This window comes from Thrips palmi, unplaced genomic scaffold (assembly GCF_012932325.1).
Source record: "Thrips palmi isolate BJ-2018 unplaced genomic scaffold, TpBJ-2018v1 HiC_scaffold_19, whole genome shotgun sequence".
Lineage (NCBI taxonomy): Eukaryota > Metazoa > Arthropoda > Insecta > Thysanoptera > Thripidae > Thrips > Thrips palmi.
The window spans coordinates 11,101,019-11,153,833 of NW_023144628.1; the positions used below are offsets into that span (position 1 = coordinate 11,101,019).

The following is a 52,815-nucleotide window of genomic DNA, read 5'->3' on the forward strand; positions in this document are numbered from 1 at the left end:
CAGGCAGGCAGGCAGGCAGGCAAGGCAGGCAGGCAGCCAGGCAGCCAGGCAGCCAGGCAGGCAGGCAGGCAGCCAGGCAGGCAGCCAGGCAGGCAGCAGGCAGGCAGGCAGGCAGGCAGGCAGGCAGGCAGGCAGGCAGGCAGGCGGGCCAGGCAGGCAGGCAGGCAGGCAGGCAGGCAGGCGGGCAGGCAGGCGGGCAGGCAGGCAGGAGCAGGCAGGCAGCCAGGGCAGCCAGGCAGGCAGGCAGGCAGCAGGAAAGGCAGGCGGGCAGGCAGCAGGCAGGCAGCCAGGCAGGCAGGCAGCAGGCAGGCAGGCAGGCAGGGGCAGGCGGGCAGCCAGGCAGGCAGGCAGGCAAGGCAGGCAGGAAAGGGCGGGCAGGAGGCGGGCAGGCAGGCAGGCAGCCAGGCAGGCAGCCAGCCAGGCAAGGCAGCCAGGCAGGCAGCCAGGCAGGCAGCCGAGGGCCGCCTATCGGCCCATTCGCCGTCACGGGACGCACGGCGCGCACGGCGGCCGGTGTTTTAATTCTCGCTGCGACAAGCGGATAGCGGCAATTAACATAAATGGAGAATCCGGACGCGGTGGCGGCGCGGCGGGGAGGCGGAGGGGGAAGGCCGAGCAGGCGCATGGCGGGGGGCGGGTCCAGCCCAGCAGACTGACTCCGAGAGTCGTTTTCGCCGCTCTGAGTCCCTCGCCCCCGTGAGGCATCCCGTACGGGTGCGAGAGGGACGGAGCGACGAAAACGACTCTCGGAGTCAGTCCGCAGCGCCCAGCGCGCTGCCGGCCGGGACGGGCCGGGAGAGGAAGGGATTCCCGTTTCCCTTTCGATTTCTTACTTCTTCCGACTCTTATCAGCGCATTGTTTTTGCACAGCGCCTCTCAGCGGCCCTGATACCCCTCTCCCCTTCTTTTCCCCTTCCCTCCCAGAGATTGTTTCCTCCGCGATCAGGCGCCGGGCTTTGTGTGCCGTAGTGGCCCAATGCCGCCCATTGCGGCCCAATGCGGCCCAATGCGACCCGATGCCGCCACGCCACGGCCAAGGCAATATCTGTCGCTTGGTGTATTACAGCAAAAAGGAAATCTTTCTCTGCGATGCTGTGGTCGTTTTATTGTTGCTTTTGTTATTGTTGTAGTTGTTGTTGTGTTTTTTTCCGCTTTCTAAGTTTATCTGGCGGGTCAGGCGGGGACGATGGCGGCGGTTCTCATCGCGTTGTGTTTTTTCCAGTCCTTTGTTTCGCGCACGCGCGTTTGTGTGCGTGTGTGCGTGAGTAAGTGTGTGCATCGTTGTGAATGTGTTCCGGATCACCATACAACGACGATTACTTCTTCCTTTTCTAGCGGGCCGGTCCATTGACCGACGCGCTAGTCCGTCGGGCCGTCAGACCGTTCCTCCGGTAGACGATTCAAAGAAGAGTCGTTTCCGTGGCTCTGTCTCTCTCGCACCCGTGGGGCGCCCCGTGTAGGTGCGAGAGAGACAGCGACGAAAGTGACTCTCAGTCTGCGGGCCGGCAAAAACGAGAGCCGCGATGAGTGTGGCAGTGGAGTGGATGGAGCGCGGCCACGGGGCGCGGCCCTGCCGGGAGTCGAACCCGCGACCTTGCCGTCGACTCGAATCGCCGGATCGCTGGCGCATTAGTGCGCGGCGTGGCGGTAATGGCGCCATCCGTCAGCGGCACGCCTTCCACCACCACGGCGACGACGGCGACGACGCCCGCGATGACGAGGATGGCGTCCAGGACCACGCCCAGGACACCGCCACGGCCACGCCTCCCAGTGGGGCGGCTGTTCGTTCGGGCGCGCGTTGTGTTCGGCGCGTCCTTTGCCGTGTCCTTTGACGTGATGCACCACGCTGCTGCTCACCGCAAAAGCCACGCGAATCAACTGCCGCCCTTTCTTCCTCTCTTCTCTCTTCTCTCTCTCTCTCTCTCTCTTCTCTCTTCTCTCTCTCTCTCTCTCTCTCTCTCTCTCTCTCTCTCTCTCTCTCTCCCCCCCCTTTCCCCCGCTCTCCGTCCTCGCTCCCTCTCTCTTCCCCACAGCGTCCCCCGCAGCCTGCCTGCTGCATTGCGGACAAAATAATTCCTTGATCTCTGTGACATTCTGCTGCAGCAATACCAAAACTGCGAACTGCAGCACCCCGAGCGGAGGGATAAATGATAAACAGGAAAAAAGAAAGAAGACACAAAAAGGACTCTGTGTCCTCCGCGCGGCCGCCACCGCGCTCTGCTCGCTTGCCAACAGCAACCCACCATACCGCCGTTGTGTGACAACGTGACAACGTGACAGCGTGGCGACACGACAACACGACCTGGTCGTGTTGGTGGACAGGAAAACAGTCCCTACCGGCGCGAGAGGGTTGCCACTCGGCGTCAAACGAGATGCAGCGCTCTGTACGGTGTCCACTCAGTGTCCACCCAACGCCCCGCGCGCGTCACTTTGACATTGCGGCAGTCGGCGTGCCGTTCTTAATCCGCAGGGGTCGGCACTCAAATTTCAAATGTCCCGTGAATTATTGTGATGACTTCCATTATCGCCGGACGGACGGACGGACGGACGGACGGACAGACAGACAGACAGACAGACAGACAGACAGACAGACAGACAGACAGACAGACAGACAGACAGACAGACAGACCGGCGGGTGGGCGGGGCCGTTGGGTGCAGCGCTGTGCTGTCATCAGACTGAAGTCCAGATGATACGGCGGCCCATCACGTCATCATGTCGCGCTGCCCTCGTTTTAGTGCCATAGATAGTTCCGCCGAATAATAATGCGGAGGCCGTAATTCAGGACGCGACGGCAGAGAGGGGGGGGATTCGGTGCGGCCAAGTTGAGCCGGACGACGGCAACGGCGCCAACGGCACCAACGCACAGTGGGCCAGAAGACCGGCGCAGGCTGCCAAAAATTTAGACGCGTTTTGAGCTCCAGAGTCGCTAAATGGGACTCGAACCGAGCGTGTGACCCCACCAATGGATTGCTCTCCGAACGAGGAATCCATTGGTGGGGTCACACGTTCGATCCGAGTCCTGTTTAGCGACTCTGGAGCTCAAAACGCGTCTAGAGTTTTGGCCGCCTCCACCGGTCTTCTGGCCCACTGTGTAACGGCGCCCCGCGGAGGCGGAGAGGCGGAGCGGAGCAAGGCGGCGCCGTCCGGCCGCGGCAACTTGAGCCGGACGTGGGTGACGTGGGCGGCGGCCTCCACAGATTGCTCCAGCACTGTTCCCGGACGTTCCAGGACTGTCCCAGAAGCGGGGCCATCCGGACAGATTTTCCCGCGCTGTCTCTCTCGCACGCGGCACGGGGCGGCACGGGGCGAGCCGCGAGTGCGACAGAGACAGCAGGACGGGAGGGATGAGCCTGGCTGGCGTCGTGACGCCCACGCGCGCTGCGCGCTGCCGCCCAGGGGCGCCAGGGGCCTGTTATGGTGTAGGCGTCGCTAGCGTCGGACACGACTGGGGACTCGCTTCGACGCGAATCAAGCACGCCCGTGGATTCCTCGTGGCGAATGCGATCCAGTGGTTGATCTGAGTCCCGTTCCTGGTCCAGGACCAGAGCGCCAACGTGCCTCCAGCGTCCTGCCCCGTTGGTCTGCCCGTCGCGGTCCCGCGCCCCGGCCAGGTGACGGGGGGTAATCGCCCAAAAATTTAAGAGTGGCTGGCGGGGCGGGGTGGGGAGGGGGGGGCGGTCCTGCGGTTGATGGTTCACTCGGCCGCTTTAACGTGACACGCCCGGTTCGACCCTCGTGAATCAATGAGCCCCCAACCCACTCGCACCCCGAGGCCATGAGGGGCCAGGGCCAGCCTGGCCAGCCTGGCCGGCGGCATGGCGGTGTGGTGTGGGGTCAGAGCCGCGCCGCCCCGGCCACGCGATGCCCAGGTCCAGCAGGCCGGAACTGCTACCCCCAACCCCCCTTCCGAATTCCCCATTCCCATTTCCTAGTCTGAATTATTCATTTTCATTCTTTCCCGCATGGCGGGCTATTCATATTCATACCGTTCATTTTCTTGAGTGATTCCTTGGCCTGGCCAGCCCAGGGCGCAGGGCAGACCCTTGCGGCCGGCGCGCCAGGCCACCGCATCTCGGCCGCCAACGGGGCCCCCGCCACCGAGCCCCCGTCGCGGTGCTCAGCGGGGCAGCTATGCTTTCAGCCGGAAAGGAGAAAGATGCAACCTGGGCGGGAGGGTGCCTGAGGAAGGGGAAGGGGAAAAGGGGAGAGAGAGGGGAAAGAGAGGGAGAGAAGAGGAGAGAGGGGAGAGGGGGAAGGGGGGAGAGAGGAGAGAGAGCCGTGGCACGGTCGGGCTCGACGCTAGGCTAGGCGACGCCGCCTTGTCCGAGGGGTCTCGATTTGTTCCATCGGGGCTTAGCGGAGACGCGCGGGGCGGAGGGGAGGGGGAGGGTGGTAAATAATGTACGTTGCGGCGTGGCGAGGCGTGGCGAGGCGTAGGCGACGCAGGCACGTAGCTAAGCGCCGCACGTCCTGCCGGACAAATCTGTACGCCGCCAGCCGCCCGTCGCCCTGTCTCTCTCGCACCCACGCGGCGCGCCGGGCACGCCGCGGCGAGTGTGCGAGAGAGACAGAGTGTTCGGAATGAGCACTGTCTTTCGGCGCCGCGTGCTCGCTAGGCCAGCCGTTCTCAAACCTTTCCCTCGACCCGAAAACGGCGGCTGAAAATTATGGCGACCCCACCGCTGGAGGAATTGGGCGAGAATCGCGGTTCGACCCCCACTGGTTCCTGGCCCTTTCCTGCAGTCTGAGACAGTGAGACCCGGCCCGGCTTCAACCGCATCTCTTGGCGGGAATCAAGGGTCCCCAGTGGCGGCGCACGCTCCAGTGCGCGGAGTCCCGGCACAGCCCAGGAGCTTCACAGTGACATTGGAATAAAGGGAAAGCTCGTCCAGCCGAGGGGAGCCGGGAGGTCCTCCAACGAAGCGCCCCGTGGCACAGTGGGCCAGAAGACCGGTGGAGGCGGCCAAAACTCTAGACGCGTTTTGGGCTCCAGCGCCGCTAAATGGGACTCAAATCGAACGTGTGACCCCACCAATAGATTGCTCTCCGAACGAGGGACCCATTGGTGGGGTCACACGCTCGGTTCGAGTCCCATTTAGTGACTCTGGAGCTCAAAACGCGTCTGGAGTTTTGGCCGCCTCCACCGGTCTTCTGGCCCACTGTGCGTGGCCGCGCCGTGGCCGACGGGGCGGAAGCTCGTCCACCGCGCTGCGCGCTGGTCCTGCCTTCGGTCCCGGCAAGTCCTGCAAGTCGTGTTTGTTCACTGCCACGCCTCGCGGCCTCGCGGCCTCGCCGATGAAATGGGCCCGCTGATCTCCGCGAGGCACTGCCGGCACTGCCGAGACTAGCCGACCAATTCCCGGAGCGATTCGGCGCGGCCTTGTCCGCTGTGTACACGGAGCGGAGCGGAACAGTCCGAGATTGGTTGCAGAAGGCGGCGAGTTTTGCAAGTGGCGCGGCGTCGGCGGCGTCGGCGGCGTGCAGGCTGTGTGCCGCAGTGTGCTCACGGCCCCGTCCGCCACCCGAATTTCCCATCCTCATCACCGCTCCGATTTATATTTGGCTGTTTGTCTTTTCTTCTCTTTGTCTTCCTTTGCTTAACTAAACCCCCCCCTTTGGGGGCCCTCGGCCCCCCCCCTCCCGGGCCCCCAAAAACAGCAAGCTGCCTGCGGACGGCGGCGCCCTCGTCGTCGCTCTGTCTCGCTCGCACCCGCACGGCGCACCCAGCCCGCGAGCGAGAGAGGGAGGGAAGGTCAGAGGGAGAGACCTACCGCAGCACTGGCACCCTTTTATTTATTGCTGTTTATCATTTTGGCAAGGCTCCTATTTCATTTCGTGCGCCGCTTTACTTTTTGCGTGCCCCGCCCCGCCCCGACGTCTATCCGGCATTGTATCGCGCGGCCCGTGTTTAATTTCCAAACAGTCGGCTGAGTCGGCTCGGCGCGAGGAGGCGCGACGCGGCGCGACGCGAGGGGAGGTCGGGGAGGGGCTAGAGGCGGGCACGGAGGCGGCCAAAACTCGAGACGCGTTTTGAGCTCTAGAGTCGCTAAATGGGACTCGAACCGAACGTGTGACCCCACCAATGGGTTGCTCTTCGAACGAGGAATCTATCGGTGGAATCACACGTTCGGCTCGAGTCCCATTTAGCGACTGTGGAGCTCAAAACGCGTCTAGAGTTTTGGCCGCCTGCACCGGTCTTCTGGCCCATTGTGCGGGCCAAGGCGGGTGGCATTCCTGCACGGACAAATGACTCATCGCTTCCCCTGCTGCCTCGCCTGCTGCCTCGCCGTGCCGCGACGTCGCCAAACTTTTCCTTCACTCGATTTGTCGCCCGCGGAACTGACACGCCAACAAAAAAAATGGAGAAAATAAAATAAAATAATGGGTTTTGTTGTTGTTGTTTTTTTTTTGCAGTGTACGCTTCTCTCGGTTCCGGCATGGCGCGCGGTCGGGCGGAACTCCACGCGCAATGTAGCCAACTTCATGACGCCGGTTATAAATTGCCCGGCCGCGGCCAGGCCGAGCAGGCGGGCGGGCTGGCGGGGCAGGCGGGACCTCCGCGACGACGAAGGAGACCTTTCGTTGGCGCGCGGCTGTGCCTTGCCTTGCCCTTGCTTCGCTCCAGCTCTCCCTGCTTCTCTGCTTTGCGGCCGAATGCAGCTCGCTCCAGCAGGCCGGCTCACAGTGGGCCAGAAGACCGGTGGAGGCGGCCAAAACTCTAGACGCGTTTTGAGCTCCAGAGTCGCTAAATGGCACTCGAACCGAACGTGTGACCCCACCAATGGATTCCTCGTTCGGAGAGCAATCCTTTGGTGGGGTCAAACGTTCGGTTCGAGTCCCATTTAGCGACTCTGGAGCTCAAAACGCGTCTGGAGTTTTTGGCCGCCGCCACCGGTCTTCTGGCCCACTGTGCGGCTCTGCGCAGCGCTCTCGCGGCCACCCGACTCTCTCGCGCTCCTTCGCGATGCCCTGTGGGTGCGAGAGAGACGCCGCTATTCGGCATCGGCCTGCCGCCGCCTGCTGCCTCAAGCTGCTGCCGAGCGAGCAGCGAGCCCCGGCCTCGGCCCGGCCGTTGTCGCGGACACTTGGACCGTGACTGGCAGAACGGCCAGCCTTCTGCGGGCTGGTTGCGAACCGTGGTTTCGGCCGCGCTGTCTCTCTCGCACTCGCGGAGCGAGCCGCGGGCCTGCCGCAGGCCGCGCGGGTGCGAGAGAGACAGCGCGACGCAACGCCGCGCGGCATCGCCCTGCTGAGGAGACAAAGGGGAATTCCAAAGTCGAGCCATCAATCACAAAGGCGGGCGTGTTGCAGGGCCCGGGACCGGACCGGCCCGGCCTGGTGACAGGGCGGCGAGAAAAAATCAGCCGAGACGACGACGACCTGGACGGCGACGCCGAGGAAAAAAAAGAAAGTCTGGAGGAGCCTCCTCATCGCGCGAGTCTCCCTTATGGCGGCGCTGCCTGCCCCGCCTGCCGTGCCTGCCGCTGACATGTGATATGTCGAGACGGCCACATCAGCAACTTCGCGACATGACAAGGAAAGGGAGGGGGAGAAAAAAAGCGACTGTGGGGCTGGGTTTTCCCCCCGCCCTTTCATCCCCCCCCCCCCCTTTCATCCCCCCCCCTCCCCCACCCTCCCCCCGCTCCTCTTTGGGGGCCTTTTTCCACAAAACCCCACAAAAACCAACACCCCAGCATGGGCGGGGTCGGGAAGAAAAAAATGCCAAAAAAAAAGTGGAGTTTAAAAAATTACCTCCCTTTCCAGGGAACCCGGCCCCCCCGGCCCCCCCCGGAGCCCCACCCCGCCCCCCCCACCCCGCCCCGCCCCGCCCCGCCCCCCCCCCACCACCCCGCCCCGGAACAACAACAACACGGCCTAGGCCAAAAGGGCCAAAACCGCCAAAAGGGCCAAAACCAGCAGACGACGAATGGAAGGAAAATAATGCGAGTCGTGCAAGGCGGTGGGCCGAGGCGGTGCTTGGTTGTCGCCGGGAGCGAGGCAGCAAGGCGGTGAGCGGGGGCGGCGGACCAGCATCACCGGCATCATGTTCTTGCGCATGGCGTGGCGCGCTCGCGCCGTGCACGCGCACGTGTCGCAGCTGAGGCGCGTCAAGGAGAGGCTCGTGCTGGCCCACCTGCGGAACCAGCCGCCAGAGCCCACCACCAGCGAGGAGCTGCACCGACTGTGGGCGCGGTGAGGTTAGGGGGGGCCCCCCAGCGATGTTTTGTCACTATCTGTCTCTCTCGCACGCCGACGGCACGCCCCACGAGTGCGAGAGAGACACGGCGATGAAGCGCTGCCGTTCGGAATGAGTCCCCTGACGGCTGTCGCGGCTGTCGCAGGCTGCGGGAGCGTCTCCTGGGCGTGGTGCCGTGCGTCGGCCCGGCGGAGCGCTTCCTGGCGGACGTCCGCGACGAGTACACGCTCACGCACTTCGTGGCCAAGAGCCTGGCCGGCTTCCTCGGTGCGCCAGCAGCAGTGGTCCAGTGCGTCCCTCTCGCACCGCGACGGGAGTCGCCATGAGTGCGAGAGAGACGCCGCTGTTCAGCCTGCAGGCCCGGCCGCACTGGGCCGCACTAATTATACCTGACATTGTTGTCTCTGGCAGCGGGCGTGCTGTTGGTCTACGTGCTGTTCGCCGCGCTGGCGGCCGGCGCGCCCCTGCCCGCGGCCACGCGCGGGAGCGCCCTGCTCGCCGTGGTGCTCACCCTGGGGCTGGCCTTTTCCGCCAGAGTCAGGTAGGGCCCAAATAAAAGCACCGCGCCTCTCTCTCTCTCTCTCTCTCTCTCCCCCTCTCCTCCTCTCCCTCTTCCCCCCTCCCTCTCTCCCCTCTCTCTTCCTCCTCCCCCTTTTCTCTCTCTCTCTCCTCTTTTCTCTCTCTCTTTTTCTCTCTCTTTTCTCCTCCTCCCCTCTCTCTCTCCTCCCCCTTTCCCCCTCTCTCTCTCTCTCCCTCTCTCTCTCTCCCTCTCTGCCCCGCGGACCGACGGACCGGCGGTACCCGTGTCGTGGACCCAGAATAAATATTATCATTGCGTGGAAGAGGAGAGGGAACGGTATTTTGTTGTCGCAAAAATATCCGGCGGGGGAAGGGAGAACACGAACGCGAGCGGACTGGTCTTCCCTTCGGTCGGCATGGTCGGCAGGTGCTTCGTGCTACTGCTGCTGCCGCAGCTGTGCTCGTCGCGCGGCCGGCAAGCGCTGCTCGCCTACGCGCTCATCCTCACGCTGGCCGGCCCCGCGGCCAACGCGCTGCGCAACGCGCGCGTGCTGGCTGACTCGCTGCGCTGCGGCCAGGTACTTGTCGCCCACCTGTCCATACCCCGTGCCGCCGTGCCGCCGTGCACCGGGGGAAGGCTCCGCGATCGCGGAGTATCGACGCCGCGTGGCCGCCTGCTCGCAGGACCGCATGCGGGGCGCCGCGCGCCGCGTGCTGGACCTCGTGGCGCAGCCCCTGCGCGTGCTCAGCGAGGCGGTGAAGCGCGTGCTGAGGAGCATCAAGCAGGCCGTGAGGACCATCCGGGACATGCTGCTGTCCGTCAAGAGGGCCGTCATGGCGGTGTGTGAGTGCGCCTCGCTGCCCGCATCCTGACGCATCACGATCACGTCCCGGCGCACAGTGGGCCAGAAGACCGGTGGAGCGGCCAAAACTCCAGACGCGTTTTGAGCTCCAGAGTCGCTAACTGGGACTCGAACCGAACGTGTGACCCCACCAATGGACTGCTCTCCGAACGAGGAATCCATTGGTGGGGTCACACGTTCGGTTCGAGGCCCATTTAGAGACTCTAGAGCTCAAAATGCGTCTAGAGTTTTGGCCGCTCCTCCGGTCTTCTGGCCCACTGTGCGGCGCGCCGCCACTCAATGCTCGCCGCCCTCCATGTCGCAGACCACGCCGTCAAGGCCGCCTTCTCCTGGCTCAGCGAGGTGGTGTCCGTGTGCAACAAGACGGTGGGCACGCCCTTCCAGAAGTGCATGCGCGCCTTCGACCAGGCCTCCTCCGACTGCATGGTGAGCGCCCCACGTCCCCCCTCCCCCCGGTTTCACTATAAAACTCCCCCCCCCCCCCCACCCCCCCACTCTTTTCCAGGCCACCATGGGCTCGGCGTTCTCGTGGATGTGCAGCCCGGTGACGGCCATCCAGGCCGTGTGCTTCACCGTCAAGTTCCTGGACTACATGTGCGACCTCTTTGACCTCGTCACCAACGCCGTCGTCGAGAGCGTCAAAAAGAGTGGGTCCCCACAACAACGCATAATTTTCGCAGCAACGCAAAAAAAACAAAACAGACCGTGTAAAAAGAGCGTGACAGTGTACACGCTGGACGGCGCCATAAAAACTAATCCGCGTCGCATGACGACGGCGTCGTCCTGCCACTCGCAAATTGTGAAAAACGGAGTCCTCTTATTTTTGACGCAGAGCTCCGCGCTTTCGGCCGCCACGTGCAGAGGGCGCTGTACGTGTCCGTGGACATCGAGCACTCGTTCGAGCTGCAGACGAACCGCAGCAAGACCCTCACGCAGGTCAGGTAGTGGGTGGAGGTGGAGCTGGGCGCTACCGCGGCAGGGGGTTTCCGCTCAAACGGGGCGCCAGTGTCGAGGGTACACTGTTATTCAAAGAATGTGACATCACATTCGTTAGAATGTGAATTTTGTCACGTTCGTTTGGATGTGATGTCACATTCGTTTGGATGTGATGTCACATTCGTTTGAACGTGACACGGCCATCATGCGGCCGTCTGATGCGGGTGTCACATTCGAAGCTAAAAAACAAAAGAAGTGCCTATTTAAAAAGGCGCCATTTGTGGATTCTTTAAAAAGTTCCGTCCCGTCAAGGGCAGTCCGCGGGCACCATGGTTTCGGGGAGGTTTTTTGAGGGCCGGAAACTGTCGCGGCGTTTGCTGCTGAGCCGCCTGAACAGGCCATCGCCGGCCGCTACGGGGTCGCCGGTCGGCCCCCAGCCCCCGGCCACCGTGAATCTCCGCCTGCCCCCCTGTGGCCCACGGTATTAATTACTCAGGGATTCGCGAGGCTGCTTCCAGGCCGCTTCCTGGATCCCGGATCGCCGTGCCTTCAGCCTGCAGCCCGCGCGCCCGCCCGCCGCGCGCTGCCCCGCACCTGGGCGCGCGCCTGGCGCGGAAACAGACGCGAGGCGACGTTCGGGCCGTCGCGGCCAGCCTACGGCCCCCCCCCTCCGGGGGGCCCTCCGGGATGGGCCCCGGGGAGGCCGGGCGGGCGGCCGAGGGGGCCTCCGGGGCCGGGGGGTCTCACCCACGCTTCCCCCTCCAAAAAACCGGTCCCCTTCCGCGGCCGGGTAGTCCGGGGGGGGGGGATGGGGGTGACGGCTCCCCCCAACCCTCCCCCTCCCCCGCGTTCTCCCGTTAGCGCGTAAAGAGTACATCGCGGCCCGCCCCTCGCCCCCCCCGGTGTGCCCCACCGTGTGCCCCCCAGTGTACCCCACAGTGTGCCCAGCAGTGTGCCCCACAGTGTGCCCCCGGCGGCGTTCGCCACGGCGTGCCACACACCTCGCGTCCTGCCCGGGCTGTGTGCTCTTCTCCCTCGTCAAGGCCGCAGAGATGGCAGCGACGCGGGAGGGACGCGGGCGATGCATAGCGTGGATCCGCGTGTTTGCCAAGCTCAGATGACCGCGATTTTTTAAAACTCGAGCCCATCAATTTGATTCTCCCTCCAGGTGGCGAAGGACATCGGCCAGGACATCCGCGACCGGTCGGACGCGCTGCTGGGCGCGTTCGGCTTCATCAACAGCGCGCTCAGCCTGTGCTTCCTGGTGGTGCTGCTGCGCGTGTGGCTGTACCGCTACAAGTTCCTGACGCGCGACCACTTCGACAACCGCTTCGTGACCAAGGCCTTCCGCCAGCTGGACTGGAACCGCGCGCGCCAGGGCCGCGAGACGGTGCTGCCGCTCACCATCAAGGAGCAGAACAAGTACATCACGGTGGGGACTCGGGCCGGTGGCCGTGGACACTGTTGCCGCAACAGAGACACGCACCGTCCCTCTCTCGTTGGTAGATCTGGACGCCGCGGCTCGCCGGCATGGAGCGAGTGCGGCTGGCGCGCAGCCTGGGCGTCGTCCTCTCGCACGCCGCCAAGATGGCCATGTTCCTGTTGGCCGACTTCTTCCTGTACTGGATCCTGGCCATCGTCTACCGCCACGGCCAGTTCAAGGCGCACGTCGACAGTGAGCACGGCGACTCCGTCCCAGTGTCTTAGCGCGCCTGCGGACGCGAAGGTAGGCCTGCCCGCCACGCCCGCGTGTCTGGCGGGACAGTCTACCCTCTCGTTCGCGGGCGCTTCCACTGCCTCCCGCCTTGCCCGAGGCCTTGCCCGTCCTGTTCCCAGTGCCCCCGCACCTGGGCGTGCGCGTGTACGGCGACGGCGTCATCGCGCGGCTGTACCGCAGCGTCATCGACACGTTCAAGGTGTGCAGTGTAGTAGTCTCGGCCGTCTCGGCTCGCGTCCGGACAAACAGCGACAACGACAGACTCACTCACTCTCTCTCTCTCTCTCTCTCTCTCTCTCTCTCTCTCTCTCTCTCTCTCTCTCTCTCTCTCTCTCTCTCTCTCTCTCTCTCTCTCTCTCTCTCTCTTGTTTGCCTGCCCGGCAAGATAACCCAAAGTTTTCCTCCACTTGCACAAACAGAGCCTTGTTCTCTTCTGAGTCCACGCGCGCGTGTGTGTGTGTCGGAGCGAAGTGTGTCTGTGTGCGTAATGTGTGTAGGCGCGCGCAAAGGAGACTCCGAGGGGTGAGCGGATTAAATGGGAGTTGTTCGGCGTCGTCCTCAAACGGCTGTAACTGTCTGCGACTCCCTTGCGATAGCTCCATGTTACGCCGCGTTGCCTGGCCGCCTCGCCATCGGCTTTCCGTTGTGAAGGCCGAGCCGAGCCGAGCCGAGCCGGGCCGGGTTGAGTTGAGTCGAGTCTGTCGACAAGCAGACAGCGCCTTACCACTGCTAACTACTATAGCAGTGAGTGCTGGGGACAACTGTTGTGACCCACACAACACACATACACTCACAGCATGCGCCTAACACACACATGCACTCCGAGTGAGGCGAGCCGGGCGGAGCCAGGTCGCAGCAGCAAGCCAGGACGCCGGAACCCCGTCGGGACGGCGGCAACACGGTGCAAAGCACAGAAAGCGGTCCCCACTTCAGACTTCAGACACGGAAAAGGCTTTTTTTCCTTCTTTCCCCCCGCAGTGTGTTTTCGTTTTCACCGTGAATATTTTGGCTGCCGTACAGGTGGGCTGAGTGGCGCCGTCGGGGAAGGGTGAAAGGGCTGTGGGCCCGGCCTATGGGGCCCGGCCTGTAGGGCCTGTAGGGCCGCCGTGATCCCGGAGCGGCGCTGTGAGCCTCCAAGGGCCCCAGAAGGGCCCGCGCCCCGCGGCCTGCACCGCGCAAAGCAGCGCTGTGGGGCGATGCTGGCCGATGCGGACCCGGCCCAACGGAGCCGCGGGGCCCAACGGCCCAACCCCCGCTTGAAATTGGCCCTCTTTTGAGTGATGATGTTGCCGCGTGGCCCCGCGTGGCGGCGGGGGCGGCTCATTTGTTATGGGTGCTCGCTTTCCTTGGCAGTCAGCAACAGCACCCCGCGTGGGGGCTGGGGGCGGCTGGAGCGCATTCCAAGATGGAAGGCCTGGCCGGGCCTGGCGGGACCATGGCGGAACGAACGGTAGAGCCCGGAGAGCGAGCGAGAGAGTGAGTGAGAGTCTCGGAGAGTCTGCTGACCCTGGAAAGGGAGTGCTGCTGAGAGTGTCGAGGGGGAAGGGGGCGGGCAAAAAAGTTGTTCTGAAGCAAATTGCGGCGTGGCAATGATTTTGTTTGTGGCCGCCTCGCCCCCGCCTCGCCCCGCCGTCCCTCCGTAAGGGGATTACCGCGGGGACGCTGGACCAAATTGATTTTGACGCACTGTCCTCTCTCTCCACCTGGGCGTGGGTCGCCTGGCCGTGGGTCGCCTGGCCGTGGGTCGCCTGGCCCTGGCAGCCCTCGGACGAGAAGTGGGAGGTGGACAGCGTGCCCTGCCTGCCGCGGCCCTTCCCCCCGGACTTCGTGCGATACGTGCAGATCAGTAAGGAACAAGGAACACTCGGCCATGCCGGGCCATGCCGGGCCATGCCGGGCCACACGGCCCTTGCCTTCACTGCGATTGTTGTTTTTGTTGTTGTTGTTTGGTCCATTGCCAGTGACCATCCCACTGCTGTGCCTGGCGCTGGCCTTCTTGGAGCCGTACGTCCTCCGGGTCCGGCAGGCCGTCATGTGCCACTACCACCCGGAGCGCGCGCAGGAGCGGGCCGTCTGGCTGTACAACCACGTGCTGCGCGCCAGGAACACCCTGGCCAAGATGCTGCGGCGCCAGCTCCGCCGCCTGCTGGAGGCGAACCAGGACCAGCGCGGCGTGGAGCGCATCACGTGCCTGGAGTGGCTGCGCGCCAGGCAAGGCCGCCCGACTCTCTCTTGAAACTTAATTTTTAGATTTGAGTGACCGAGGTTTTGAACCAGCGTCTCACCCACACTCTAAATACGGGGTGCCCAGAAACTGGGCGTCTTTGTCGCCCGCCACAATTTTTAGGGTGCCAAATGTCGCCCAGTTTCTGGGCACCTATGTCACCTAGTCTCGGGGTGGACAAACAATTAAGGAACCTGCCTTCACACATGGCTCAGCAGCGACTAAGGTGCCAAAGGTGCCCAGAATCTGGGCACCTTAGTCGCCCAGGAACTAGACACCTGAGCATGCTCTACCATGGGAGAGGGCCGGTTACTGTATGATTTGTCCACCCCGAGACTGGGCGACAAAGGTGCACGGCAAAAGTACCGCCTGGGATTTCCAGGCGGTGCCTGGAAAATAGGCCCTTTTCCCCATGATGCGCCTGGGAATCCCAGGCGGTACTTTTGCCGTGTGCCTACACTCTAAATGTTCTACAGTGAAGATTCTCCATGTTATGGTGAAAATGTTCCATATTATGGTGGTGCAGCTGACCTTGTAACATACCATTGAGAATTCAATGTACCTTATAGATATTTTGACGAATTTTGTTGGTATTATGGAGAAAATCCCCACCATAATATGTTGGTGCAGCCTTTCACCGTAAGACATTTACAGTGTAGAAACTGGGCGACATTTGGCACCCTAAAAAGTGGGGCGGGCGACAAATGCGCCCAGTTTCTGGGCACTCCGTATTTAGAGTGTACCCTCTCTTTGCGACCGGGTTCTTGAAAACGTGACCTCCACCTCCTCCGGCGCCAACCGCTCGGCGACGCAGGCTGCCCTGGACGCGGCTGGTGCTGGGCGGCGGGCGCCAGGAGTGCTGCGTGCTGTGCGCCTCCCCGGAGCGCGACGGCGACGCGGCCACGGCGCTGCAGCGCTGCGCCACGCCGGGCTGCGCCGGCCAGTACTGCGCCACGTGCTACAGCGAGCTGGGCCGCCTGTGCACCGCCTGCAAGATGCCCGTGGACTACGGCGACGTGTCGGACATCAGCGACGAGCCGTGAGTTGTCCCGTCTCCCCGCGGGACTAGCGCCTCAGAGACAGGGCGACGAAACCACTCTTCGGAATCGCTGTGCCTTCCTGCCTGCCTGCCTGCCTGCCTGCCTGCCGCCATCTCCACTCGCGCGGTGGACAGTTACTTTGGATCCCCTTCCGGCCCGGATGGCAGCCTGGATGGCAGCCTGGATGGCGGCGCGGGGGAGAGGAGGTGTCGGGCCCTGTTCTGCATGGGCAATAAAGTGGACCCCTCCCCCTCTCCCCGGAATACATTAAAAATGTCGCCGAGTCGCGCCGCCCTGCCCTTGGAGGCGCACCCACCCCGCAGCGCAGCGCCGCGCCGCGCCGCCGCGCGCTTCCAAAGTTGGAGAACATCTCTCGCCGGGCTTTTTGTTTCAACTTTGATGCTGCTAATGTTTTCATGGCGCATAAAGAGGTTTCCTGGAAAATGCGGAATTTATTATCTGTTGTGCTGTCTGCGGGCTGGGCGTGGGCTGGGCGCGGGGCTGGGCGCGGCTGTGGCGCCGCTCCACCGCGCCGTCCGGCTGGAGTGCACATTGGGCGGGGGCGTGGCAGAGCCAGCAGAGCCAGCAGAGCTGGCAGACCGACAACATTTCTCTCTTTCAGTGTTGCCACATTAGTCGACGAAAATTCCCTCGTTGCGCCAGTGTCGGACGCGGTTTTGAACCTCAGCCTTCCTACGAGGCAATGCCTGGAAATAACTTAAGAAAGTGGTCAGACTGAGGTTGGCAACCCTCTCGACACCGCTGCATCGTGGGGGCTTTCGCCCTCTAGTGCGGTAACACTGTTCCCTTTTGCGATCTCGCGCTGCACGCGCGGCGGCAGGGGCTCCGGCAAGGAGGACGCCACGCAGGACGGCGGCGACGTGTGGCGTCGCATGGCGGCGCGGCGTCGACGGCCCGACCCGAGGAGGACGACGACGTCGCGGCGGAGGCCAGTGTGGCGGAGGCCAGCGCGACGGAAGGTCGCCGACGACGCCTGCGACGCGCTGCTGGAGGACGACGAGCGGCCCCGAGGCGCTGGTGAGGCCGCATCTGGCAGTGTGTCAGTGAAGGGACAGCCGTCTGACTCCAGCCGCCCATGTCCAGCGCCGCGCCGCCGACAAACCAGCCGACAGGCCAGCCGCAGGTCGGCCGACTCCAGCTCCAGCGGTAGCAGTGACTCGGACTGCTCCACCGACTACCAGGTTGATGCACTGGCTCTGTCCGCGGACCTGTCCGTTGAGCTCCGCGCTGACGCCGGCGTGCTTCCTCGCAGAGGGCTCCCGGCCCGGTGGACGAGGTGCTGACGGCGCGGTGGCCGCCCTTCGTGGACGTGGAGGCCCAGCCGCTGTGGGACCCCGCCACCCTGGCACAGCTGCGCGACGCGGACGACGAGGACGACGCCCGGTGACCGCGGCGCCTTATTAAAAGTGTTATTTTTAAAGGGGCTCCACTGAAAGTCCCCGGCCAGACTCCTCTGTGTTGACGGCGCTGGCGGCAAGGCTGGCGGCGCCGAGACGCCGCCCCGGGCCTGAGCCCCCGCTGCCCCCGCTGCCCCAGGGAGTCTTTAGTGGCTCCTGGCTCCGGCTGCTCCACCGCTCCGCCCCGGCCAGCCGGCGAGGCCGAGGCAAGGCTGTCCTGGCCGCCCAGGCCGGCCCGGGCCCAGGCCAGCCCAGGGAGATTTAAGGCCTGCTTTTAAGAGCGCATTAAGTGCAGACGGTCGCGGGGCCTGGCGGGGCCTAGCGGGGCCTAGCGGGGCCCGGCCGCCTCGAGGCGAGGGCTGCAGGGGCCGGGCCTGGGGCCGGGCTGGCAAGGGCTACCGGCAACTGCCCGATTTCGTCTCGCCTCGGCTAAGCCCGGCCCGCTCGCTTCGGCTCCGCTCGGCTCGGCTCGGCTCGCGGCTTCTGCTTTTCATGACTTCGCCTCTCACGGCAAAAACGCGGCGTTATGAATTTATGGCACTGATTTGAACGGGAAAGACGCTGAGTGGAGCGGCGCGGCGCGGCGCGCATCCTTCACCGCGGCAATCTCGCCGGGCCTTGCTTCCCTGCTGGCAGGCCGTCGCTCCGTCTCTCTCGCACGCTGCAGGACGCGTCACGAGTGCGAGGGAGAAGGAGCGCTGCGACCGCCCAGAGGGCCCGGAGACTGCACATGGGCCCGGCCCGGCCCACTGTGCGGCCCGGCCGCTGGGCCCCACGTGTGGCGAGGTGTTCATGGGCTTTACCAGGGCCGTAAAAACTACTTTGCCAATTAATTGACTTGATTGCCCCAGCATGTGGCGGGGGCGAGGTGTGGCGGGGCGGGGCGTTCCATTACCGGGACATACACGGCCGGGCCGTGGCGAGCAGCGTCCTGTCGTTACGCCGGCCTGTCTTTCCCCATAACTCGGGGCGCACCGACAATTTAATGACTGCCCCCAGCAAGCCGATTCCAAGCTTCTGTCGCTCCGTCTCCCTCACACTCACGGGGCGTCCCGCGCAGGTGCGAGAGCGACAGAGCGACGAAGAGCCCCCTGTTTCTTGGCGCGGGGCGTCGGTTCGCTGGGCTGCCCTTCTGCGCCTTGGAGCGCGTCGCGTCGTGCTGGCCGTGCCGGCCGTGCTGCAACATTGTGGCTCTGCAGGTGCCTGTGTGTAAGGGTGCGCGCCTCTCGTGAGACGACGGCGAGACCTCACTTGGAATATAGGTGTGCACTGACTGGTGACTGGACTGAATTTACACTTTGATTAGAATGTAAATCTTACGAAATGCGTTACAAATGTGCCGCAAATGGGGCAAATTTACGCGTTTGTGCCGGCTTTTTAAGTGACTAGACTGAGACAAGGCAGTGACTGGAGTCAGGGGTGTACACTGACTGGACCAAGTGGGCGACTCTCCCGAACGGCGGTCCATGGTTTAAAGTAATGTATTATTCCGAAATTTTTTAGTTTTTGTTTTTTTTTTCCGGGGTTCTGAAAGGTTTCCGAAAGACGAGTTAGTTGGGGGGAAGTCGCACCGGATTCCGGGGTTGCGGCGGCGGGAGGCGCAAATCTCTAACGGATCTGGGTAAGAGCCGCCAGCCCTTGCCAGCCAGCCGGTAGCGCCATGCTTACTCCGAAACGATCCGGCCAAAACGCTGAAAGCCTTTTTCACCCAATTGCAAAACTCGAACCGAAAATTTTCCCAAATTGGGATTTCTCGTATTAGGAATAGTATTGGTAGGTAATTGATCAAGTATTTAGGTCTGGGGTACGAAGTATTTGGAGCACCCCCCTTGGCACTGGCGAAGTGCGCACCCCTCGGACGGCGGTCCATGGTTCAAATACTGTCTTCCCAGAAATTGTTTTCGTGGTTTTTTTTTTCTGCGGGGTTCTGAAAGGCTGGAAGAGACGACGGTTCGTTGGCGCGACGTCGCAGCGTCGCAGCCGGAGTGGCTCCGGGGTTGTCTGGACGGCGGGACGGGCGCAAATCGCTCTAATGGATTGCTGGGATAAGGCCGCCAGCCCCGCCAGCCCCGCCAGCCCCGCCAGCCCCGCCAGCCCGGACAGACAGCGAGGCAGCCCACAGTGGGCCAGAAGACCGGTGGCGCCGGCCAAAACTCTAGACGCGTTTTGAGCTCCAGAGTCGCTAAATGGGCCGAACCAACTTTGAACCCTTACCAATGGATTGCTCTCCGAACGAGGAATACATTGGTGCGGTCACACGTTCGGCTCGAGTTCCATTTAGCGACTCTGGAGCTCAAAACGCGTCCAGAGTTTTGGCCGCCTCCACCGGTCTTCTGGCCCACTGTGCGGCTGCGCACTGCGCACCCGAGGAGTGTGCAGAGTGTGCTAGCTGGCGCGCTGGCGCGGAAATCGGTGACTTATGGTAACGGGGACGATCCGTCACGCCGCGACGCGACGCGACCGTGACGTGACCGTGACGCGGACCACCGCACGGGCCGTGGGTCTTGGTTGCGCCTGATGGGTCCTTCGTCCTTCGGGCCGCCAGCGGTGCCCACCAGCCGGCCGGGAAACTGAAATCTGCCAAGGGAAAATCAGCGACCGGGCCGAGGCGGCCGAGGCGAGGCGAGGCGAGGCGAGGCAGGGAAGCGCCACGCCACGCCACGCCCTCCATTTGCTCCTCTAAAAGATTTCGCGCCTTCCCCCCCCCCTTCCTGGCGCCGAATCAAAACACCACCTGGCCCTTCTCAGGACGCCCTTCGCTGCCTGTACACGGCCAGGAGGGCGGCGTGGGAAGGGAACGGTAGGAACCGGGGGAACCAGCTCGACGCATTCCGGGTTCCAGGCCGCCCCAGCCGCTCAGCCGAGCGGTTCCGCAGTCGTTTCGTCGCACTGTCTCTCTCGCGCCTGCACGTGGCGGCCCGTGAGTGGGACAGGGACGGCGACAAAACGGCTTCGGAATCAGCCAGCAGGTGGATGGGGAAAAAATCCCCTCGCTGTAATGAGCGTGTAGCCGCGCGGCCCCGGGCGAGGGGGGAGGGGGCAGCAGCTCGGGCTGGGCCGGGCTGGGCCGGGGTTCCCGAACACGTAAAACCGGTGCATTAAAATTGCACGAAGGGATTGTCTGCCTCCTCGCACACCCTCATTTCTCTCGGCCTCGTCCGCCTCGTCCGCGCGCCACCGGGCACCGGGGCACCGGGGCCGCCACACAGTGGGCCAGAAGCCGGTGGAGGCGGCCAAAACTCTAGACGCGTTTTGAGCTCCAGAGTCGCTAAATGGGACTCGAACCGAACGTGTGACCCCACCAATGGATTCCTCGTTCGGAGAGCAATCCATTGGTGGGGTCACACGTTCGGTTCGAGTCCCAATTAGCGACTCCGGAGCTCAAAACGCGTCTAGAGTTTTGGCCGCCTCCACCGACTTCTGGCCCACTGTGCGCCACTCCACTCCCCTCGGCCCCACCCTCAACCTGCGTCTCTAGCCTCGCTTTCTTTGACGGCGTGCCAGTCGCGCCTCGTTGGGCTTCGGCTGCTATGCACTGCTACGTCCCCAGCGCCGCCTCTCCGAATGTATGACACTAGCCGCGGCGCTGCCGACCGTCGGTCGTCTTCGGCTCGCGAAGTGGCGTAATGGCATTTCCGGATTACGTCGAGGCGCGACTTCGGCCCCACTTCCGTCGCTCTGTCTCCCTCGCACCCCTGCGGAGTGCCCCGCGAGTCGCCGCGAGTGCGACAGAGACAGAGCAGTGGGCGGAGGGAAGTCCGCGGAAGTCTGCCGGGCAAACGATCACGGCCGCGCGGCGTGCGCGGCAAGACGTTCGATTCCGAAGAGTCGCTCTGTCTCTGTCGCACTCGTGGGGCGTCCCTTCCCGCTGGGGGGGCGAGAGAGACAGAGCGACGGGACGTGCCCGGAATGCCTGCCGCCCTGCCGAATCTGGTGGCGGGCCGGCTGCGTCCGCTTCACTGATCGCGGTCATGTCGGCCCTGCTCTCTGTTACCCGCGCAGTTACCCGCCAGCGGGCGCGCGGCCCCGCGGCCGGCAGAGCCAAGGCAGAGCGGCCGCCACGTGGGACGAGGGGCTGGTGGGCTGGCGGGCGGGAGCAGGGAACTCCGCTCGCTCCGCGTTGAAAAGTTGAAGCTACGTGCGGGAACGACCGCAGCGCGGCGCGCACTGGGCAGGCCGGGCAAGCCGGGCAAGCGCTGAATGCCGTATCGCACTCCGTAGTGTACACTTCGCTCTTCCCGGAGCGCGCCCCGCCCCCGCACTCGCACCCTGAACCGCCGAAACGGTGTTTCTTTGCTCTGTCTCTCTCACTTATGCGGGACTGCCCGTGAGTGCGAGTGAGTCACGTTGGACTCAGCACACTTGTAAACGTGCCGCACGAGCCGCAAGATTAAATTATCGCTTCGCGAGGGGTTGTAATGAATTGTTCTTTGTAATTGTTTGCATCATTTTTGGATTAAAGTTGTAAGATAAAATATCTGTTACACCAGAGTCGTTCCTCTAATGCTTCCATTCAAAAATCGAAAACCCATGACCTGTCTGTGGACCCCTCCTTAAGTTGGCGTTGGCAGCGTGTCGTAAAGGACAGTGAAAACACGAAACTGAGGATGAAGATTTAAAGGAATCTTTATTGAAAGCGGAAAATCATAGCCCTCGCTACAGAATACACAATAACTCATTTCTTAAAACACAGCCACGTCACGAAACAGTTTCCATAAAATGTATCCAATGAAATTTAAAAACAATTTACATAACACAATGCATCAACAGCGATAGTTAAAAGATACAGTACGCTTATAACAATCACATCATTGAAAACGCTCCAGCGAGAGCAACCATAAAAGTGCATAAAAATCAGTTACAGCCAAAACGATTAAAATCGTGAGTCAATCCAAGAGGCCGATCTCGGCTCACCGCGCACTGGGGGAGCGGCACAGGGCGTTGGGCGAGCGGCACGCGGCGTCGGGCGAGCGGCACAGCCGGTCCGGCGTGGCCCCGGGGACGCCGCGCGGCACGCGCATGAACAGCGGCGACGGGATGGCGTCCCCGGGCGTGGCGGGCTCGAGCCCGGGCTTGCGGAGCCACGTCATCTCCATGGGGGACACGTCCTCGTCGTCGACCATCAGCAACCTCCGGGGCCTGGGGGGCGACGGGCGGTCGTCCGAGGACGCCGTCACCTCGATCTTGAGGTCCTTCTGGGCCTCCTTCAGCTCGCGGACCACGTGCTGGTAGCGGTGGGAGGCGTCCACCTGCTCCTGGGCCTCGCGGCGGTAGCGCAGCACCGCGCCGTCCACGGCGTCGTCCTGGACCACGGCACTGCGATGGTGGCGCACCGCGTCGTCCTGGACAACCTCACTGCGATGGTGGCGCACCGCGCCGTCCTGGACAGCTAGGCGACGCTTGTGACGAAGGCCGTCATCCTGGAGCACCTCGACACGGTGGCGGCCGACTTCCTCGTCCTGGGCCGCCGCGAAACGCTTGCGTCGCCGAGCGTCGTCCCGGAGCACCTCCACGTCGACCAGCTGGCGGCGGACACGCTCTTCGTCCTGAAGCGCTACGAGACGCTTGTGGCGAAGCACGACGCCCACGCCGTCGTCCAGCCCGTCGTGGAGGCTGCGCCGCGCGCGCGGCCGGTCGTCCGGCACCTCCAGTCGGTGGCGCTTGACGGCGTTGAAGGCGTCGAAGGTCTCGCCGTGCTCGCCGTCCTGGCAGCGGCCGCACTCGGCCAGCGCGTCGCGGAGGCGCCGCTTGCGGCCCAGCATGGAGGGCACGGCGGGGGACTTGAACTGCGCCAGCGTCTCCATCGCGTCCACGCCCGCCTCCTCCTCCATGGCCAGCAGCGTGGCCCGGGACGCCTCCAGCCCGCGTTCCATTCGGACCAGGCCTTTCTGTGGCAGACAACACCAGCGTCACAACAACAACCTGACTCAGGACGCCTCCAGGCCGCGCTCCATTGGGAGTGGCCGGAAGAACCAGTGTCACAACATCAACAACAACGTCAACAAACGGCCCCGTCGCACTCACCCGGTACTCATGGATCCGCAGCAGACGCTGCACGCGCTGCCTCCGCGCGCCGGCCTCGGCGGCCTGCCGCTGCCTCGCGTTGGGGTGGTACGGGCCCCCGATGGGCGGCCTCGGCTTGGGGCCCAGCAGCAGCACGGAGCGCAGGTCCTGCAAGCAGTGCAACACGGTCAGGCAGCTGTCTCTATCGCACTCAAAGGGCGCTCCGTACGGGTGCGAGGGAGACAGCGCGACGAAGCGCAGCCGAACGGCGAGTAAACAAACAAACAACAACAACATGACCGCCACTTACTGTCGACATGTCCTCCGTGATGCCGCCGTGAGTGAGGGCAGACATGGCCGATGGCGGTGGGCCGCTGGGTGGTATGGCGCTTGACGGAGCGGAGCGGACTCGGACGACTCGGACTGATTGAGAGGATTGAGAGTTGGGAGACGACGGCGTGCTGCGTGCTGCGGCTGGCTGCGGTGGTCTGGAGGCAGGGGCCAGGCAGGGGAGGGGAGGGGAGGGGGGGGTGTCTCCGAGTTTGGCTGCGGTTGCGTGCCGGCCAGGGTTCGGTCGGTTCGGTCGTGGTCGCATCGGTCGTTGTTCGCTGCGTTCGCTGCCGGCCCGGCCCAGTCCGGCCCTCGGCCGACGGCGCGGCACGGGACCCGGGCGAGGTGGGCGGCGCTGGGACTTCCCTCTGGCCGACCTGCCACGGCCAGCCACGGCCAGCTGCCGCTAAGGGCTCCCCTGGGAAGTGTGGGCTTCGCCTTCGGGCCTTGGCGTGTGTGAGTGTGTGCGCGCGCGCGTTTCGCCGTCTTCCCCTGGTCTTCCCCTGGTCTTCCCGCTTCCCTGGCCGCCGCCCCGCCCCGCCGACAGCGCAGCGTTGCGCAGCGCGCACTCCCAAAAGAAACTTCTTTTATTCCTCCTTTTGTTTCCTGACTCAGCACCGCCCGCCTCCTTAGGCCGCCTGGCCAGGCAGGCCTCGGTAGGCGGCGGCGGCGGCTCTCTCGCGCACCCCCAAATAATAATGTGCATGAAATATGAAGAAATGGCAACCGTGGCACGGCCCGGCACAAAGGGACCAACGGAATACTTGACGAGGCCCTTTGTGTCCTGGGAGGGACTGGCGGGGACTCCCTGGGAGGCCGTCGCGCCGGCCCGGGCCTGCCCAGCCAGTGTGCCCAGCCTGCCCCGGGGCCCTCCAGCCGCACCAGCCGTCCGCCACTCCATGCTGCCGCCACTTCTGGAGTGGCGCGGTGGAGCTTACTTCAACGCCCCCGCGCCCCCTGCCACGCCCTGCCACGCCCTGCCTCTCACGGTTCGTGCCAGTCACCGTCCGCACTCAGGTAATTCCCCCTCCCCACCACTGTGTCAATTCCGCGAGTGAGCAGCCTCTGTTTGCACACAGAGAAATCGAAGCCAGCGCCATGACTCCAGGCCCTCCAGGCCAGGGTGGCCTAGACACTAGACGCTGGTCCCAGGGGCACCATCGCAGAGACCCCTACGAGCGCTTGTAGGATGGTTTGCCTACCTCTCCGGCACCAGATCCGGGCCATCTCCGTTTCCTGTCGTACCAAAATATTCATTTCGGAATTTCTTCGACATCCGTCCCAATCCACCAAAATCTTCCCGGGGCTCACGAACGCAACGCAACGAAGTCTGCCTAACTGGCCGAGATCCCCGACCCCGAAGGTGCCGCTTTCCGAGGCGGCTGCTGCCTTGCTGCTGCCTCGCTGCGGCTACACTGGCACACTGCCGCACTGCGGTCTGCAGCCGTGGGAACCGTGAGGCGCCGTGAGGCCACCCTTGATTCAGCACTTCCGATTACAGGAACGTCATTTCCGGCACCCTCAATGGCTCGTCAGCGCGCTCTCTCGCTCTCCTTGTTTCCAGTCCCCACAAAGAACCTGCAGCGCAGAGCGCCAGCAGAGCGCGCCCGAGATGCTCGATCAGTGGAAGGAAGGCTGAGGCCGTGTCTCGGTGTTCGGAAGCGGAAGCGTTTTACACCTTGAGTGAGCACAGGGCGCGCAAGGAGACACAATGTGTATAGTTAAGTTCATTTATTTCTACCTAAGTTCATATCGGTCCTTAAAGTAACAGGTAAATCCAAGTTTCTAATTTTTTTAAAAAAATATCAGTCAATAATCCAGTGCATTGCTGGATATCAAATGACCACAAAGTCAGAGCAAAGTAAAAAAAAAAAAAGGCCGAGAGAGATCGATCTGCTGTCTTCGGCCGTCGGCAGTCTAGCCAAGTCAGGTACATGTCGTGTGCTTCTTGAGGGCCTTTGAGGCCTCCGCCCGCGCCGCCTAGGTGCGCGCCGCGTCCTCGCGCCGCCTAGGTGCGCGCCGCGTCCTCGCGCCGCCTAGGTGCGCGCCGCGTCCCCGCGCGCCTGCGCCGCGCCGCGCCGCCCAGGTGCGCGCCGCGTCCCCGCGCCGCCTAGTGCGCGCCGCGTCCGCGCCGCCTAGGTGCGCGCCGCGTCCCGCGCCGCCTAGGTGCGCGCCGCGTCCCCGCGCCGCCTAGGTGCGCGCCACGTCCGTGGACACGGACTCGTCGGGCCGCAGGATGCCGTCGCAGAACACGCACAGCGGCGCCTTGTCGGTCACTGGAACAAACCAAGCGCGAGGTAAACACGGTGTCGTTGTTTTGACGGCGACGAGGGTGACGTTGTGCGACAGTGCGACTCACCGAAGGCGGGGTGCGCGGGGATGCGGCACGTAGGGCACGTGAAGTATGGCAGCGTGACGCACGGCAGCAGGCTGAGGGAGCAGCGCGACACCGAGTGGCCGCGCGTGCACGTCGCGAACATCCACTGCTCGCCCTGGATCCACGTGCTCTCCACCTGTGCGGCTGCCCGTTAAGGAAACACACGACAACGGCCACAAAACACACGCCCTGCAGTCGCTTCGTCGCTGTCCCCCTCGCACCCCTACGGGGCTGTCCGTGGGGCTCTCCGTGAGTGACAGAGTGACAGAGACGAGCGACGACACGCAATCAATGAGCAGTAAAGGATATCAGCTTCGCAGATGTGGCAGTACTCCTTGATGAGCTCCTCCAGGCCCTGCGACCCCGTCAGGATGGCGGCGACGCGCGAGCACGTGCCCCGCCAGTGCTGCGCCGCCACGGGCGTCTCGACGAAGGCAAGCATCCAGGTGCGCAGCAGGTTGATGCAGTTGAGCTCCTCCTCCGTGGCGCCCCGCACCACCACGGACGCCAGCATGGCCTCGACGCGCGCGCACGCGTGCCGCGCGAACAGCAGCTGGCGCATGCGGTTGTGGAGGTCCTTCTGCGGGTTCGAGGCGGCAATCAAAGAAGTGCGGCAATGAGGATCGCTAGGGCGACTCTGGCGAGCACGAGCGACTCACCAGCTGGCGCGTGTGTTCGGCCTCCATGTCGGCGCTGATGGTGAGCGCCACCGAGGCGAGCCACAGCGACAGGCGCAGCTGGTAGTTGGTGAGCGGGTCCAGGTCCTCGATGCTCACGTCCATGGGAGGCCGCTGGCCCATCTTCTGGCACTGAATCCTAGAGCGAAAAGAACACAAAACACATTTGCTTCGTTCTCTGGTTCAATCATTTCCAAAGTTCCACGAGCGTTTGCGCACCTGAGGATTTCAAGGCAGTCCAAGTGGCGCGTGAGCTTCATGCTGGCGTTCTCCACCAGCATGGGCACCGCCTCGGCCGGGTTGCTGATGGTCAGGAAGTGGAACTGCGTCGGCTGCTTCACCACCAAGTGGTCGTACATTTTGGACACCCTGTCAGAGAGACGGATTAGTTATCGGGCAATCTTAGGCAACTCTTAAGTCTTTAACTTAAAGGTCTTACGATGACGCGACGACCCAGATCATGCGGTGCTGCGAGGCGGCCAGGCCGAAGCACGAGTTGTGCGCGAAGCTGAGGTAGCTGCGCAGGGGCGTCACGACGGTCCGCAGGCCCGCGTCCACCACGGAGCACTCCACGAGGTAGAAGGCGCCCTCCCTCGCGCTCACCACCATGCAGCCCGGCTTGGTCACCACCACTCCTGCGCACGCACAAGGGACTCGTTACTCCAGAGGACAAGAGCCAGTTTCAGTCTAACTACGCGCTGCAGCGCTGCAGCGCGGCCTCACCAGTCAGCGCCACGTGCTGGAAGTCCTTGACGGCCGTGCCCAGGGTGCTGCCGTCCGCGTCCACGAGCGCCACCACCAGGAAGCTGCCCTTGATGGCCACGACCAGGCGCTCGGGCCGTCCGTCGGGCAGCATGCAGTCCGTCAGCCTGGTCACCTTGATGCGGTCCGCGGTGGGGTACACGTCGATGGCGTCGGGCGCCTGGCCCTGGCCCTGACCCTGGCCGAGGGGTGCCATGTCCCACATCCGCACGCGGCCGCTGCTGTCGCCGACGAGGAGGTACTCGGACTCCATGGAGAGCCAGTGCAGCTGCGCGATCACGGGTCTGCCCGGCGCGCAGGCCGTGCCCGTCTCCAGCGTGAAGGCCAGCCCCGCCGTGACCGCGGACAGAGCCTCCTCGTCCGCGTCCGCCTCGCCCGGGGCCAGCGGGCCGCCCGGGCCGCTCAAGCGCACCACGGGCACCTGCCACAGCGACACCACGCCGTCGCGGTGCGCCGCGGCCAGCAGGCAGTACTCCGAGTTGGCCTTGCCGCGGAGGCCGCTCCAGGCAATCGCTGCAAGCAAGCCAGAGTCTCATTCCGATAGTCTTTTTGGTACGTTTTCGTCGCTCTGTCTCTCATGGGGCGTCCTGCACAGGTGCGAGAGGGGGGGGACAGAGCGAAGAAAACGACTCTCGGTCTCAGTCACCATGCGGGAGTCCGCGAGTCCACGACGGGAAGGCGAGGAGAGGATACACTGGGAGACACTCCACACCGCTCGACAGGCTCGACTCACCAACGATCCGCAGCTGCGCCTCTCGCCGGCAGAGCTCCTCGTACTGCTCCTCCTGCGACAGGGCGCGGCTCTCCCAGCCCAGGCGGCACACCGCGGTCCAGCTCTCCGACACGTCGATGACCAGCCGCCAGTGCCGGTTGCACGAGTACTCCACCTTGGCGGACCCGTAGTTCGTCAGCGTCGCCAGCAAACACCTGGACAAAGTTGTGAGTGGAGAGGAACAGCAACCGCGTCTCGGGAAAACGGCCAACGGGACCTATAATGTACCAACCGGCCGAAATGCAACAGGCCGGGGGGCGACCAAGCCACTTGGGAGTATCTTGGAGGGGGCATGTTGGCGTTGTCTAGGTTTGGTGTCAGCGTGGCGTCCAGGATTAAATGGTAAACTCCAACGCGGTCGCTCATCTCGTGGATCAGGGTGTTGTAGTCGACATCTGCACCACAGGAAGCACGCTTAAGGACCCAGCGCAGCTCAAAACTTTTACTCTTGAACTAAAAAGCAAGAAATGCATACCAGTTTTGTCTGTTGGGACATCGGTTCGAGGATGGAGCAACGACCTCTTTAATGACAGTCGTGGCACAGGGCTGTGAGGTGCAGGGACTACTTCCTAAACAAAAAAAAATTAATAATGACCATGATAATGAACATGGAAGATTTGGAACGCTAAGAAAAAAAGATGAAGGGGCCACGTTTTTGTCATCATTTGGAGTAAGAAAACAGCACATGCCAGAAAGACAGATAATTTTTTCCTTTTCTAAAGAGGGAATGGCATTTCAAAATAAATTCATACAAGGAACAAGGATTGTGCAATAACAACACATCTTATCAACGTCAGAACAAAAAATATTTTATTAAAAATTTCTTACACTGAGAGGGTCTATACACATAAATATCACTCATCAGATTACAGATTACTTATTCAATCAACAATAACTTACTACAAAATAAAAATAGAACAAAATAGCATAATCAAAAGCACTGTGTCTTACACTCATCTTACTTAAATGACATACAAACATAAACACATCTTATTTGACACCTTCTAGACTAAATTCAAGATTGCCTTTAAAAAAAAAATTAAAAAATTGAAGTTTTAAACATAGAGAGTTTAGGAATGCTAAGTTAACAGGCATAGACAAATAAAAGGATGAATGTTCTTTGATACCTTGCAAGAAATTTAACAGGGTAAAAATTTAGACATTCTTTCCAGATGGCATTAGCATTATAATATGAGTCAGCACACATTTGGTTACAGACAGAGAACAGAGTCATTTTGCAATAAAGAAAAAATTACTGTGGAACCTAACACTTTTACAGTTATTATTTACGTACAGCGTTGAATTCAGCTCTGTTTCATCATTAAAAATGACTAAAGATCACTGAATAGCAGGATAAAAGTATCACATGACAATTACTACTTTCCATGTTAATTTTTTGTTTGTTTCATTGGAAACCTTAACAGTGCCATTATTCAGTTATGAAAAAGTACGACTAGAATAGGTACAAAATCAAACTTAACCCAGTCAGACAGCACACTTGACCAAAACCTTAACTGCATAATTTATGAAAAGGGTGTGTTTTAAAAGCACAGATTAATCTCATTATATTGATGACTCAAATGTACAATTAGAAAGTGAACAAAAAAAAATTCTTGGTCAACTTGTTACCTACAACTCAAATCCTGAAGTACACTGAGCCACAGAATTTTACTGTACAATGTGAGTTCTAAATGTGGCTTGAGTTGAAATTCAGTTTCAATCACAGATAAGAAATTTTATACCCTAACAATAGAACAGCAAATTTCAATCACATTGCATCAAAATGGAACCTATGCGCCTCCTGCTGCCTTTCTCGTTTGTCCTCTTTCCTCTCCTTCCAGTAAAGTGCGCCAATAATTAATGTAATGATGGCGCATGTACCTAACAGAGCAACAACGCTCATGAGTACCAATTTGCTTGGAGTAACAAACAACTGTGCCTTCCACTGTGATGGTAGTTCTCCAGCAGGAATGACTACCATCTGTGAATTAGGGATGATTTGAGGCCACTCCCGCATTTGACCAGACATACCCACTGACAATGTGTCGACAAAGTTTGGTGTTCTTCCAAGCCCAAAGATCGAGTAAGGCAAGCCAAGAGAGAAGTGAGCTGACTGTGGAAGCTGGGATGAAGTGGCTTCTCGAAGATTCCCTTCCTGAGTTGTTGTTCGATAAGAAATGGTTGGTCCCGGTAAGTTTGTTCCAAACGTTTTGATTTTCTTCTTGCTCAGAGGGTTTCGGTTAGGAGGAGTTTGGCTACCATTTCTTTTAGTCAGCACCATTACCTTAACAAAGTTGGCATCATAGTCCAAGCTGTTTTTATAAGCAGAAACTTGATAAGAGGGAGGATTGGCATCAGGACTGTCCATTTGCACCAAAAGAACATCAAGGATACCATCTTGCCCAAAGTCGTAAAACACTGCCATATTAGTCTGAATGTTTGTGGGGCTCATGGATCCCCATTGGGGAGCAAAAGTGCGTCCAAACTGAGCACAACTTGCACCAGAGCATGGCACATTTTCAAGTAAGAATGCTTTTGGTTTCTTTGAACCAGCACTATGAAGTGTCAATGTTGCCAGCAGATCAGGGTAACCATCCATATTGAAATCTCCACCCCTGAGTGTTATGGCATCAGTATACCAAAATTTCTCATTGGGCGGTGTATAACCCCACATATTGTTATCATTTTCCTTAAAGTTCACTTTCAAGTCATACCAATCCTTTGATTGGTTGATTGAGTGCACAAATATGGTACTATTTTTGCACTCACTGTCAAAGCATACAGGAACAACCAAATCAACTTTTCCTCTCATTTCTACATCAAGGTATAACGTCTGCCCTATATGGCCTTCACCAGCTGTGATTGTAGGGTATTTAATAGTATGATTATGGTGGAATGCACCATTTATCTTGTACCACACTTCAATTCCTTCTGTAGACGTCAAAACAAGGTCTGCGGCAAAGTCGCCATTCACATCTAAAAATGCATGAGAATGAATCTCGCGAAGTTTATGAGGCGGAGATTTTTCCATAGGTTTGGCTTCAAATGTCCGATTTGAATAAAAAATCCAGAAGGTCCTGTTGCCAACTTCATCAGCTCCAAACAGGTCAATTATCATGTCCCCATCATAGTCCATGGCTAAAGGCTCCCCTCTCATTTTAAAGAGGAACTTTTCTTCATCAACACATTTCAAACTATGCATACCACCCCAGAGTATGTAAACCCTTGTTTCAGCAGCACTGCTTCCAAGGGGGTAAGCTGTGACTAACAAATCCATAAGAGCATCTCCATCAAAGTCACCAGGGACAACACTTGTCACCTTAGATTTGGGGAATTTACACTGAAGTGTCTTGTTGGGGCGCAGCAGGGGATCTTCATTAGATGCTAGCATGATTTCAACAGCCATCCCGTTATATCCCATGTCTCGTAGCACAAACATGTCAGTCAATTCATCTGAATCGAAGTCACCAAAGGCTGCAGGGAGCACATCACGAACCGAGCCAAAAACTTGGCTAGTAATGTCATTAGCTGAGATAGGGTGCAGCACAGCCAGAAGAACAGCAAAGACGAACATCATTGTTCTGATTGTGGACCTCCCAGCAGGAACCCGCATTTTCTGACAACACACAGAAAAATCAACATTAACAACAAACAATGAAGAACATAGACACACAAATGCACAATACATGTCAAAATTTTTGTGACAGTTCAACAAAGTTTGTTGCAATGAAATTTATCTGTGGTTGAGAAAGCATAGGGCACAAAATTTCAATTTCTGGACAACGGTAATTCATAAGTTCAACACATGGAATGTGATGTACTAGTTCAATCAAGCTTTATTGGGGTAACAAGTGGAAATAATTTCCAAAATAGGTTCTCAGAGTTTGAGGCAATGTTCAAGTCGACCAATACGATAAACAACAAAGTCACAATGTAAGTTGCTCAGTTGCTCATTACACACTAATTGGGACGATTAAGTCAATCAAAAGATTGCCTGAGTATTTCCTGCAAGTACTAATAGAATCTATGCAATGTAAATGCATTAAACTCACCATAATCTGTAGTCCCTTCTCTGTTATGACAGATACTCTGTCATCAGCTGACCAGTCAACAGCAAAATGGGTGGACACCAAAGGACCCGTCTGGACCGTCTGGAATTCTCTTGCTTCCATTTTATGAATTTAAGGTTTATTGGCGAAAACAGTCGTTGTTCTTTGAAGAAAATAGTGGGCGATTCCACAGACTGAAAATGATGATCAATAACAGGTCAGGTAGTCAGGTGAAGAGCTCGTCCTCATGTTTGCGCAACAGTATGATATTTACTGCTGTTAAAAAACGAAATAAGGGGAAAATGTAATACCTACCAATTAATGGATAAACAGCATTGACAGCAAACAAATGTTTGCAGCATTAAAATGTTCTTGCGACATTACAACCACCAGCAGCAGCAGCCATTTTTCCACAGCCTTTGTGGTGAGTCATCCATGTTACACAGGTTAACCAACGAACAGATCTGCTAACAACAACAACAAACATATCAAGGACGACTCGAGTTTCTATCAATTAACTTTTCCTCGAAAATTATGATAAACTCGCTTTTCCACCTTCCAAAGGACTTTTACACCATTATTTAATATCGCGCTCTGTCACTTTTACTTTCGAAACAGTTGGCATTAGTTTACTTTTATTTTTACACTGTTGAAATGTTTCCTTTAAAAAAATACAAATTTTAGGCAAATTAATATTATAATTGTTTTTATTAATATGGCGACGGAAGATGAGTTCCAGTCCAATATTAGTCTTAATAACAATATAGATTGGAATGTGCACCATGAAGTTCAACTTTTACTTGCATTGATGGGCCATAAACCCGTGGGTAAGTCTATTTTGTCCTGAGCTGAGTCTTGCCGGTGTCTGTGGCCTGTCATTTCGAATTCTAGGATATAACATTAAAACTTGTGCTCATTGTTACTCTATGAAATCATTTTGCCTGTTCTACATTTGGGATGAACATTCCCCTTGATTTGTTTGGTCCATTGGTTGAAGTACAGCGGGCGGTCTACGACGCCCCCTAACCTTGGGTATCATTGACTGTCTCTCGGTCCGACAGCATTTTCCGCTCGATTTCAGTCCAGTATAAATAGAACGGTTACATTTCCTTGATGTAGTTTATCTGCTGGAAAGAGTTTCATTCATTACTGCCTCGAACTGATAAATTTACACCACATATTTTTTTAAGGAAAGGGGCAGTCCCACTAATCAACTAATAGTGTCCTTGTATTATACACTAACATGTTGCTTTGAATAAGTTGATGTCTGATTTTCCCTATATTGGAAATTTACTATCCTGCTTTGCATATGTCATGTTTCAGGTGTTGCCAAGCATTTTCACATGGCTTGCATACTAGAAAAGTTTTCATCGGCTGTTAAAAGAGTTGATATTTCTTCTCAAGTCATATGGGATCGGCTTGATACTATGTACGACATGCAAGCATTGGTAAGTACTTTTTATCAATATTTTCCATTTTTTTTTTTTCTTCAAACAACATTTTTTGGCATGTTTGGTATTTTGTTTTCCAGGAAGGAACAGAAGCCTTGCCATTCCCCAATGAACCTGAAGATTTTGCTCTGCCATCATCTCAATTTGGCCAATTGCTTGCTGAGAGAAAAACTGTTAAAATGCCTCCGCCACGAGCTCCATCTCCTCCACCAGACACATCTAAAAGAGATGATCCTAAAGAAATCAAAAAAGAACCTGGAAAGGAAACTACTGTTAAAAAAGAGATTAAGGAAGCTGCTAAGAAACCAGAGGAGAAAAAAGCTAATGTCCGTGATAATAAAAAAGAATCTAAAGAAGAAACCAAGAAAGACAAGAGACTTTCAAAAGATCCTACAGAAATCAAGAAAGAAAAAGAACTTGTGAAAGGAAAGGAAGGTGCTAAAGAGCTAAGACTACCAAAACGATCATCTATCATCAGAGATGATGAGGATTCGTCTGGTGAGTTACTAGACCTTAAATTAATTTATCTAGTAGTTTAAATGAGGAAGTGGATTCCTTTTCTATCAGGTATCATTCCCACAGCCTACTAATGAGTAATTTAATTTGACCATTCTTTTTTTTTACAGTAAGTTCAACTGGTTCTGCCAAAAAGAGTCGAGATAACTCAGATACAGATGATGCTGTCAGCACTCCAAAACGTGGTCCAAATAGCAGTGCAAATAACCAGCCCGCCAATGGCAAAGGAAAGCGACAGACTCGGCTATCACAAGCCAAAGTTAGTGACGATTCGGGGTCTAATAAATCGGTCAGTCCATTAACAGTATCATCACCTGCTACCAAACGGCGTAGACAAGTGTAATTCCTTAAATTTTATTTTCAATTAGATCTTATGATGTACTGGTTAAGGGGAACATTTTGTTTTGTTTGTACAATTTGACGCTGGCTTTTTGCCATTGGTTTGTAAATTTGTCACTGGGGGGAACATTCTTTAATAAAGGAGCCTGTCAGGTTCTTTGGATCTCAATTGAAACTTACTTAACTTGCTATGTGCACTGTGTAGGTTAAATTTTTGTCAAATCCCTGAGTTACTAAGTGACTTCTAAAACACCTTTCTGTTGCTTGAGTAATTAAACTTTTTTCATGTATTTTGTTGTAACAATTTTGTTATTCTATTCCCTTTCCAAGGATGAGGAACCAATAATGAGAAATTTAAGGCCTTATCTGTGTTAAAAGTTCCACTTTTTAATGTTAACACAAAAGAAAGAAACATTGACATAAGCTCTTGTACATCAATTATTGACACCCTGTATGTGTGCAATTAATATTCAAAAACAGGGAAAAGAAAAATAACATTCACACTTTAACAGGATTGTACATTTACATAGTATGCACAACAATAAAACTGACCATTATATCTATCAACCATAAAACATGATTTCAAATTAAATCAAAGTATTTTAAAATGTCAACAACAGAAAGCACTTATGTCACAGAACAGCATAAAAAATGGTAACTGGACTACTTCCATATAACAATCATGATAATTAGAACGGTCCTAACAAATAGTACGATGACAAGTTCATTCTGCAGCCGTCTACAAAATGTAATGCAAGGAACGTCTTGAAAACAACTCAAAGAAGTCTACCCCTAATCAAAACAAAAGGTGTCATCATTCGTGTCTGAATGAACAACTGCATAAGTGAGCCAACCCTTTTTCTCCAAGATGAGAAAAAAGTTGATGCTCATTGCAGGACAACTGCAAGAACCATCTACAAATTAATTTCAATACTGCAAAACTACTGTTATTCCTTCGTCCTAGCTCATAGAGGTAATTCAAATGACCAAAACATGTTTCAAAAACCTGGGTAACAGTTCTTGCTTCAAGCTTACGGGTTACAATTCATAATAAACAGAATCATTAAAGAACATTCAACTAGACAAAATGGCAAAGAAGCAAGTGTGCTGGAATGTTTGAAACAGTATCACAAAACAAGACCAAATTGGATGATTACTACACACATAAACTTCACGTTAAAGAAGAGCAACAAATTTGGACCTCCCATCTAAGGCCATGAAACAGTGAAAGACTCTCCTGTAATTTGAAAGCAACAATACCACATTCTCATTGATGAAAACAATATTCACATTCTGAACACTACACAGTTTCATAGATACACAACACAAACGAAGAATAATTCAAATAATTAAGTTCACTCGTTCCACATCAAATGTGCCTAGTTATCTTTTAACACCCCCCCAAAAAAAAGCCTTTAAAAAAAGACAATCTGCACTTTGAGGCAGCTCACATTCAAAGATGAAAATAATAAGATAAACTTGCCAGATATGTATATATATATATGACTTACAAATTACAGGGCAAATAAGCACAGAAACAAGCAATTGTTTAAAAAATTTCAGTCCATTTGTTGACAAATAAATAGAATAGTTTTCTCAGACCAGAGACCACAAACAGAAGCTCAAAAAACTAAGATCACAAAAATTACTTCTGATAATTCTTCCAGCCCCTAAACTTTGGCCAGATATGATATGGGGCTGCAAGATGTTCATTTATTTGCAGAACAGTAATGAACAAAGGAACTTACCACATTACCAGTTAACCGGGATCTTGAAATCATAGCACTTGCAGACCCAAATTGAGCAACAAACTGAAGATACCCTGATCCACAGGATACATAGAATAAAATGATTGACCATGTGATGCCAAATTCATATTTGTGCAGCAAACAGGAGACACATCCAAGCCTTTGCAAAATGGCTGGACAAGGCACTTCACAAAACAAAAGTAGCTCAAATATCCCATTTTGCCATGCTACACAATAGAAGAACCTCTTAATAATACTAATAAAGAAATGCCACTCCTCAAACATTGAAAGCTAGCATAAATTGCATTAAGCACAAAAATTTATGCAAGTCTTGTAATACTGTTCACAACTAAACAGTCAAAAGATTTGTTGCATGAATGTAACTTCGCATTTGCCAAACATTTAATTATCACTGCCATAGATTGGTAGCTAAAGTATGACCTAGAGATGGTTGACTTTGGGGTATCGATTGTGGCGCCATACCCAAGGGTTGGTTAGAAGTCGCCCAAGGATTACCAGCGGAGCTTTGCATTCCAAAAGCTTGCTGAGAAACATTACTTCCTGTTCCAGATAAATTCAACATATTCATCTGCTGTGGGAGCTGAAAGAAAAATAAATACAGTATTAATTAATAGAATGTTTGTAAGAGCTGATAATTTCCACAATTTAAACTCCATTCAAAGTTGATCAGTTCTAAGTGAAAATGCAGCATTAGCACAAAATAGCTTGGAGTATAGCGTGCATCAAATTCTGCCAAAACAAACCCATAGATCTACACACTACTTATATACATACCTGTGGCAGTACAATTGAGTTACTTCCTCCCAAATCCAGTAGATTAACATTACCCAAATCATGCTCCTAAAACAAATGATTGTTCAAACTACAAAACTAATAGAAAAGACAAAATAAAGTATCATGCTCTTTTAAATTTATCCAACAAAGATAGGAAAAAGATAAGGAAAAAAGAAAAGAAAGGTTAAAAATTGAAAAGAAAAACACAAAGAAGAAACATTGTAACAACAACATGCATTGCTTCTTAGCAAGATATATTATGTTATTTTTCTATTGTTCATTTAAGTTCATACAAAGTTAGCAAACTAAAAACGTGCAACCGAGTTATTCTTATCGAGCAACATTTACCTGGTTCAATGGGTTTGGGGTGGGCACATTATTTTGTGGCATTGCTGTCATATTAAAGAATGGGTTAGAAGTCATATTTGGTATGGCACCAGCAGGAGGCATCATTCCAGCTTGATTTCCCGGGGGACCAAAGACACCATTCTAAAAAAAAAAAATCACAATATATACATTAAAGTCAGAATTTAATAAATGAACCTCACGATGACTTTTTTACTGACACACACTAAGAATAATGAAAACTTACTTGAGTGCCATTGGCAGCCGTAGGCATTTGCTGTCCCATCATCATCCCATTGGACATTGGATAATTCATTCCCATAGCAGGAGCAGAAACTGCACCAAACCCAGACATACTTTGGGCTGGGAAGACTGGGGGATAAAGACTTAAGTAAGTGTCTGACTTTCAGAAATTCTAAACAATTCCACTGAAAGCACCATCTTACCACCAAAAGATTGCGGTGCAGGAACCTGCGCGGGGGGAGTTCCTGAGGCAGGCACACTTGAGTACAGTGCTAAAATAGAGTCTTTGGTAAGTTGTTTTTTCTCTTGAGCAGTCGCAGCTGGTTGGTTGAAAAAACTATTTTCCTCAGCAGATCTCTTGCTGTCTACAGTACCCACTGTTTCTGCCTTAGGGGTCTCTGTAGTCTGGACCCCATTATTTGCATGTCCTGCAGCAGGGGGTGCACTCAGGAAGCCAGAAAATATGTCATCACCCTTGTTAGGTGGTGAAGAACTTCCAGTGGGCGTATCTAAAATGTTTTGAAAAAAACAGGTCAGCCTATGCAGGAAAACAATCAAACAACTTTCACGTAGCAAAAAAGTTCCAATATGTGTATACATCACTCTTACCAAGGCCAAGTAAGTCCAGAGTAGCACTGGATGGTGCAGAGCTGGGCGCAGGTATGGCAGTTACAGTGCTACTCCCCAGAGTACGCGAAGGTTTTGGACTGGCAGAGCTTTTTGGCTTAGGAAGAGGAGCCGGGATCTCAGATGTTGAAGAGTGACTTGCAGGGGATGAAGTTAAGTTTCTTCCTAATTGAGGTGTGCTTGACTTGCTCTCTTTGCGGCGGCGTCTTGCCTGTTCCTCTTCTTCAATTTCCTTGTCCCAGTTTACCTGAGACAAAATTTTGGATCAAAATCCACATTTAATATCACAACTATTGCCCTGGCTGGTAACTATGAAGTCACACGACTATACCTTAGGAATTACTGGTGGAACCCATTCGCGGGCAATGTACTTCTTCTGTTCGTATTTAGCACGGACAAAGGCTTCCAAAGGAGAATCTGTTTGAGGTCGTCTAAAATTGTCTGGCAGATTTGCTTCATAGACTGCACGAGCCCTGCTATTTCCCATCTGTTGCAGACTCTGGAAGAGATTTGAAGTAATGTTAAAAACAAACTTAAATTTGATTCAGAACTGTAAAAGTGAAGCTTACCACCACTTGCTCTGGGGTCCAGGTGTCGAGGTTGACGGATTTAACTTTAGAAATGTGCACCCCCAGATTACGGTGAATTCCAGCACAGCGAATGCAGAGGAAGATGCCAAGATTCCAAGATGCCCACCTTGGACCTACAGAAAGTACAAGGATAAAACGTAGAGATCCAAATAAAATTTGCCAACAAAAATTCATTTTCAAGAGAAATTCAAAAGCAAAATACTGATGAAAACAATACTAAGTTTTTCTGTAAGTCGAGACACTTGACAGCTGGTGCACATTTGACAAATTGCATTGAGGTGGTTATAAGTGAGAGCTTCTCCCATTGAAATGGTGACAATTGTTTTCCAAATAAAGAACGGAAAAGATTTGGCATGTGCAGCGATGGATATGGCGTTTGACAGAGACTTGCTACATGGCAGTCAAATTCTTGTCACCTACCCTTGGCATCACAATCCACGCAATATTTGTTGTCCTCGTCCCGTAGCATTTCATTTAGGAGTTGCTGACATTTATCTTGGACGGCTTTTAGCCTATCCTTCTCAGATTTCGAACTCATCTTTCCAAAAGTTTCACGAGAAGATGAGTTAAAGGGCTTGAAGTGTTCGTTTGGTTTTGGGGCGTCAAGCAAGGTACTCGCTAACCCTTGTCTTGTTGCCGTCGACACAACACAATGGCGACCGAAGTCCTCACGTCTCGTAATGCAATGAATGCCTTATCGTGACTAGATGCGGTTCATTCGACGGAGATACTCGCGTGCAAATTTCTAAACGAACAACTACAATAACAGCGCCAAAGGGCCGATGGTACGACCTAAAACAACAACCCTAAAAGATTTGGAATTTTGGAAACCATTGTTGGCATCCCCTGTTGTCACCTGTCTAGTCTCGATCCAGTTTCGATCGCTCGCTCGATCGCTCGATCGCTCCGGTCGCCCCGCCGATCAACTTGTCCCTAGAGAACGCACCCACCGACGCGCTTTAATTTCAAACTTTCAAATAACCTCAAGCCGCGTTTTTGTTGCGACGTAGACGCAACGATTTCTTTACCTAACGTGAAGTTGGTGTATGTGACATTTGAGATCGTTGATGGATTCACCGTACCGTACTTGGCACCTGGTTGGCTCGACCATCAAATTGTATCTCACTCGCCCGCCTTTGTATTGTGGAGCTTGAAGATTCATTTTGAAGCCTGTGTATCAGGTAACTTTGAGTTGTTTTGATTCTGTTTCCTTCATTTTTACCAATGGCAACCTTCCGCAAATGCAGTTTACTGGTCAAAATCTAAAAGACCGTTAACCTTACGTATACCTTGATACGCTTGGTTACTCAACAGCCAGATACTTTTCTGTTAATTGACGTCTATTCTGAGGTTATGTTGATTTTAACAAAGTCATAACTTTGCAGTTTGTACCTTTGACAGCTGGAAATGGCGTCAGCAGTCGACAGCTTCAATAAATTGCCAATGTGTCGGGACTTTTGCCGCCTTTGCCTTGAAGAGGAAGATGATCAGTTTTTCTGGGACATATTCCAGGCTGTCGATGATGCTGGTGTCAATTTAAGATTGGTCGAAAAAATTATAGCTTGTCTAGATATTATGGTAAGACTCTTGAAGTATTTTTCCAGTCCCTATGACTTTGACTTACGTTCACCTCATTTGTTTCATGATGACAAACTTTTGTTGTGACAGGTACTTATTGACGATGGCATTCCACACAAAATATGTGGCAAATGCATGACAGTTGTGCGATCCTTCTTTGAGTTTCGGAAACAATGCAAACTTAATGATGCCTCACTGAGAAGATGTTTCATCACTGCTAATAATGAAAACTTGGTAAGTTGTTAATGTCCTATTCTCATTTTCAACTATTTCAATCGTTCAGCCTTTTCCTCTGTATTTCTGCATGTGCTCCTTCACAGCTAGATCTTTCAAGAATCTCACTTTCAACTTTTCATGGAAGTCTTTCATTTCAGGGTGGCTGCAACAACCTTCTCAAGTCATGCTTGTATCAGGGTCAAAACAATGACAGATCTTTTAGTGGTTACATAGATTCTACTTGACTGAAGATTTCTTTCTGATAAGAAGATATCTCCTCCCATTTCTTATTTTGCAATGGAATGGATAGAAATAATGTCATAGATTTTTATTTTCTCAAATGACAGAAGATTTCTGACACAGGTTCCAGCAGCCACCCTGTGCTATGACTGTAATTTATCGTTGTTTGGAATTGTGTGTTTCAGCATACTGAAAGAATAGGTATAAATAACTCCTCCGAGTTGAGTCCTAGAGGGGTAAATGAGTCTCCAAAACAGTGTGACCAAGCAGCATTTCCATGCACAGAGGGGTCAAATGATTCACTGTCTGTCACACAAGATGTCTCAAAAGCAGTTCAGATTCCCTCCATTAAGCAATTAGAAGATGAGTGGTCAGATGATGAGCCAAGTGCAACAAGTACTGTATTTCAAGGAGACTCCATTGAATTGAGGCTTGGAGAAACACAAGATGTCTCAAATGCCGTTCAGAATCCCTTCCTAAAGCAATTAGAAGATGAGTGGTCGGATGATGACCACAGTGCTACAAGTACTGTATTACAAGAAGACACAATCATGGAATCACCTTGGAGACAAGAGGACCTCATTGCTAAAGGAAATGGCAGCTGTTTGGTTACAAGTATTGGAAATCTTGATCCAGATAAGAAGCTTCCTGAGAAGTGTGGTATCGATTCAGTTACCACTGCTGAGGAAAGGAAAGAAAGAGAAGTTTTGGAATCATCAGATTTTATTAGCGGTCAAGTTTCAACAGACAAAAATTTCATTGAAAAATCTGTCTTGATGTCGACAAATGAAGATAGTAGAAACAATCAGGCATGTCAGATTGAAGACAAAAACATGTCAGCACCAAATGATGGCACCAGTACTTTAAATGAGACTGCTGCAGTCGCAGAGGAAATGTAAGTCGATTAATCTTGATTCAATTTTGTGCTCAATTTCAACATGTTTACCTCATTTTTATCTTTTCTTAGATTGGGACGAAGGGCTTCCCGCAGTGTAAAGGGCAAATGGGTTTGCAGTACGTGCAACAAGAATTATACAACGCTTAGAGCTCTAAAGAAGCATATTCTTACCCACTATTCTGGTCAGTTCATATGCTCTGAATGTCCAGCTTCCTTTGAAAATGAGGAGGCATTAAGTATACACAAAGCCAAGCATTCCACTTCATCTCTTTATCTTGGTTATTCATGTGAGCATTGTTTTAAGATGTATCGTTTGAAATCTATGTTGGAGCAACACATCACCACAGAGCATATGCTCCCAAATGATTGGTGAGTAGGTAACTATTAATCTTCAACTTTTTCACTTGGTAAGAAATTGATGCATTAACTCTTCCTTTCTCATTCAGTGTCACTATACCAGGGAAATTCCTTGAGAAATGTGGAAAATGTGGAAAGAACTTTTCTTCTTCGACTGAAATGGAAGCCCATGACGATTCATGTGGCGATATGTCCATCCATTCTGAGGATGACTCATCAGATGCGGCTTCCATCGAACATTTAACTAAATCAAAGGAGTGTACTCTGTGCAAATTAAATTTTGAGAACATGCCTCAATTGACCTTCCATTTGAAGAAAATTCATAATATACAGCCATCATTTAGATGTGAGGTATGTGCAAAAGTGTTTGATACTTACCCAAAGTTATCAGATCACAGAAGCAAAGTACATATAGTGAAACATTCCTGTGAGTATTGTAAGAAAAAATTTAGAGAAAAATCAAAACTAAGACGTCATATTAAATTACACGAAGAGGATCAGCTTTATCAATGCAATTTATGTAGCAAGTCCTTCAGAACCATAGGAACCCTACAGTCACATCAAAAGACTCATACCAAACCTTTTCAATGTGGCGATTGTACTAAAAAATTTCGTAATAGATACCAATTAAACTTGCATAAAAATGCTACACATCGAGGCATCAAAGATTTCATGTGTGACCGTTGCGGTGAAAAATTCATTTGCAAAACCCGTCTTAAACAGCATGTATCTAACTCAATGAAACATAATTTAGAGTGTGATATTTGTGGAGAAATGTTCTGCGTTAAGCAAAAATTTCAGAGGCATGTTAAATGCCATGACTCAACAAATCTATATCTTTGTAAGAAGTGTGATGCAAAATTTCTTTCTAGTCAAGGTTTATGTTCACATATGAGGTTACAACATCCTCCCTTATAATTTTGTATCTTGAAATTTATTGTGCTAAGCCCGTACTGAATGAATGTGATTGAACAATTAATGTTCTTGACAACTACCGAATTAACATTTAAAAACTAATATTTGTAATACAGTAATCTGTGTAAAATTAAGGTAACTATTTTATCTTGTCACTGTTAAACACAAACAACCTTTTTCTTTTGTATTTTTGTCAGAATTACATATTTTAAAGTTTCCTTCCTGAAGTACTGGACTGCTGCTTTTATTTCTGCAATGATTACTTTAAAATGTACACACTTTCCCTGTCTGAGAAGACATCCCAAACTTCAAATCTTATCTACTGAGTCCGAGGGTTTTTATTTTGTACTAACCATGTCTCCACAAATTGTTTGCTTTAGTGCACCTTTCAAGTTCTGAGTGATGTCACTGTTGGCCACAATGACAGCTGAGGATAGTTTATCGCATTTTGGCATGGTTGTAGGTTTCAGTTTTCTTGGCGGCTGTTGCCTGTGTCCAAGCTGAGTTCCTAAAATAAGTTGACGATGGAATGGCTTAGGTATTGTATGACCATCATACTGAAGACCTGTTCACAATTTTTCGTGCGTAAATTAATTTTTTCATGCTACCAATTTTTTAGACCTTTTTGCATACAGTTTAACTGAATTGATGAAAAATTGTTCTTACATGTAGAAGATTTGAAGGCAGGGAAATGGAAGAAGGGACCTCCTTCAAATGGAGTAGAAAGAGCCATTTCAGAGGCCGAACTATTTTGATGGCCGTTTCCAATGTTTTCCTTAACATTTCTCAGAGCAGTGCCCATGAAAATACTTGATGTAACATCCTTTGCTAAGGCCTCTGGTAGATTTGAAGCAAGTTCTGTAAGAAAAAAGTTTCAATGATAGTTCAAAGCAGATTTATGGTGCACAGGTGCTGGTCTTCATACCTGAGATACTGTTGATCAGGTCAGCAGGAGCTTGTATGGGCTGGCGTGCCTTCACTCTTTGTTCATGTTCTTCAAACTTTTTCATGAAATCAAGGGTTCTCATAGAAATTTGTTTCTCATTCAAAACTCCTGAAAAAGCATCCTTTGAAGTCTCTCAAGACCATTTAAATTTCATTCAAGATTATTATTATCATTACAAATACAATCTGGATTGTTAATTCTTACGCAAATTGTGAGAACTAGCTAATATCCTATTGCAATTCTTGTAGTCTTGAACAACTGGATTGTCTCGCATATCCAGCTCGATAAGAGATGGTATGGCTGAAAGAACTGCTTGAATTTTAGTGATATCACTCAGGTTGTTGCTTGCAACCAGAAGGGTCCTCATTTTTTCGAGACCAACAAGATCTTCCAAAGATGTGATGTTGTTGCCTTGAATGTTCAATACTTGTAAAGACTGCTGTTGACAAGAGCACAAGTAAACATTTAGAGTGATTATGTCACTATAATCCATGGGAAAGTGGCTCAAACAGTTAGACTTATTTACCCCTAAAGCAGCAATAGAACGAGGGTCAAATATAATTTCTTCCCCTGGACATAAACTTTGGTGCTCTATATGCAACTCCTGTAAACAGCTTTGATTTTCCAATCCCTCTACCACTGAGATAGAGTTATTCCCCAAGTACCTGTAATAAGGGTGTTACATTTGACTGAAATGTTTTTACCTAGTGCCTGCAATCGCATACTAGCACTTACAACTTCTGAAGTGAGACCAGTCTCTCAAATCCTTCAATTTTGTTTAATTTATTTCTTTGCAAGTATAGATGAGTCAGCTGTGATGCAAAGTCCAAACCCTCTATTTTCAGTAGCTGATTGTTTTGCAAAAATAAAACCTTCAAGTTTTGACAAACAGATATGTCACCCTGGTACAAATTGAAAATATTACATAAGGTGAGTGAAATTTTTATCTCGTTTGTTTTACATAAAAGAAAGGACCTACAATTGAATCAATGTACTGATCATTTAAATATAAATGTGTAAGTCTTCTTGCATGTTCCTTCAAATCCTTCCCATGTTTAGGAGCATTTTGAGAACCCTTCCTTGATATGTATTGCAACGTCACTCGAACCATTTTCCACTTGTTATTAGAAATTAGGAAAAAACTGTGGTTGTCATAGAAACACACATGCGTGGCTAAACCCAGTCAGGTCTTGCTTAACACTGATCATTTAAAGATGTTCCATTTTGTGTTCAGTCTCTGCGAAGCTCAGAGTTTTTAAAAGAAATAGTTTTGCTCAATTTTGCTTAAAACAATCATTGTTTGACGTCTCCATGGTTCGATTTTTGCCACTTCAAATGGAACGACGAAAAAAAAATTACGTGTCACCAACTTTAGAACAAGGGACTTGGGCTGCTTGTCGCTGTATTTTACTCGTTTCGGGCCCACAGCTGAGACGGCATCGGGCCCACCTTTCTGTCAAAAACATGATGCTATCTATTCAAGAGTGTTTGATCTTGATACTTTTCCAAGAGAAGTACCAGTTTTTTGGTAGGAGGTTGAGAAGATTGACTCTCCGCCTTGTACGCTCGCTCTTCCTTCTTTAAAGTCCCGGTCAGTGTGCTTGGGGCTTCCGGTCATCGTGCCGAGTCGAGTCCGTCCGTCGCAACCGCACGTTCACGTTTTGTGTTATTTACACCAGTAGTGCATCGTCGTAGGGTGACGTTTTTGCGAAACATGGCCAAGACAACCACGGCAACTCAAAAGGTAAGATTTCTAACAGACTCGTTTCTTTAGTTCGGCCACTGGCAACCTCCTGTGGGGAGGAAATGAACTTCGCACGCGTCTCGCCGAGTGCCAAGCACCCATGGCTGAGAGGTTAGGAGTTGTTGTTGCCTTGTGTGTGTATACAATAGCATTTCTCTGTACCACATTTCTTGGGTTGACGATCACCGATCGCGGCAGCCAGTTCTTGGGCTCTTTGCTTGGACCTCGTATGGAACCGTGTGGCGGTGGGTAGATGTGCTTTGGCGAATGCCGAGTAGACTCTTACGACAGCACAGTTCCTAGACCTCCTTGGACTCGCATTTACCGATCGTCTTTCGACTTGGGATTTTGCTGGAAATACTCTCGCTTGTTCTTGACCCTCCTCTCGATTGGTTCTGATTCGATGTGAGCCATGGCCATTGCCTGTGACAGTCCTCCTTGCATCATCTCTTGCAAGGCTGACTCATGATCAGCCTAGGCTGTATCCAGTTCAGGGTTCAGGAAATTCACACTTACCTCTTTACTGGTTACAGATTTTGGAGGGAATGCTTTGCACTTACTCCCCACTTTACCGTTGTCCCCACATATAAAGTGTGGATTTCCTTACCTTGGTTCAAACCCATTGTATTGTCGATGAATTAATTCTTGAAAGTGCCCTTAATTATGTAAACATTCTCCAAATGAAATATATTTTTTTCTAAATAGTTCACGCTGAATATATATGATCAGGTGTCAGGAGCCGATTGCTCCCATACTTTGGGATCTTAAAGACCATTTAAAGAAAGAATTTTCGGCACCCACAGTTCGTGCTAAAAGTCACTACAACGCCCTAAAATGAAAGTTCAAGGTCAGGGCCGGCCCGTTTTGGCCAAGCCGTCGGACGGCGGCCAGTGGCCAGTCAGTCGGGTCACACGGCGAAAGTGCGTGTGTCACTTCGAGTTGTCACTCCTAGTGTTGCTAGGTCACTAGGCCGTTGGCATTGCCACCGCGGGTCATACCGAAATCCACCCCACCACTGTTTGGGCAAACCTAAACAGTAAGGAAATCAACTTCGCAAACTGCACGATCTTGCGGAATCCGTGTTTTCCTACCCTCTTCTCGTTCCTTTGTTTCTGTTTCTGAGGGTGGCTCACTCATCCCTGGTGCACCTTGCCTGGGTCTGCGCTTGCTCTGGCAAGCCTTTGGGAACTGTGGCGACTCCTCGGGTGTAAAGGTCAGGCGTGCCTGGCTCCAGTTGAGCCTCCAAACTTCTAGTGGGCCTCTAGCCAGCTTCTTGTGCGACTGTCGTACTTGCTCGTCTGCGCCTAGTGAGTTCCCCAATGTCGTTAAGTCTAGCGAGGGCAAGCGAGCGAGTTGCCTCTTCAGAGTCTCTCGCAATGCCAGAAGGCCGCTTCCGAGCACCGTCTCGATGACCCTCCTAGCCAGCCCCACTGAGCTTGTACGCGGGCGCGGGCACTTGCAAGATGTCCTAGGGTATTTGTGCTCCACCCCCAAAAACAAAAACAACGAAACGAGGAAAGGATAGGCTCGGATGGTCAGAGGTCCTGCGGTGTGGCAGGGGTAATGGTGTACCGCACGGTGCTGTGGGTCCTTGGAAAGCCTCTTCTGATCCAATATATTTCATTTTCAATTTTTAATAGGCTGGGAAAATTCATAAGACCTTTTCAAACTAAAACAATTACCATGGCAAATTGTAATTTCTGCTCTTAAATTTTTTCGTCGGGAACTAAGAATCATCTGCTTTCATGGACGTTCTTTGAAGTTAAATTTTTTGGTCAAGTTTATGAAAATTGGTCAATTTTCAACTTTCATTTTAGGGCGTTGTAGTGACTTTCAGCACGAACTGTGGGTGCCGAAAATTCTTTTTTAAGGTGGTCTTTAAGATCCCGAAGTACGGGAGCAATCGGCTCCTGACACCTGAAAACGTTCCCTTGTTAGTTGCCATTTGTACTACTTTAGTTTTGTTTTGTATAGATCATAGGTGTTCCTGTTTTTTGTCATTTTTATGCTCCTTTTTTATAATTACTGTTAAGACCTTGGCATGAACCATTTAGTTTGGTCTCTGGTGCTATAATATTGATCTATCTATTTTAGAATAATTTTATTTTGGTTTCAGGTTCAAGAGTACAAAGACACCCTCAAAACTAAGGTATTTAATCCCACTTCTTACACACAATTGTTTTCACCATGAATGTTAAATTAATTTGTATTATTTCCTTGCTTTAGGCTGAAGACTTGATATTAAATGGATTCCCTGAAAAAATAGTTAAACTAAATGAACTCCTGGAAACATCTCTGTTTGTCCCTTTGGATCTCGGCAGTGTCCATCAGAAGTTAAACATTCCTATCCCTGACCCAGTTCATATCAACAGGTAAAATATCAGAATGCATAATGCATTGTCACTTTCAGTTGTTTTTATTTTTAATCTCTCTTCTTATTTTCCAGTAACTCTGACCATGCAGCATCTAAAAAAAGGAAATTGGACAATGCCAAGTCCGAAAATGAAGTTAATGAAGTTGATGTTGGCACCAAAGTCATGTTGCTGACTTCAGGGCCGGTCCCTTGTAATTCCAAGCTAACAGAACTGATAGGTATTGTGAAGCCTCACATCAAGGAATTAGTTGCAGATTCTAATTTGGTAAGCCACATTCTCTTTCTAAAACTTTGTTGTAAATTGCTCTATTAATAACTGTTTTTCTTCTATTCTAGTTGAAAATGTGGGTTTCGTTCATGATTCCCAAAATTGAAGATGGAAACAATTTTGGAGTGTCCATTCAGGAAGACACCCTTGCTGAAATTCAGTCTGTAGAATCAGAGGCTGCTGCTTTCTTTGACCAGATCTCTCGTTACTATGTGTCTCGAGCCAAACTTATTTCAAAGGTGATTGTTGACTTCGCTAACATTAACATGATAATTTTCTTTCCAAGGATTAAAAGAAGCATAATCTTCATTTTATTTGTTTTCAGGTGGCCAAATATCCTCACATTGAAGACTACCGGCGATCGGTGCAGGAAATGGATGAAAAAGAATATTTGAGCCTTTGGTTGGTTTTGTGTGAAGTGCGTAACCGTTACAGTACTCTTCATGATATTGTCACCAAGAACATTGACAAGATTAAAAAGCCAAGATCAACCAATTCAGTATCTCTGTACTGAAAAGTTGATCTCTTTGTTTGGCTTAGTGTCCCAAACTTGAAATTGGTCGATTGTGATTTTTGTCCCTTTCCTTGTATCTCCAAGTTTAGCGGAATTGGTAGACCTCCACTGGTTGGACATCTCCAATACCGTCAATATATTTGTAGAAAAGCTTGTTGCAGTTTCTTATTACTACCGGAGTGTGACTGAAGCCGTAACCTTGTTTTACTTTGTTTTAACATCATTCTCCCACTATTTTTTTTTTCTCTCTTTCCCCTTTTTATTTATCTTTATCAATAGGACCTGTAGTCTTGACCTACAACTATGTCATAGACTCAATCTTACTCTTGACATAATAACTGTATTGTTTATGTTCCTTGTCAATCCATTATTCTGCATGGTGGTTTGTGGGTGTGCAGATGACATGCAATTTAAAGCAGCCTAGTCATGAAGGATCATACACTCATGTCATAGTTTGAACATGATAGCATTTGCTGCCCTCAAGTTAACTGCTAGAACTTGCATGGTTTTCACTCACTCACATTTTTTAAGCAGTCGAAATTTTGTGGTGTTTCTATTTAAATTTTCTTTTGCAATAAAATGACTGGTAGCTTCAGTTACTGCTCTTCTGTTTCCTCTAACAAAGGAAGGAGTTTCATTCCAAGAAAATTCAGTTGGTTCTTGGTTTGTTGCCCACCTGGAATTTTATCAAAATTCTAGATTGTTGTCTGCTGTATGGATAACACACAGAGGCCTCATAAATTGTGATCCCATGATGTATCCATTGATCATTGTTTCCTGTAATGGTTTTACCTTTAAGGTTGGTTAGCATGTACCCTATAAATTTTTATTTTTTTGCCCCCATGTGCATTTTTGTTAATTTTGCAGCCCTGTGAAATGTTGTTTCCGCCAATTCTATATTTATTGAAGAGTTAGACGTGGGCTATTCCAAAGCAAAGTCTGAGGGTGGGTGTACTTATAGATCTGTTCTGTATCAAGTTCTTATGCACTAATTTGTGAATTTTTGGAAACACCTTTCACCTTAGTAATGCAGTGTTCTCTTGAACTCTGTTGCTAGCAAATCAGTTAGATGGTGCTCTTTGGTACGCCGTGAATTGTTCTAAACAAAATTTACCTGTATAAAATAAACATGAAATTTGTAAAAACAAATCACCTTCTTTTCCCATCTTTAGTAGTTCTGAAGGAAGTCTTTTGAGGGAAGGAAGAAAATGCGTTGCTTTGTTACCATTTGGGGGAAAAGAGAATGGTGTTGCGCCTGTCAGGTAGTCCATCCCATTCTCCAGGCCCGATTCACTCCAGTTTGCTTCAATTCATACAGGGCTTTTCTGGTAATAGGAAGGCCCGGCGGAAGGAGGCAGCAAGAAAACTGATTTATTTTTAGATCTTGTGAGCCGGTCTGCTAGTGGATTCTATGCTGTCCACTTCAGTACATCTCGCCGCATTGTCAAAGAGGCGATTTTTTAAAAAACATTAAAACAATGTGTGTCAGTCACATCTGGGTTGCTATAAGTCTCGAAAACTTTGAAAACCTGAAAAAGTCAGTTAATTTGAAGACTGTCAGAAGTTAGGGAAAATAAAATGGACAAACGGAAATAAGTGGCACAAATTCCAACGCAGTCACTTGACTCCTATTTTATTCGTAAAACTCATCATTTATTATACCCGACTGCTGCAAAAGGTATCCAAAAAGTCAGGGGAAAACTGGGGAAAAAAGGTCTGAGAGTCAGGGGAAATGAAAATTTCTTATTTGTGCCAACCCTGCACAGCTGCGAGGTGCTCCGGTGGGACGGGACGACAGGACCCTAGTCCAATGGGGCCGGTGGGCCTCTGCACAGCGTGACGTCACCGTTGGACTTCCCTCCGCGGTGAACCCCGGCACCAGCAGGCGTCATTCTGGGTAATTCTAGTCCAGCTTGAGGGGTGAGCTCAGCGAGCTGGTTCCCAACAGCGCGTTTGCTTTCTCGCTCGTACTCATGGGCGTGGGGTAGGCATGCGAGAGAGAGAGAGCGACGAAACTGTTCGGAGTCAGCCTGTAGCCAGTGTGTCGCGAGGACGTGGTCGCGAGTCCTTTGGGACGCAACGTGCGTGTGTGTCTGCCGGCCGGCTGATGCCGAGAGTCGTTTACGTCGCTCTGTCTCCTTCCCACTCATGGGACGTTCCGTATACGGGCGAGAGAGAATGCGACCCTCGGAATCAGTCTACTGCGTCTTCGGGGAATGAGATGACGCTGCTTCAGGCTTTGCTTGACCCTCTCCTTGCCTGCGCGTCGCGCACCGTGGGAGGAGGATCGGGCCCACGGCGTCCCTGTGGGTCGCTGTCAGGTTGACAGTGTCACAGCACAGTGTCAGCGGCGACCCCCCGCGTCACAGTCACCGCTACACTGTTACACAGCTCGCAGCCCTTGGTCGGGACGCCATAGTACAGTGGGCCAGAAGACCGGTGGAGGCGGCCAAAATGTCGGACGCGTTTTGAGCTCGAGTCGCTAAATGGGACTCGAACCGAACGTGTGACCCCACCAATGGATTGCTCTCTGAACGAGGAATCCGTTGGTGGGGTCACACGCTCGGCTCGAGTCCCGTTTAGCGACTCTGGAGCTCGAAACGCGTATAGAATTTCGGCCACCGCCACCGGTCTTTTGGCCCACTGTGCATCGCTCGTGCCTCCTTGTGCAGCAACAATAAAAGTACAATCAAATAAAGCACTTTGCCGCAAATTTTGGCGTCGTCTTCATGGCTGTGACGTGACCCCTGGCTGTCGGCGCTCCATGCTTTCGTCGCTTTGTCTCTCTCGCACTCATGGGGGTGCGAGCGAGAGCGCCGCTGTTCGGCATTCACCTGTCGAGCGATTCCGCTGCCCCTCGCTCTGTCCCTATCGCACTCACGAAGCGTGCCGGGGGTGCGACAGAGACAGAACAAGGGAGTGTGGGCGGAGGAATCGCTCCACGGCTTCAGTTTGATTTCGTAAGGTCTGTCGTCGCGCTGTCCCGCTCGCACCCCTGCGGGACTCCCCATGAGTGTGAGAGAGAGTGACGAGCTCTGCTCGGAGTCGTCGGCGTCGGAACCCAGGCGCGGTTTCAGGGGTGGCGCAATGGGGTTTTTGCCCCCCCCCCCAATAGCCGCTGGATAGCCGCCTAAAAAGTGCTACTTTGCCCCTGTAAGTAGGCAAAAAGTGCTACTTTGCCCCCCTCCCCAGGCCGCCTCTGGATCCGCCACTGTCGGAATCTGTTCCCCGCGGACCCAGAGGACCCCGCCGCGATGACGATGACGGGTCGCGCGCTTCCCACAGCAGATTGTCCAGAGACGCGGCAGGCTGACAGTGCTTTCGTCGATCTGTCTCTCTCGCTCCCACGGGTCATTCCCCAGGAGGAGCGAGAGAGACAACGTGACGGCACACTGTTCGGAGTCAGTCCGCAGCCGCGCCACGGCAAACATGCTTGTCAAACAGAGAGAGAGGCGGGGTATCCTGTGCGTCCTGTGACTTGCCACGGACTTGCCACGGACTGCCTGTGACAGCACACTGATTCCGAGGGTCGTCTTCGTCGGTCTGTCTCTCACGCAGCTTTGCGGGACGACCCACGAGTGCGAGAGAGACAGCGCGATGAAAACGACTCTCGGAATCAGTCTGCAGGACCGACAGGACACCGAAAGGAAGAGTGCCGGGGAGGGAAGGGAGGGCCTCGCTCACGGCCACTACGGCCGGATGCAGGCCGACCTCGTGCGTGCGCGCGTGCGTGCGTTGCGCTTGTCAAAGAGCACACGCCCCACAGTGGGCCAGAAGACCGGCGGAGGCGGTCAAAACTCTGGACGCATTTTGAGCTCCAGAGTCGCCTAACAGGATTCGAACCGAGCGTGTGACCCCACCAATGGATGCCTCGTTCGGAGAGCAATTCATTCGTGGGGTCCGAGGGGGTAAACACTTCATGAAATCGTGTACAGACTACTCGGTATTACGCTGTATTACGGAGGTATTACACGTGTATTACGGCCTTAAAATGCAAAAATTTGGCTCATTAGACGCAGAAATGGTATTACGACCACGTGTATTACGCGTAATACACGGTTTTTGTGTACAGGGTATTACGCGAGTGGTTACCCCCTCGGTGGGGTCACACGTTCGGTTCGAGTCGCACTTGGCGGCTCTGGAGCTCAAAACGTGGCTAGAGTTTTGACCGCCTCACCGGTCTTCTGGACCACTGCGCGCCCGCGCGGGCTCTCGCACTGGACTCC

The 52,815-nt window shown here is 53.2% G+C and overlaps 9 protein-coding genes across 12 annotated transcripts; 4 read left to right on the forward strand and 5 right to left on the reverse strand.

The window, feature by feature from the left end:
* The first annotated feature begins 8,045 nt into the window (after positions 1-8,045).
* LOC117646336 (DC-STAMP domain-containing protein 2-like) lies at positions 8,046-15,500 on the forward strand. Its single transcript, XM_034387214.1, has 14 exons — positions 8,046-8,194; positions 8,344-8,487; positions 8,686-8,739; positions 9,145-9,295; positions 9,402-9,561; positions 9,885-10,006; positions 10,086-10,227; positions 10,413-10,516; positions 11,685-11,948; positions 12,023-12,191; positions 12,353-12,432; positions 13,995-14,079; positions 14,195-14,444; positions 15,392-15,500. Exons 1-14 carry the CDS (start codon positions 8,046-8,048, stop codon positions 15,498-15,500), a joined length of 1,983 nt encoding a protein of 660 aa, XP_034243105.1.
* A 6,017-nt stretch (positions 15,501-21,517) lies between these two features.
* Positions 21,518-23,448, reverse strand: LOC117645772. Its single transcript, XM_034386173.1, has 3 exons — positions 23,229-23,448; positions 22,940-23,086; positions 21,518-22,803 (listed from the first exon to the last, which is right to left on the reverse strand). The coding sequence occupies exons 1-3, from the start codon at positions 23,271-23,273 to the stop codon at positions 21,826-21,828; spliced, it is 1,170 nt and encodes a 389-aa protein (XP_034242064.1). The 5' UTR covers positions 23,274-23,448; the 3' UTR covers positions 21,518-21,825.
* A 2,803-nt stretch (positions 23,449-26,251) lies between these two features.
* On the reverse strand, positions 26,252-28,793 carry LOC117646337 (general transcription factor 3C polypeptide 4-like). Its single transcript, XM_034387216.1, has 7 exons — positions 28,788-28,793; positions 28,069-28,289; positions 27,798-27,991; positions 27,026-27,577; positions 26,742-26,937; positions 26,522-26,671; positions 26,252-26,441 (listed from the first exon to the last, which is right to left on the reverse strand). The coding sequence occupies exons 1-7, from the start codon at positions 28,791-28,793 to the stop codon at positions 26,252-26,254; spliced, it is 1,509 nt and encodes a 502-aa protein (XP_034243107.1).
* LOC117646432 (T-cell immunomodulatory protein) lies at positions 28,621-32,347 on the reverse strand. Its single transcript, XM_034387353.1, has 3 exons — positions 32,201-32,347; positions 31,889-32,079; positions 28,621-31,452 (listed from the first exon to the last, which is right to left on the reverse strand). Exons 2-3 carry the CDS (start codon positions 32,006-32,008, stop codon positions 29,605-29,607), a joined length of 1,968 nt encoding a protein of 655 aa, XP_034243244.1. The 5' UTR covers positions 32,009-32,079; positions 32,201-32,347; the 3' UTR covers positions 28,621-29,604.
* Positions 32,348-32,452: 105 nt separating this feature from the next.
* LOC117646435 (MRG/MORF4L-binding protein) lies at positions 32,453-34,481 on the forward strand. The gene is made up of 4 exons (XM_034387359.1): positions 32,453-32,712; positions 33,209-33,333; positions 33,417-33,834; positions 33,963-34,481. The coding sequence occupies exons 1-4, from the start codon at positions 32,601-32,603 to the stop codon at positions 34,193-34,195; spliced, it is 888 nt and encodes a 295-aa protein (XP_034243250.1). The 5' UTR covers positions 32,453-32,600; the 3' UTR covers positions 34,196-34,481.
* A 77-nt stretch (positions 34,482-34,558) lies between these two features.
* LOC117646433 (stromal membrane-associated protein 1) lies at positions 34,559-39,377 on the reverse strand. Of its 2 annotated transcripts, XM_034387354.1 has the most exons (9): positions 38,960-39,377; positions 38,519-38,652; positions 38,281-38,448; positions 37,932-38,196; positions 37,526-37,831; positions 37,327-37,451; positions 37,083-37,223; positions 36,735-36,800; positions 34,559-36,540 (listed from the first exon to the last, which is right to left on the reverse strand). In XM_034387354.1, the coding sequence occupies exons 1-9, from the start codon at positions 39,075-39,077 to the stop codon at positions 36,349-36,351; spliced, it is 1,515 nt and encodes a 504-aa protein (XP_034243245.1). In that variant the 5' UTR covers positions 39,078-39,377; the 3' UTR covers positions 34,559-36,348. The 2 variants fall into 2 exon arrangements, with proteins under 2 accessions (XP_034243245.1, XP_034243246.1); XM_034387355.1 differs by lacking the exon at positions 36,735-36,800 and having other exon boundaries at positions 36,349-36,540.
* A 129-nt stretch (positions 39,378-39,506) lies between these two features.
* On the forward strand, positions 39,507-42,970 carry LOC117646431 (zinc finger protein 266-like). Of its 2 annotated transcripts, none has more exons than XM_034387351.1 (6): positions 39,507-39,720; positions 39,925-40,117; positions 40,208-40,351; positions 40,759-41,468; positions 41,541-41,840; positions 41,918-42,970. In XM_034387351.1, exons 2-6 carry the CDS (start codon positions 39,947-39,949, stop codon positions 42,744-42,746), a joined length of 2,154 nt encoding a protein of 717 aa, XP_034243242.1. In that variant the 5' UTR covers positions 39,507-39,720; positions 39,925-39,946; the 3' UTR covers positions 42,747-42,970. The 2 variants fall into 2 exon arrangements, with proteins under 2 accessions (XP_034243242.1, XP_034243243.1); XM_034387352.1 differs by having other exon boundaries at positions 39,941-40,117.
* An 82-nt stretch (positions 42,971-43,052) lies between these two features.
* LOC117646434 (protein phosphatase 1 regulatory subunit 42-like) lies at positions 43,053-45,149 on the reverse strand. Of its 2 annotated transcripts, none has more exons than XM_034387358.1 (7): positions 44,669-45,149; positions 44,425-44,591; positions 44,216-44,354; positions 43,894-44,125; positions 43,669-43,797; positions 43,410-43,601; positions 43,053-43,308 (listed from the first exon to the last, which is right to left on the reverse strand). In XM_034387358.1, the coding sequence occupies exons 1-7, from the start codon at positions 44,798-44,800 to the stop codon at positions 43,082-43,084; spliced, it is 1,218 nt and encodes a 405-aa protein (XP_034243249.1). In that variant the 5' UTR covers positions 44,801-45,149; the 3' UTR covers positions 43,053-43,081. The 2 variants fall into 2 exon arrangements, with proteins under 2 accessions (XP_034243249.1, XP_034243248.1); XM_034387357.1 differs by having other exon boundaries at positions 43,894-44,128.
* A 127-nt stretch (positions 45,150-45,276) lies between these two features.
* On the forward strand, positions 45,277-49,432 carry LOC117646436 (proteasome activator complex subunit 3). The gene is made up of 6 exons (XM_034387360.1): positions 45,277-45,433; positions 47,550-47,582; positions 47,660-47,805; positions 47,880-48,072; positions 48,144-48,314; positions 48,401-49,432. Exons 1-6 carry the CDS (start codon positions 45,404-45,406, stop codon positions 48,587-48,589), a joined length of 762 nt encoding a protein of 253 aa, XP_034243251.1. The 5' UTR covers positions 45,277-45,403; the 3' UTR covers positions 48,590-49,432.
* Positions 49,433-52,815: the final 3,383 nt, after the last annotated feature.

What these genes read in the sequence shown, in the direction of transcription:
- LOC117646436 (XM_034387360.1), top strand. Translation starts at nt 45,404, where the DNA reads ATGGCCAAGACAACCACGGCAACTCAAAAG. An exon ending in AAGACACCCTCAAAACTAAG is followed by an intron (nt 47,583 to 47,659) that starts GTATTTAATCCC and finishes TCCTTGCTTTAG; the next exon opens with GCTGAAGACTTGATATTAAA. An exon ending in TAGTTGCAGATTCTAATTTG is followed by an intron (nt 48,073 to 48,143) that starts GTAAGCCACATT and finishes CTTCTATTCTAG; the next exon opens with TTGAAAATGTGGGTTTCGTT.
- LOC117646337 (XM_034387216.1), bottom strand. An exon ending in CCAGCACGTGGCGCTGACTG is followed by an intron (nt 26,938 to 27,025) that starts GTGAGGCCGCGC and finishes GTGCGTGCGCAG; the next exon opens with GAGTGGTGGTGACCAAGCCG. An exon ending in GACTGCCTTGAAATCCTCAG is followed by an intron (nt 26,442 to 26,521) that starts GTGCGCAAACGC and finishes TTTTCGCTCTAG; the next exon opens with GATTCAGTGCCAGAAGATGG.
- LOC117646432 (XM_034387353.1), bottom strand. Translation starts at nt 32,008, where the DNA reads ATGGAAGCAAGAGAATTCCAGACGGTCCAGACGGGTCCTTTGGTGTCC. An exon ending in AGAAGGGACTACAGATTATG is followed by an intron (nt 31,453 to 31,888) that starts GTGAGTTTAATG and finishes GTGTGTTGTCAG; the next exon opens with AAAATGCGGGTTCCTGCTGG.
- LOC117646431 (XM_034387351.1), top strand. Translation starts at nt 39,947, where the DNA reads ATGGCGTCAGCAGTCGACAGCTTCAATAAATTGCCAATGTGTCGGGAC. An exon ending in TAGCTTGTCTAGATATTATG is followed by an intron (nt 40,118 to 40,207) that starts GTAAGACTCTTG and finishes TTGTTGTGACAG; the next exon opens with GTACTTATTGACGATGGCAT. An exon ending in CATATGCTCCCAAATGATTG is followed by an intron (nt 41,841 to 41,917) that starts GTGAGTAGGTAA and finishes TTTCTCATTCAG; the next exon opens with TGTCACTATACCAGGGAAAT.
- LOC117646434 (XM_034387357.1), bottom strand. Translation starts at nt 44,800, where the DNA reads ATGGTTCGAGTGACGTTGCAATACATATCAAGGAAGGGTTCTCAAAAT. An exon ending in CTGGTCTCACTTCAGAAGTT is followed by an intron (nt 44,355 to 44,424) that starts GTAAGTGCTAGT and finishes CCCTTATTACAG; the next exon opens with GTACTTGGGGAATAACTCTA. An exon ending in GTTCTATTGCTGCTTTAGGG is followed by an intron (nt 44,129 to 44,215) that starts GTAAATAAGTCT and finishes TCTTGTCAACAG; the next exon opens with CAGTCTTTACAAGTATTGAA.
- LOC117645772 (XM_034386173.1), bottom strand. Translation starts at nt 23,273, where the DNA reads ATGTCTGCCCTCACTCACGGCGGCATCACGGAGGACATGTCGACA. An exon ending in TCACGGAGGACATGTCGACA is followed by an intron (nt 23,087 to 23,228) that starts GTAAGTGGCGGT and finishes CACTGCTTGCAG; the next exon opens with GACCTGCGCTCCGTGCTGCT. An exon ending in TGCGGATCCATGAGTACCGG is followed by an intron (nt 22,804 to 22,939) that starts GTGAGTGCGACG and finishes TGTCTGCCACAG; the next exon opens with AAAGGCCTGGTCCGAATGGA.
- LOC117646433 (XM_034387354.1), bottom strand. Translation starts at nt 39,077, where the DNA reads ATGAGTTCGAAATCTGAGAAGGATAGGCTAAAAGCCGTCCAAGATAAA. An exon ending in TCTGGACTTACTTGGCCTTG is followed by an intron (nt 37,832 to 37,931) that starts GTAAGAGTGATG and finishes AAAACATTTTAG; the next exon opens with ATACGCCCACTGGAAGTTCT. An exon ending in CCCCAAACCCATTGAACCAG is followed by an intron (nt 36,801 to 37,082) that starts GTAAATGTTGCT and finishes CATTTGTTTTAG; the next exon opens with GAGCATGATTTGGGTAATGT.
- LOC117646435 (XM_034387359.1), top strand. Translation starts at nt 32,601, where the DNA reads ATGGCGACGGAAGATGAGTTCCAGTCCAATATTAGTCTTAATAACAAT. An exon ending in GATGGGCCATAAACCCGTGG is followed by an intron (nt 32,713 to 33,208) that starts GTAAGTCTATTT and finishes GTCATGTTTCAG; the next exon opens with GTGTTGCCAAGCATTTTCAC. An exon ending in AGATGATGAGGATTCGTCTG is followed by an intron (nt 33,835 to 33,962) that starts GTGAGTTACTAG and finishes TTTTTTTTACAG; the next exon opens with TAAGTTCAACTGGTTCTGCC.
- LOC117646336 (XM_034387214.1), top strand. Translation starts at nt 8,046, where the DNA reads ATGTTCTTGCGCATGGCGTGGCGCGCTCGCGCCGTGCACGCGCACGTG. An exon ending in CTGCACCGACTGTGGGCGCG is followed by an intron (nt 8,195 to 8,343) that starts GTGAGGTTAGGG and finishes CGGCTGTCGCAG; the next exon opens with GCTGCGGGAGCGTCTCCTGG. An exon ending in AGGCCTCCTCCGACTGCATG is followed by an intron (nt 10,007 to 10,085) that starts GTGAGCGCCCCA and finishes ACTCTTTTCCAG; the next exon opens with GCCACCATGGGCTCGGCGTT.